The 69,042-nt window shown below is 41.7% G+C and overlaps 2 protein-coding genes across 2 annotated transcripts; both read right to left on the bottom strand.

The window, feature by feature from the left end:
- Positions 1-22,258: 22,258 nt before the first annotated feature.
- On the bottom strand, positions 22,259-32,041 carry LOC308123947 (E3 ubiquitin-protein ligase TRIM39-like). Its single transcript, XM_080486697.1, has 9 exons — positions 30,541-32,041; positions 30,053-30,271; positions 28,199-28,268; positions 25,177-25,751; positions 24,987-25,082; positions 23,375-23,608; positions 23,114-23,261; positions 23,011-23,037; positions 22,259-22,937 (listed from the first exon to the last, which is right to left on the bottom strand). The coding sequence occupies exons 1-9, from the start codon at positions 31,084-31,086 to the stop codon at positions 22,402-22,404; spliced, it is 2,451 nt and encodes an 816-aa protein (XP_080342823.1). The 5' UTR covers positions 31,087-32,041; the 3' UTR covers positions 22,259-22,401.
- A 1,236-nt stretch (positions 32,042-33,277) lies between these two features.
- Positions 33,278-57,793, bottom strand: LOC308123946 (uncharacterized protein). Its single transcript, XM_080486696.1, has 21 exons — positions 57,715-57,793; positions 55,459-55,925; positions 55,098-55,289; positions 54,910-55,005; positions 52,209-52,442; positions 50,508-50,655; positions 49,457-49,483; positions 47,835-48,368; positions 41,673-42,601; positions 41,083-41,178; positions 40,771-41,001; positions 39,631-39,778; positions 39,508-39,534; positions 38,876-39,430; positions 38,528-38,534; positions 36,524-36,929; positions 36,122-36,217; positions 35,809-36,042; positions 35,582-35,729; positions 35,473-35,499; positions 33,278-33,936 (listed from the first exon to the last, which is right to left on the bottom strand). The coding sequence occupies exons 1-21, from the start codon at positions 57,716-57,718 to the stop codon at positions 33,407-33,409; spliced, it is 5,136 nt and encodes a 1,711-aa protein (XP_080342822.1). The 5' UTR covers positions 57,719-57,793; the 3' UTR covers positions 33,278-33,406.
- Positions 57,794-69,042: the final 11,249 nt, after the last annotated feature.

Below are 69,042 nucleotides of genomic sequence, written 5' to 3'. Positions count from 1 at the left end.
ACCTTCTGTTCAAAGCTGTTCACGTGCTTGTGGACCGTGCTCCGACTCACCGTGTGACATTGTGCTCTTAAGCAAACATTATGCAAGGATTGCAATTTAAAATCAACAGAGTGTTACTATAAAAAGCCAATACATACCTGTCTTGCCTGTCAACATAGAATGCAGGTGTTGTTATTGATTTAAAATTGTTTTTGAACGTTTCACATGTCAATCAGTTTTAGATAATCCCTGGAATGAAGCCATTGAAACAGGAGGAAGCCTCACCCCGACGACACGCCTGCTGCTTATGTGCAATGACATTTCATATAGACTGCAAATAAATACCCTGTAACAATATTTTCGGAGCACTTCTCATATAAAATATTGTATTTTAAGTGTTTGAGTAAGTTTACTGTACTGTGTCACTAAGAATGTCTCCATGAAAAGAAGTGTTTCGTTTCAGTCATGAAAAAAGGTGGAATTAATATTTGGTGGGGCTACTTGCTAAATGAGTTGAAGTACTATCAAAAATAGAACTCGAAGGAACTCAGCATGCTTTTATGGTATATTTCCACTCAAGTATATAAAAACCATCATTCAGTTTGGGCCACCAAGACAGGTGGTGACATGAATATCTCAAATGTGATTAAGTATATTCGAGCACATTATGCAGGGTTTACACATAAGCAGGATGTGTTACGAATATCATTTTCCCGTCAATCCTGGAACCTTCCTAACAATATTTATGTGATGTAACGCATCTGAATAAGGTTCTTAAATGGGCATGTCGGTGCGTGACTTTCCTGAAGTTCCTAGAGCATGTTTTTGGCTCCCAAATAAATCGTACAGAAAACTGCCTGGATTCGTATTTTTGCAACTTAGCGTATCGATTAGTAGTGACGCGTGGGGATGTGGAATAAGAGTGTGACAGCATTCCTAATGTATTCTGGTTAAGGTTCCGTGACAGGGTGGCATGACTGCATGAGCTTCCCTCCTCCTCTCTGCGCAACTCTTTGTGATTTGTGTTCGGTGTTTTGAGTCATCTGAGCCAAATGTAATGCAAAACTGACTTGAAATCATCGAAAATGACGAGAAAATGTTCCAAACTTGATGCACACAAAAAGGGGAGAGCAAATAATAACCTGAAATGAAAAAAAAAATACAGACAGCATACTTCAAACAGCAGTAAAATACACAAGTGTGTGTGTGCGTGCTTGCATGCGTGGGTGTGTGATGTTGTTTATTAATTTTCAACAGTGTATTTAGTTTCAAGGTCAGTAAGCAGAATGAGGACTCTGTAATTTGGTCCTTTTGTTGCCAGTCTAACTAAAGGAAGACACATGAGTCAGGTTTTTTAAAAATTAATTCAGACTATTTTGAAGTGCAGTGAGCAAGCAATAATCACAATTCACAGAATTCTGGGTCCTGGTTCCTACTCTAAACCGAGAAAGACGTGTCTACCTATGCTTCGATTTCCCCACTCAATTGGGGAAATCGAATGCTCTGTCTCCTAGAAATACTGAAGTAAGCAGATTTTACAGAGAGCATTGCACAACCATGATCATTGTATCTAAAGTTGTTTATCATTAGAGCAGACCTCAGCAGATTGTTAGTCATGCGCAAGCAAATTTCCTCATAACAAGTTAGTATCTTTCACACAGTTTTTAAGCAGAGCAGTTATTTTAAGAATTAATATCTTAACAACATCCATAAAATACACAACAGTAAAATATCAACCTGAACAAAGTCACAAACAACTCTGTTAATATTGAGATTTCACAGGTTGGACACAAATTCACTGAAGACCATCACAGACTTCAGGAAAGTACAAGTTGATACCTCAGTTATCTGGTTCACCTACCTCTCAGACTTTGCCATCAAAACTTCCCCTAAAAACATTTCATCTCTGTTTACTCAATTCAATTCAATATTATTTCAATATCGCCAAATACGACTGTCATTTTCAGGCACTTTTACAGAGAAATACCCGCAGTTCCACACGAGCAAACAGAGGAGACGATGGAAAGGAAAAGAACCCCGACATAGTTAACAGAAGGTGAATCTAAGTGTGTAAGCTCAGGTCATTTTTTTTTTAAACACGTTTGGATTTGTTGTAAATAAAAAGTGTGTTAGACCACAGTCACTGTGTTTCACTTTCCTATGTTCTACAAAAATCACGGTATTAAACTGAATGCAACCTTCAAGAGCTGTGTGTTATTCTCATTTTAAAGACGCTTTTCATTCACTGGAAAGTAGCAAAATGTCTGAATTGTTGGTAAATGTTGCAGATCCCAGATAAAGACTCCATTTATCAAAAGTAGAGTTGAAGAGTGAAGTGCACCACACATTTCTATTGTGGTTTTATTTTACCGATCAAAAGCTGCAGTATGGTGACTCTTGATGAACCAGTGCAGAAATCGCCCAAGTCCTGATTCAAGTTAATTGTCTGTTAAAATACAACCAACAAAGAATTTAAGGAGACACAGACAATACATTTGTCTTTAAATACATTCAATGAAGTTCCTGGACACACAAATACAGAAGTTTTGTTGAAATACAGTCAAAGTGTATGAAGACACCGTTTCTGGGCTGTGGCCTCCATAGTGTTAAGAGATTCTATTCTTAAAAGCTGTGTGAAAGATACTAACGTGCACTGAGGAATTTGCTGACCGCTTTAACAATTTGCTGAGGTCTGCACTAATGAAAAACACCTCTATTTTATGGTTGCAGGACGTGGCCTGTAACATGTGGTTATCTCAAGTGTTTGTAGGAGACAAAGCCTGAGACACAACATCTTAAGTTGGGGGAACGAAAACCTAGACTACAATCGGTGGAAACCCGTCACAGCTGGTCCCTTTTGATGACCTCGCTCAAGTACCCCTTGACCCCAGGCTGGCTTCGTGACATCCTGCAAACCTCAGCTAAACCTGCGGAGACCCCGTGACTCACCATTTGGAATGCTCTGCCTGCGAGCAGATGAAAACGCATAAATACAAATGTCGCCTAGGCAGACACGTCTTTCTTCCCGTGAACTGTTCGCAGTTCACGTCGCTCGGTTTAGAGTAGGAACCAAGACCCAGAATTCTGTAAATTGAGAATATTGCTTGCTTATCGCACTTCAATATAATTTGATGGTCAATCTTTAAGAAACCTGACTCATGTGTCTTTCTTTAGTTAGACTGGCAACAAAAGGACTTGTGGTGCGAATTGAAAGCACCAAAATAGACATAATAAAGAGTAGACGCCTCATCGACTATGGAGGGACACGTCAACAGCGCCGCCATCTTGGACCGGTGGTGGTGGTGGCAGGGGTGAATGAACATCGGTGATGGAAAGAGGTACTCCTCAATCTCTAAGCGAATTATAAATTGAATTTTAAACTGATTTCCAAACTGTTTGGTTTTTTAAAAACGTCATACATGTAGCTACTTTGTTCAGTTTGTGTTAATGTGCAGTATACACTTTGTTTAGTGCGTGTTAATGTGCAGTACACACTTTGTTTACTGTGTGGTAATGTGCAGTATACACTTTGTTTGTGCGCATTGATGTGCAGTATACACTTTGTTTAATGTGTGTTAATGTGCAGTATACACTTTGTTTAATGTGTGTTAATGTGCAGTATACACTTTGTTTAGTGTGTGTTAATGTGCCGAATACACTTTGTTTAGTTTGTGTTAATGTGCAGTATTCACTTTGTTTGTGTGCATTGATGTGCAGTATACCCTTTGTTTGCGTACATTGATGTGCAGTATACCCTTTGTTTGCGTACATTGATGTGCAGTATACACTTTGTGTGCATTGTTAAGAGATTCTATTCTTAAAAGCTGTGTGAAAGATACTAACGTGCACTGAGGAATTTGCTGACCGCTTGACTAACAATTTGCTGAGGTCTGCACTAATGAAAAACACCTCTATTTTATGGTTGCAGGACGTGGCCTGTAACATGTGGTTATCTCAAGTGTTTGTAGGAGACAAAGCCTGAGACACAACATCTTAAGTTGGGGGAACGAAAACCTAGACTACAATCGGCGGAAACCCGTCACAGCTGGTCCCTTTTGATGACCTCGCTCAAGTACCCCTTGACCCCAGGCTGGCTTCGTGACATCCTGCAAACCTCAGCTAAACCTGCGGAGACCCCGTGACTCACCATTTGGAATGTCCTGCCTGCGAGCAGATGAAAACGCATAAATACAAATGTCGCCTAGGCAGACACGTCTTTCTTCCCGTGAACTGCTCGCAGTTCACGTCGCTCGGTTTATAGTAGGAACCAAGACCCAGAATTCTGTAAATTGAGAATATTGCTTGCTTATCGCACTTCAATATAATTTGATAGTCAATCTTTAAGAAACCTGACTCATGTGTCTTTCTTTAGTTAGACTGCCAACAAAAGGACTTGTGGTGCGAGTTGAAAGCACCAAAGCATTGATTGCAGTATACACTTTGTTTAGTGTGTGTTAATGTGCCGTATACACTTTGTTTAGTTTGTGTTAATGTGCAGTATTCACTTTGTGTGCATTGATTGCAGTATACACTTTGTTTAGTGTGTGTTAATGTGCCGTATACACTTTGTTTAGTTTGTGTTAATGTGCAGTATTCACTTTGTGTGCATTGATGTGCAGTATACACTTTGTTTGCATGCATTGATGTGCAGTATACACTTTGTTTGCATGCATTGATGTGCAGTATACACTTTGTTTAGTGTGTGTTAATGTGCCGTATACACTTTGTTTAGTTTGTGTTAATGTGCAGTATTCACTTTGTGTGCATTGATGTGCAGTATACACTTTGTTTGCATGCATTGATGTGCAGTATACACTTTGTTTGCGAGCATTGATGTGCTGTATACACTTTGTGTGCATTGATGTGCAGTATACACTTTGTTTAGTGTGTGTTAATGTGCAGTATACACTTTGTGTGCATTGCTGTACAGTATACACTTTATTTAGTGTGTGTAAATGTGCCGTATACACTTTTAGTTTGTGTTAATGTGCTTTATACACTTTGTTTTACTGGGCTGTCATTCATGTGAAACCGATTGACAATGTTTTGAAATTCATGTGAAGTGGGTGCAGTCAATAGATTCTGAAATTCTTCAGCGAGACAGATATCATAATGTATCGTGGATGAAATTTCCCGCGATATACTGAGCAGAATCGCTCTATTGTGATAATACTGTTATCGTGGGCAAATAGGTTACTGGCTATACTCAGCCGTAGTAATGGTTATAATAATAATATAAGAATCCAGTAACTATAATACAATAATAGAAACTATAATAATAATAAACAGCATTAGATAATTATAATATGGTAGTATAATAATATAGCAATAATAATAGTACAATGAGAATACCAGTAAATATAAAATAAAATAATAATATGAGAATATAATAATAGCAAGGCACACAGGTCTGGAGTGAAGGCCCAGACAGAAACGTCTAAGACCTCTCCCAGGACAAGAAGACACAAAAGATTGTGTACCCTGCCCAGCAGGGTCATCAGGATACACCTCTGGAGCCAGGGCTGGGGGTGGTGTATATTGTCGATTGCCGGGTAGAGCATGTGTCCAGTCGGTCACTACCCCAACAAGCAACGTGGTAAGGCCACGTGGGCCCACCCTCTGTGAAGTCCAACATGGGGGAGCGATGCACTACTCACAAGGCCACTCAATAAAGTGTATTATCATTTTCTATGGCATAGAATCTGAACCCCTTGTATTGAATGTCTATTATTGTACCCGGGTCCATTTTTTATAGCCTAGGATATGGACCATCCTGTATAAAAAGTACAAGCATTACATTAAACTAATTTACAAGATACATCACATAATTGTATACGTGCTTTCAGCATTCACACAATAGTGATCCAAATCTTTATTATTATTCTGACTCCTTTGCCGCCGTTTGAACTGTTCAAATATAAAAACATGCGGCTTGTTCATGAGATGACTGCTATGATGTATGCTTTTTTAGTCTTTTACCATTTCCGAATAAATCACAAAAAAACATGGAAAAATGTCCCATACAAAGTGGATGGGATGGGCAAGATAAAAGCTTTGATCTCCAAGGCAACAGACACTAATCTCCTTTGATGTGTTATGATAGCACTGTCGACACAAAGCCATGAAGATGCAGAGATCAGCTTTATTCAACCATCAGCTTTCACACTTGCAGTTTCTTGTGGATATTCAAGCCTCTAGTTAGATACTCTTTCTCAATTTGCAGCTATGAGTGATGTGCATCAAAAAAGCCATCATCTTTGCAGGGTTCCGCCTGTCCTGGACCCTATACCACCACCAGGCACCAGCCTCACCCTGTTTGGGATGGACCTTGTGGGGCCTTTGACCAGGTCAGCCATTGGAAACTGCTACATCACTGTCTTCACAGACCGTCAGACTAAGTGGACTGAGGCAGAGGCCATACCCAATAAGGAAGCCTCAACCATTGCCAAGACACTCGTCAAGCTTGTCTGCCGCTACTCTAAAGTCAAAGTACTGATCACTGAGCAGGGCCAAGAGTTCTGCAACAGTGTCAACGAGGAGCTACGCAGACGTCTTGGTATAGAGGAATGCACCACCACAGCATACCATCAGCAGTCCAGCCACCAGAAGAAACGGTACAACCCGACTCTCTACAATGCCATTGTGGACTGCGTCAACAAGAAGCAAGACAACTGGGAAGAGTACATCGACCCCGTCCTGCTACGCTACAGGACCACACATCACAAGAAGACCAAGAAGTCTCCCTTCGAGCTGGTCTTTGGGCGGCAACCAACCCTGCTCATCGAGCAAGAATTTCCCATTGGAGAAGCCAGCAAGCCAGCAGGAAAGGACGAACAGCGCCAAACCAAGAAAGATTCACCGATGAATCTTTGCAACCTGCAGCAACAAGCAAAGCTGAACATCACTGATGCAGAGCAGAAGAAGTCGCACTTTGCTGAGCATCACTGGCCTCCCAGCTGCAAGGTTGGAGACCTTGTCCACCTCAACAAGGATGACAAGCTTGAACCCAGACAGACAGGACCACATGAATGTGAAGAGGTACTGTTAATTTTATTTATTTTATATTTCATTAAACCTACATAAATTGAAGAAAACAACATAGAAATAGTGATAGACTATTGCCATACATTATTATATGGTGTGTGTGTGTGTGTGTAACAAATTGTTCTTTCTTTTCTAATTCATTTGTTCTCTTTTGTTATTCAGGTCTGTCCTGAAGGAACCTTTCAGATGAAGGGCATCAAGCAGCTGGTCAATGCCATGGGGATCAAACCTTCCCATCAAGCACACCGGCACTCCCACACTCCATCAGCTGGTGTCAGTTTACCGCCTCCAAAAACAAGAAGAAACTCTTCTGACTGCCAATTGATTGAAATCACCCTACCACCTCCTCTGACCTTCAACCCAGTTGATGAGGAATGGCAGGCTGACTGTGCCAAACAGCTTGGCTTCACAGTCAGAAAGAAACTTGAAACATTACCAGCTAGTCAGACCATGGACTATGAAGAGGAGCCAAAGAAGACCATTGCCATACGTGGTGACGGCAACTGTTTCTTCCGCAGCATCTCCTACTTGTTGACTGGTGCCCAGACAAGCCATGAAATACTGCGTGACCTCACTGTCCAGTACATGAGGGAGAACAATAGGATCTTCAGCAACCTGGCAGCACAAGCTGACTACGCAGATTCTAGCAACATTGCCCAGCCTGGAGAGTATGCAACAGAGGTGGAGATAGCAGCAATGGCCAGCCTTCTGTCCACACCAATATGGACATTTTCGCCATTTGGATATAGGTTCCGCTGGCAGTGCTACTCCCCACTACCGGATATGCCATCTCGATTTGCACCATCAGGCAAAGCCATGTATTTGAAGAACATGTATGAGCACTTTGAACCTGTAGTTACATCAAAATAGTTTATCTCTCTTAGAACAGTGGGGTATGACATCCAGACATAGACAAGACCAATGATCACTACTATCCTTATACATTAGAAATCAAGGTACCGTGCTTTAATACAGTAACCGAGAATCAGGATAGTATATAATGTATACATACTGTTGGAGCCAAAATCCTTTGTTCACTCACCCTCATGAAGGTGTTTGTTCTTTGAGAACAAAGAAACCATGTGCTCAGCCCCATTTGACCCCCCCCTCCGCTAGCTGCAGCACTGCAGCCCAACGGCAGGGGGATCCAAAGACCCCGTCATCATCCGGGTCATCAGCCCTGGTAACACGCAAGCCAAGGAGACAAAGCGCCTCGTGTTAACTCACTTGGACCGGGCCTGAATTTCCTTCATCTCGCTGGACGAGCTCAGGAAAAGCTGGAATTACCTTTGTTTTTCTTTTTCTTTTTTCTTCTTCACCTGGATCCTGAACGTGCGCTGCACCCGCACGTTCCTCTGCATGCTGACCTGAACATCGCTTCTTCACTCCCCCCTTCGCAAGAAGCACCCGATCACCCCCCGGATCACACTATGGATTTCCCCTCAGTAGTTCACCTCAGGTTTCTCCTCTCTGGGACGCCAGAGAAACGCCCGGAAATCAACGGATTTCACCTGGCCACGGAAGCATGTTTCCCCCTCGTCCAACCAAGTAAGGCTTAGACTAGTCTGGGCAGGAATTAGAATAACGTGATTTTATTATTGCTGTGCGTTTATTGTTTGTGCTTCTAACTCTGGGACGCCGATCCCTTGTTCCTAAGTACTTTTGTGTCTGCGCGTGGATCACCGCACGCGTGTGCGAACCTCCCCATCCTCAGCTCACATTTCTGCTCCAAGAGTCCATATCTGCCTGAACAGTTGATCTGGACTCTGCGTGTAAGCTGAGGCGGTCGCGCCTGTGCAGTCAATCAGACTCCCCCTCCTCTCTCTCTTCTCTCCTCGCTAACCAGCGCACGGTGCAGCCGCAGCTGTTTCCAAGCGCCTCATTTTATTGCGTCCCTGGGACCGTGTGTAGTTCACTGTCGCTCGGATTTCTCTGCCATGAGAGATCCGGCGCGCTCCCGACGGCTATGGCCCGTGCACGGAGCTCAGTGACGTCATGCTATCCCAGGCAGAGCACGCCGAGTGGTGACCGTGTGGGTAATTACACCCATTCCCCACTCTGAGTCACTAAGCCGTTCGGCACCCTCTGGTAGTCGCATGGGCAACCTCTCGTGCCGCCATTTGGTGGCTGCTTCAAGTCATTGCACTCACTCTGCGCGCCATTGCACGCCTAGTGGCCACATTGGCTAATTGCATGGGGCCACTGATGTCTACCTCCCTCTGGTGGACGTTTGTGGTCATTACACTCATTCACCACTCAGTCACACACCTTCGCTCCGCAAACCCACACACACCACCGCTCCCTACAGTCATATTACAGTACACACACACACACACACACACACACTTTATTTGCTGGCTTTTGTTTTGTATTGTTTTATGAGATCTTGCTTGATGTTTATTGATTAGATGTGATTCGTAGATTGATGATTTAGGAATAGACGTTTGTTAATAAACACTTAATAGTTGAATTGAACGATTCTTGGTGGTTTTTGTGTTTTTCTGACAATTGCTGGTTGTAACAGTCAGTGCTTGGATTCACAGCCTTCCTTTCCTGTTTCAGTTAAAGTGTGGTTGTCATTTCAATCAGGAATAATAATTTAACTATTCTAATTGAACTTTTCTTTTAAGACTGATGTTCCGTTTAAGATCCTAACTTCAGCTGGTGCCCCGACTCTGATTAAGTAACGGTAATTTTAATTGATTAATAGTTTGAACGGTTTAAATCAATTTCAATGATTTTAACACATTGAGTAATTTAACACACTTATGGGTTGTTGGCGAATGAATGCAGGTTTACTGCTGGGATAACCCGCATTGCTTTTAAATAATTTTTCTGTGTTTTATTGCATTTTTCATGGTTAATTACTCGCACTATTATTGATTGATTTATTACTCCGTTAACTTAATCACAACTTGAATTGCCTCTAAAGCTATTGTTCGGTGACTTCATTGCAGATAGATAATTCGTATTCTTTATTAATTAATAAATTAATTTAATTAATAATCAAGATTGCTTTTAATCATTTTTAAGTGGTTTTCTTGGATCTCAGCATCCAATTATCCAGTATTATTAATTCATAAATCGCAAGTTTATCCAGTTGATTATCCTAACTGCATTCAATTCATTTTCAATGGTTTAGCGCATTCAAGTAACTCATTGTATTAATTAGTAAACCACGACTTTACTTAAATTCCAACTCCTTCTTGATTACCTCTGATTGTTACTAAATAAATAACCAAATTTGTTGAATTAATCCAGATCACCCTCGGTGGTTCACTCCACTGAAGTAATTTAGCCTCCATTCAATTATTAATTTACAAATCACAGATTTGTTTCATTGATAACTTGAATCATAGATTACTTTCCGTAATTTAATCACCACTCGTAATCAAGTACTGTTGTTCATTGATTGGTCAATGGCCATTTGTGACGACTAGCAGCTTGAGTTATTCCCAGGTTACTTCAGCGAGTCGCCTCCTGTGGGTCCACAGACGCTTCGGTAGTTCACACCACTGACCCGCAGTTGTCAGCAAAGGAGTGAACAGACACTCCTATTGACAGGTCGTGTCACTGGTGGACCGCCTTAGCGATCTGGCACCTGTGGAGGTGCCTCCCGTCAGGTAACCCTTTATAACTCAAAGCTGTTGGCCGACAACTGACTATTTACTTTAATCAACCCTTATAGCCTTGCTTAACTTACATTTGGTACATTGCCTTAGTAATCTATTACTCCAGTAATTCATTACTTTGGTGGTCTACGCTAGTGATCAGTAATTGTCAACCAGTAAATAACAATTTACTTCTGTTTGATTTGTTTATACGTAAATTACCTCTGATGGTGTAGAACCTTCCGGTAGCCTATCACTAGGGTAATTTGCATATTCTGATCAAACGCTGACCCCAACAATACTCATTCATACAAATACACATTAAACATTGTGAGATGGACAGTGTTCAAAATGTACAACAAACTGCAGAGACAAATTGTAATTCAAAACAAACAGTAATGGTACCATATGACCACTGAGATCTACATAAATACGTCATGAGCTCCATCATCTTCCCCTCAACCCCAAACTGAACACGCACGCACACGCACAATGTACCTCACTATGCATGAAAAGCAAAAAGCAGTGGTAGAGGATCAAACTTTAGCTGTCCTATCTTATGGGGGTATTATTGTAGCAAAACTATTTGTCTATGCGTATGGAGAGTTGTCTGTCTGTACTTCAATGTGTCTGTCTGAAGTTAGATGCGTATGGGGAGTTGTCTGTCTGTACCTCAATCTGTCTGTCTGAAGTCAGAGTTGTCAATGTGTAAAAGAATTTGTCAATGTGAACCTGAATCTGAAAAGTTTACACATTTGAATACAAGTGCTGAAAATACAGACAACTCACCATATGTCTGTATGTGAAAATTTTAATTGTTTACATACACCTGGAATATGATCTTTAAAAAAGGCCCAGCATTCGCCTCACTAATTATAAAAAAGTGCAAAATTATTGATTTGTACTCACAGTATGCACCCAATGTTGCATACGCTCAATGAGCCTGGGGCATGGCGCCGCCTGGCGGCCGAATGAAGGAGCCTGAGCTCAAATTCGAATCCTTCAGAGGCAAAAGTGTAGCAAAAGTCACCTATAAAAAAAAACAACCAATTGTGAAACTGAGCAACTCGTAACTGGTAAGTTGTCTGTATAAGGTGGAGACTTGCGGTGGTGGTGGATTTGCGTCACTTAAAATAATAATTAAAAAAAGATTCAAGCTTTAACTCAAGTTTAAGCAAAAATGCTAGAGGAACAACGGAAACCCACAAGGATTGGCAGAAAAGAACGCTAAAAATGCCAAAAAACCGGGGGTATAAAAACTTGAATTTGCACAATAAAAATTGATTTTAGCTACAAATTTGATAAATCAATATCGATTTTCTGCCAAGCCCTACTTGTAACCTGAGCTAAAATTGTACAAAATGGATAGAATAACTGGTATACTGGATGTGGGATCAGTTATAAACAATAATATGTCATCCGCGTACAAACTAAGTTTATATTCAACACCTTTACGAACAACCCCATTGAACAAAGGAGAAGACCTTAACTTGATAGAAAGTGGTTCCATGGCCAATCCGGGAAGGAATAGGAGGTAAGAGAGCGGACAGCCTGGCATGTTCCACGTATTTAGGGAAAATAGTGTGATCGTTTATCATTTGTTTGTACACTGGCTTGTGGAGCTGTATATAAAATGCAAATCCACGACAAATTTATCCCCAAATTTATTTTTTTCTAATACAGAAAAAAGATATTCCCATTCCAACCATTAAAATACTTTCTCAGCATCAAGAGAGAGAGCAATCTCGGGGAGTTCGCCATGATTTTTGGAGTAAATCAAATCAAAGAGTGTTGAAAAAAAAAAAGGTACCTCTCCCTTATAAATCCATTCTGCTCCTCCGATATTAAATCTGGAAGTACTTTTTCCAAACATGTAATTATATGCATTTCTTTAACCCTTTGAATGTCTATTCGATCTATTTTTATTGATTCATCAACAGTGCTTCTATTGTCATTGAATATTATATATTTAGTTTTTTTTCACATTGAGAACCAATTATTTTGATCAATCCAATGTTTTGTTTTTTTTGAGTTCTTCCTTTACTACTTTTGTTTCCTGTATATCTCCCCCCCCCCCCCCCGAGTAAAATATGGTTGTGTCATCAGCAAATAAAATACCCCACATAGCAGATGGGTCTGGGCCAGATCCGGCATCAATCCGGCACTGCTTACAGACTTCTGACATGGCAAGTTGTATGTCAACCGGATGTGAGCCAGGTCCGGCAATGATGGCACCGTTTATATGATGGCATGCCACATGTGGCCCAAATGTGGTTTGGTTTATCTGGCCCAAATCTTTCATGCCAGATATGGACCAATTTTGGCTGACCTTATGTCATCCATATGTCACATAAACATGGGGGGGGGGGGTTTTTCAGGGTGAATTTAAAAATAATTGTTAAGTCTTACTTTTAAAATGTTTTTCTACTTTTATTGATGAAATCTAGGCGGGGTTGTGAACGACTCGGGACGCGTATTCATACGTTGGCTCGTTCAATAAACATTACTGCAACTCACAGCTATTGTCGGTTGCTTTATTATTTCTCTTTTAAAGCACGTAAAGTAGAAAAGAATCTGGCTAAGCTAACATCGGCAGCCGCCAACGTCGCAAAGAGGGCGGGGCTATAACTCAGGTCACAACTGACATGGTGTAGACAGACGGACAAACTGTTTTCTTATTGTATTTTTTTAAACCGTTCATGTGGTCATTGGCTCTTTCAATTAACTGTCCATTCTAGGTTGTTGAGTATTTAGCTGTTAAAGCACTCTGGATACACAAAAGCCAACATTCGGGATCCTGAAGTTACGATGGGTATAACTTAGGTCACATCTTAACATGGAGTGTGTATTGACAGATGGTCTGATCTGCCCTAAAGCTGAAGCAACCTGTGACCGCTGGAAGTGTGTTAAATCAAGCATTGATGAAAAGGCATGCAGATGTTCAACACATCATGTTATTCATTGTAACACAGCAGCTTTTTGAGAAAAGTAAATCCACACACTCTTAACAATTCAATGAAATTTTATATATGTAGTGCCAAATAGTCATTTCAGTGTACTTCACAGAATAAACCCAACAAATTCACATACATGAGCTAGCACATCCCTGAAGTCAGAGACTAACATGCTGGACAGATAAAGTCCTCGCCCGTGTTTGGTTCCCCTACACATAGGCAATGGAACCATTTTCCACAGTTGGAACATTCAACCTAGGGATGGAAACATATGTAGTTAAAGTCAAACATCTCAAGTAATTCTTATTGTCAGACTTAAAGTTACCTGCCCATTCAGTCACGGGACCCTCTGACATGGCCTTGCTGGGACCCACTCCAGCGGCTCAATGTATTTTTTCCAGGTGGTCAACATTGGCAATGGATGTTTCACAGTTTGATGACAGACTGACCACCTTCTCTTGTATTGTAGTAATTTTGTAGAGCCCCAGCATGGCTCTTGCCAATTCCCCCCCCTTCCTTTCTTGTTCCTTGACATTTTTTTTTCAAAATGAGGTCCCCAACCTCAAATTCATCATCAGTGCCCTCCCTTACCTTCCTTTTAGTGACTCTCTGCCACATTATCCCTGGCAGCTTTGTGGATAGTTGGCTGGGTGGCGAGCCCCTGGAATTTTTCTTCACTGCCCTTGCAGTTGCCACCTGAAGCAGAAACAAAGTTAGACTTTTTCTTGCCTCATACTCCAGAGGGACCTGGAATCGGAATCGTGCCTCTCGTCCAAAAGAAAATACGGACTGTAGTTGGTTTGTCAGCTGTATTTTGTTTCGCAGAGCAAACATGGTTGATTGCAGAAATGTGTCCCAGTCAGTGGGCTTGTCGTTCGCCAGTTTGTTGAGAGACCTGAACATGGACAGTAATTAAGCTCACAAAATAGCTTTTTTTGCGTGACACTAGTCCATTTAGTTAACTTACCTCCGTATGGTGCCAGTGAGGTTTTCAACCAAACCATTCGTTTATGGATGGTATGGAGCACAGAAAACCCGCTCTATTGCCAGTTTTATACACATGTTGAGGTTTTCATTCATTTCCAAATTTATTTCGAGCTACACAAGCCAGAAAAAAAAAATACAATAAAAGAAAAAAAATAACACTCTAGCTCGAAAAGGAGTGGGAAGACGACAAGCTTTTTAACTCCCACCCCTGTTCATAAACTTAAATAATAATGAGGCTGCTACAATAACACTTAAAATAAAACAAAAAAAACAGCCAAGACATATAGTCTATCAGATAATGTAAGATATTACTAATACAATCAGTTATTTATTGTTAACTGAATTACATGTTATAGCCTCTTACAATAACCATAATGATAAAAAATAATGATACCAATAACAATAATAACTGCAATAGTATAATAGTAACAACAATAGACTTCATTAGCTAAATCTGACCATGAAAGTATACATCACTTTGTAACACCCATTAGTAATCAAGTACCCATTTCCTCCTTCTGGTATTTTGACCATACCATTTTTTTATATCTTGATTTGAACTGATGAATATTTGGACATTGTTTGTGCTCTACTCCCAATTTGTTCCAGAGTTTAACTCCACATACAGACACACTTTTCCTAGTGGAAGACACTGCTTGAACCTTAAAGTTATCACACCCCCTCAGGTTATAGCCCCCTTCTGTGCGTGCAAAAAGCATTTGTATTCTTGCAGGTAGCACATTTTTATTAGCTTTAAACAGAAGTTGGGCAGTCAACTAAATCATGCAATTTTAACGTCTTAGACTGCAAAAATAATATATTAGTGTGATCACAATATCCTACTTTGTGTATAATTCTTACAGTCCGTTTTTGGAGTATAACAGGGGGGTGTAATGAACTTTTATAGTTATTGCCCCAAACTTCTATACAATAATTTAGATATGGCAAAACTAACGAACTATAATAGAAATAATGCATTGTAATTTAAGAAAAACTTGGCTTTATTAATGATTGAGATGCTTTACCTTGTATGTGACTTATGTGTCGTTTCCAGCTTAATTTACTGTCAATGGTGACTCCTAAGAATTTAATTTCTGATACTGTATCTAAAACTACACCGTCTATAATTACTGGGTCTGGTTTTCCATTATAATTACTGAAAAACATTACTTTTGTTTTGTTTTGTTTAAGTTGAGGGACAATTTGTTAATGTCCATCCATGTTTTTAATTTCCTTAGTTCACAGTTTAGATTAGTTAATAAATTACTATAATTGTTATTAGAATAGAAAATGTTTGTGTCGTCTGCGAAAATAACAAATTTTAATAATTTTGACACATTAAAAATGTCATTAATGTATAAATTGAACAACTTTGGGCCTAAGACAGATCCCTGTGGGACCCCACAACCAATGTCCAAATATCCTGATGTAAATTCCCCCATCTTCACATACTGTTGTCTCCCAGTTAAATAGCTTTGAATCCAACTCAAAGCCACATCTGTCTAATTTTTTTTAATAATATATAATGATTAAGTGTATCAAATGCTTTTTTCAAGTCAATAAATACTCCAGCTGCACGTTTCTTTCCCTCTAAGCTATTGGTAATCTCTATTGCATCGATGATGGCCATTGAAGTTGACCTTGCTGCTCGAAACCCATACTGACCTTCATTAATTAGTTCATGCTTATCTATGAAATTGTCCATTCTAGTGTTATAAAGTTTCTCTAAGATTTTAGAAAGCTGGGGGAGCAGAGAGACCGGTCTGTAGTTAGTGAAGATGTGTTTGTTCCCATTTTTATGTATTGGTATAACTTTTGCAATTTTCATTTTCTTTGGAAATGTTCCCGTTTGAAACGATAAGTTGCATACGCAAGTTAATGGTTTCACGATACCATATATAAGTTGTTTAACTAGTGTCATGTCTATATCAAAACAATCTGTAGACAATTTATTCTTACACCCGTTAACAACATCTATTATTTCTGCTTCAGTTACTCCAGTCAAAAACATCGTTTTTGAATTAATGTCAATCAATGACTCCATTTCGTTGCTACTACACTCCAGAATTTCTGCTGCCAGATCCGGTCCAACATTTACAAAAAATCTATTAAAACTTTCCACAATGTCATTCATATTATGATTGTCATTGTTCCCATCAGTGAAATAGTTTGGATATGAATTATTGTTTGCATTACCTTTGATTATAGTGTTTAGTATTCCCCATACCCCTTTCATGTTGTTCTTGTTTTTATATAATAGAGTTTTAGTATTTCTTAATATATCGGTCAGTTTATTTTTATATGTTTTATATCTTCTTTCAGAGTCATCTGTTTTTAGTCTAATAAACTGTCTAGAGTATTTTTCTTCTTACATGCATTTTGTAAACCCTTGGTTAACCACGGACATTTTATCGTTTTGCTGTCTTTACTAAATTGCCAAATTGGACAGTTTTTATTGTATACTACACTAAAGATTTCCATGAAAGTATCATAAGCACTATCTACATCATTCTTGTTATATACCTCTTTCCAATCTTGTTTTATTAAGTCACTATAAAGTGAATAAATTGAGTCCTCAGTTTTTGCACGTTTATAAAAATATTTGAGGTGATTTTTGATCTAACCCTTTATCATCATACACAGTAAATACGGGCAGATGATCCGTTATGTCACAAACCATTAGGCCGCTGACATTTGTGAACTGCATATTGTTAGTGAAGATGTTGTCAATGAGGGTAGCACTGTGCTTTGTTATTCTGCTAGGTCTTGTGACAGTCGGGTATAAACTCAAACTGTACATCCTATTAATATACTCATCAGTAGTCTTGTGTTTATTTGGATTGATCAAATCAATGTTATAATCCCCACAGATAAATACTTTTTTTCATTGATAAGCATTCAAGTAAGTTGTTTATTGATGCTGTCATATTGTCTAATATTTTGGATTTAAATTCCTTGAGGACGTATACAGCAACTCCTCCTCCCCCTTTATCGGATCTGTTTACATAGTTTAACGTATAATCCTCATTAAACCACGTTTCTGATATTGCAATGATACTAAACGGATGCTCAAACTGTTGTACGTATTCTTTGATTGCGTCAAAATTCGCGTACATGCTTCTACTATTGAAATTAATAATTGAGAATTTCCCTTCCATTTTAACAGTTGTTAAATTCATTCTCATTGTAGTATTTGCAATTAATTGCGTTAGATGTTAAGAACAGGTTATCTGGGTCTAACTGATCTTCCAAATCTAATGCATTATGTTCGGTGTACTCTGAAGCTCATAGTCCAAGATTCTTTGCTGTAATCCTAGGTCACTGCTATCAGAGGTATATGAAGTATGATTGGATGTCATTGCATGAGTATCTCTTCATTAAAAAGTTATTGTCCGGGTCTAGATCCTGTTCCACATCCAGAGTGTTGTAATCGGTGTACTCAAAGTTTTCAGCTCCAGTTCTTGGTAGTCACGTATCCTCTGTGCGATGTGGTTCATGTCCCCAGGTGTACAGTTAGTTCTGTCAGTGCGTGAAGCCATGTTTGAGTTTGTTTGTTACCTCCATGTCCAATCCAGTCCATGCCATGATGATGCAGTATAATCCAGAGATATTCATTGGTATTTGTCTAGTTCAGTGACACTGCGTATGCAGATCACTCTGGCTTCCTCGGGGGTCCGAGGTTCACCTTGGGAACAAAATTATAGGTCAAAACTACTTAGCTCATGTGTTCTATGACCACAACAAATTCAGTTCATGTTTCTTAAAGAATGACTACCTGGTTTTTGAATTCCCTGCCCTGATCAGTGACCAGTCTCTGCGGCGCACCGAATTTGTACATGAAATCCAAAATGCACAACGTCACTTCATCAGCCGACTTCGTTTTTAAGCGGGTAGGCCTTGGCCCAATTGCTGAAGTCGTCCACCGTTACACAAATGTATTGGTGGCCTCCCTCTTTTTGTGAGCCTCTTTAAGTCCATGCCGACCATCTCAAATGGCTCAGTGACCTGAAAAGTGTTTATGGACATTAAAGGAGTTTGTTGCAAGACATTTGGGGTCAACATTTATCTGCTGAACAATATAGGGCTGAAACTCACCTGTATCGCGTTGTATTGGCATTTCTCTTTCAAACTGACCTGTTTGGCCTGGCAGTGTGGACACAGTGATCTGGGAGACAAAACAAAATGTCAAGAACATTTACATACACATGTACAAAAGATTGCATCCAAGTTATTGGTTACACACACAGTAGTGTTTGTAGATGTAAATACTTGGTGGGGCAAGATTTTATTTCAGGTCAAGTGACACCACTGAATTCCAAAGTGAAGAGGGTGCCCCTAATTAGGGGTTAGTCATTAATGACCAGTCACCCCTGTACACACTGACACATCACCCATGTAATGGCAGTTTACTTATTCATTGGCGGATGTCAGCCTCCATGCCAGGCCAATAATAGTAGGCAATTATGGCAAGATGAGTTTTTTCTACTCCACAGTGTGCCCCGAGGGCACTACAGTGAAATTCCTCGAATGTGGCATTTGCCTCTGTGGTGATGACCTTTGCCAGGTGTTCCTGTCGGTCTTGCCTTCTTCGGCAAATTAGAATCATGAAGTGACGCAATTTGGAGAAATTTTTATACGATGACGTAACTTACCTTGCACCACAAAACTCTCTGCTCGTCTTCTGATGATGACACTCTGATGTTTTGTGAGGCCATCAGGTAGATGATTATAGAGTTTCCACTCCACAATCTCTCTGTAGTGCTCGCTGTTCATGTTTCTCCAATACCAACCAATACTTGCTATGTTTTCGAAGGATTTTTGTGGCCCTTATATAGGGGCCAGTTGGCGACACAGGTGAAAGCACTCCAGCTTGATTAGGTTTCACACAGCGTCTCACACACAGGTGTCTTCAATGACACAAATTGCTTCACCATATTTTGGGAGGTTACTAACGTCAGCCTTTCATTGTCATTTGTGTGTATTTCTGTTTTTGTTATTATTCTCTATTTTGAAGTTTCCATACATTGTTAACCATTAACAATTAAATTACAGTCATATTACAATATAGACACACACACACACACACACACATATATATATAGATATATATAGATGTATAGTTCCTTTCCACAGTAGTTGTTTATGCTTGATCATATATGTGAAGTTGTTGGGTTTACTCTGTAAAAGTACCCTGAATTGACTATTTCGTGAGGAATAACGTATTGATAACCAACGTAATATGGACATGAAGGACATTGAGGAAAATATTTAAAAAGACTCAACCACTCAATATTTTAGAAATATTGGTGCCCAGAGCTATCGTCCCGGAGGCTGGCTCTTACATCTTGGCAAAGAGTAGGCATCATTTGAATCCATGATCTCTTTCACAAAGGGAGATTCAAAACGTTTGAATCACTTAAGACTCAGCAACACGTGTACATATAAGAATGATCATTATACATATATACGGGTTAGACATTATGTGCATAAGAAAACCAAATCACTGGAATATTAAAGATGCTTTTTTCCGAACTACTAAGAACCAAAATATATTATGTTGAAATATTATTCAGAAGAGATCGATTTGAATGTGGATAAACTGGCATGGCTTAAAACATCATGGTGTAAATTACTGAAATGTGTGATGAGTGATGATGCGTGGAATGACATCCTGCAATTACCCTCCAGAATCTCAATTTGCAACAGATACATACAATTACAAAATGATATCCTACATGACATCTATCGTCATATATTGTTAGTAAATATACAGCAGGAGTCTCACCAAATTGTCCCAAATGTAAAAGTCATGCAGGCACTGATCTCCATTGACTGTACTACAGTTCAGATATTCTGGAGGGCAATATGTGTAAACATTAGTGTCGCAATAGGCCAGCAGGTGTCAGCAGATCCACTTCTATGTTGGCTTGGAAGCATCCCCAATTCTCTGCAACAACTTGAAGAAGTTATTCAATCCTGGCAAGGAAAGCAATTATGGTGAAGTGGGGAGGAGATGACCCCCCTTCTGTCCTTATATGGAAAATGTTTCTTTTGTAATTGGATCTTTTTTGTATGCCTTTGGAGAGTTAAATAAAAGGCTTTAAAAGAAACAAAAGTTATGGATACACAAATACTATGTTTCTATTAAAATACAGCACAAAGAGTATTACGAGACAGAATTACTCAATTTCTGTTCAAATACGTTCAACAAAGTGTATAGAGGCACAAATACAAACAACACAAATCCTTGATTTTTGTCTTCACACACTCAATAAACATTGTATTTCAACACAGATACTAAATTTGTGTCTTCATACAATCAACATGTGTGGGACAATGGAAGGAAATTAGCCGTGTGCTAAATCCGGTTTATTTAAAGCAATGCGATGGTTACAGCCGACAGGCTGTGTGTGTGTGTGTGTGTGTGTGTGTGTGTGTGTGTGTGTGTGTGTGTGTGTGTGTGTGCTGTTTGACAGGAGGTATCCTCACTGGCTTCCTCCTCCTCCTGTCCTGATGTGGAGCACTTGGATTGGAGGACGACCGCTGATTGGCTCAGTTCCGCCCACCAGCTGCTGCCATTTGACAGCTCCAGCAGACTCTTCGCTGCAGCTGATGTGGGAGGTAATATCACAAAAAGTGACGCCCGCCACCCTGCAGAGAAAACACACGTTTTGGCTGCTTGTATCCACGACCTTATTCTTTCGGTCATGACCTAAAGTTGATGGCCATAAGTGAGGGTGGGAATGTAGACCGATTGGTAAAAAAAAGAGCTTTGCTTTAAAACTCAGCCCGTCTTCACCACAACAGCCCGGTACAGGGACTGAAATACTGCAGCCACCTGTCCGAATATGACGAAGATCTCACGATCCCCCTAACAGATCCCCCTAACAGAAGAGGACATGCCATCCTTTTCCGTGAGTGAAACGTGGACACAGATGTCGGCGTGCTTCACACTCGGCAGTGAACTGTTCCAGTGAACGCTGGAGGCCCTCATGTGATACGACCAGGAGGAAAGCATCATCTGCATAGAGCAGAGACGTCACCCTCTGCCCCCCCCCCCCCCCCCCCCCCCCCGCCACATGTTGCCCTCCTGGCCTCAGTTGTGCCCCAACACCCTGTCCATGAAAACCACAAAGGAAAGAGGTGGCGAGGCGCAACCCTGGTGGAGTCCAGTGCCCACCTTGAACAATTACTTAAATCTTTCACAGAAAAAACACAATTACAAGTACTTGTTATAACATTTATATAATATTTATTTATAGTTTTACATAGAAGTACAAGAACACGGTTCAGAGTCATTTCTTTATTTTAACAATGCCTTAAATGATTTCATAAGAATTACTGATACATTATTAGATAAAAATGTTGTTGCTATAACTAAAGTCTTTTTTTTTTCTGATCAGCAAGTAGACCCAGAATTGTTTTGCAAGACAAATACCACAGCCACGAAGCAAATGCAAAAGACAAACCACCAATGCAAAAACCCACGAAATGAATGCAAATGCCAAAACACAAATGTGAGAGCCACAATAGAAGAAAGTATTAAGTAAGTAGTTGGCTCTGAAGGAATACACCAAAAAATTAAAGTGGGTGAATACATTTGGAAAACTTCCCACTTTTCCTCAGTAGAAGGAAAGAGATTTAAGTTGATCAACATTATGGTGTTAATATGGATGAATGTGTTTTGTTCTCCTTTCACAGTAAAGTGTGAGTGAGCTCAATCTCAGAAAAGGCCCAGAGGACATAATTCTTCGCTCGTCCTGTTAACTGGAACATAAACACATCAATTCTCCACAGGTGTTGAGTCACCCATATCCTGTTTACAGTCACAGCGTTGAAATAATCAAAGGCTGTGAATTTGTTTCGTCTTGCTTCACATGTGGACCAAAGTACGGGTAGAGACCATTTCTGAATGTGCACTCCGTAAAAGAGTAGATGTGAGACTGAGCCGTCACGTTGTAGAAGGAGACGAGACCCTCCTCGTAGTCGACAAACACCCCTACTTTCTCGGGTTTGTCTTCCAGACAAAGACGGAGCGGTGGTACCGTCAGAGCTGCGTACTTCTTGTCTTCATATTGGGCAACTACCCAGTAGCCGTTATCTGGGTTCACTCTCGGTTTCCCCTTGCGGTTTGCGTCACCTCTAACAACACCAAGATCCCACCCCGACTTGTTGGAGACCTCCACTTCCCAATAAGCCCTCCCAAATGAGAAACTCTCCAGTCCGACGATGCTGCCAAACAAGTTAAACCTCCTGGGATTGTCATCGCCTTCCTGATCCTCTCCTCCGTCTTTCACTTGTTTCCGATCTTCGGAAACAAGCAGGCGTCGGTGTGCACTCATTGGATCAAACTGCACGTCCTCTGTTAATGGGAATATCTTCATGAATCAAGTGTATTTGTAGCGAAAGAGGCTGATATGAGATTCACAGCTCACCTGTAAACACGGAGATCCTCTTAAGTTCTGCGAATTAAAAGAGAGTTTTCGTATTCATCGTTCAGGGATTTGATTTAAGTTCACTTTTACGATTAAGCCTTACCGATTGCGGTCAGTTTCTCAAGTTCTTCTTGAATTCTCTCCATCATTTTTGTGGTAGTTTTCCTCATTGTGCCAAAAGAAAGCTCTGTGTCAAGCTCCACCTCAGTCCAATATCTTCTAAAGACAGAGTCTTGAAGACATGGATATCTCTACGGACACAAAATGGTTTTCAGCGTTTCTGCCGTTTCTGTCTAAGTGCATGTTTTCAAAATGTTGCTGTGTGAACACAAAACCTTTTCCACTGGGCCTAAGATGGTCTCACCTGAAGGAAAAGGATGTGATCATCCAGTACAGAAATATCATTCAATTCAGAGATAGTTGTCTCAAATGTCCTGATCTCTTCTTCCAACTTGCTGTTTAGTTTTTCTGCGTCTTTTTCCACGACCTTCCTCCTTCTCGTCAGTGGCTGAAGCAATATTGCCTGGGCTTCCTCAATGATGGCCATCACTGCACTGAACACAGCCTCAATATCCCACCAGTCTTTTTCCAACTGATCCTGAAAAGGATTTGGACAGCAACAGAAATGAAGGAGCAAACAAACAAACTTTAAAGTTATTGTATGTTTCCCCTCCACAGCCCCGATACTCGTTGGAGGACTACAAACTCAGAAGCCTGCCTCACGTCTTCAGACAAAGGGCCACATGTTCTCTCAGGACAAAGAATCCTGAAACAAAGACTAAATCCCAGCATTGGTGGGACCCCAGAAGACCACAAGCCCTCATGTTTGGAACCAGTTGATACATTTCATACCTGGATGTGAGAACCTTTCCTGTCCTATTGCACAGAAACGCTCAAACTCTTCCGTGTATCCACGACCCACCATTTTGCATCCTGGCAACACTGCCACGCTCCCACCACGGCCGCCATCTTGGTTTGGGTCGAAGCCCGATTTGAAACGCTATTTTGGAAGAGGTCAAAGCCGACTCCATTTCCTCAAACACAACGCCCCTCCACGTGCAGGCGCTAGCAAACACTCTTGCGCGCACACACACACACACATGCACACACCTGCTGGCCTATGTTTAGAGATTATGTAGTTTATCAGATTTGAGTTTTGTGTTAGACAGACGTTTGCTAATTGGATGTGTTGGTCCATTAATGAACAATCTATACATAGATAAATTTGTTCATAAATGCCTGGTAGCGAAATTGAATGATTCACGGTGGTTATTGTGTATTTATTGTGACATTTTGCTAGTTGTAAGAGTGTGTGCTCGAATCTCACAACTTCTTTTTTGTTTTGTTCTATTTTGTAAAAAAAAAAAAATATTAACTTAAGTAAATCCTTTCAACTGAGACTGGTAATTAATTTAATTCCGGATTTCCGGTGGAGCCCCGCTATTATTCCTCAAGAAATAAATGTATTCCATTTAATTATTTTAATTAATAATGTTTTAACTTTAACCAGTTAATCAGCAATTAATCCCAGCTAACTATGGGCAACTTTTTATTACTTCTTCCTACTCCTTTTCGTTCAAGCAAATTTAGATTGACTGGAATGTGTTGTTTCTATGTGTTGTTTTCTTTTTCTATTTGTATGTTCAACATCAATAAATCAATAAATAAGGCCTCTCCTCTGCAGTCCATTACAGTGTGAACACAGAGACAACCACACACACTCACACTCACACCGAGGGACAATAGGGTCACCAATTAACCTCACATGCATGGTTTTGAACTGTGGGAGGAAACCAAAGTACCTGGAGTACCTGGAAGAGAACTGGTAGTTAAACCCACAACTTTCTCACTGCGAGGACAGAGCGTTAACCGCTGCCCCACTACCTTAGATATTGTGAATAATTTTATTGATTAAAAAAAATCTAACTAAAAACAAAAGTCTTTCAGTCCAGACTTCAGTGTCAGTGTGAGCTTACCCTGCAGTCCTTTAGAGCTGTATTGATCTCATCCATCTTCGTATGTCTCTGATCAATTTCCTGTTGTAACTCTGCTGTCGCGTTTCCAAGTTCAGCCTGCGAAAGACAAAAAAAAAAAAATCGGATAATTTTTCAAACTTCAACATGTTGCTTTTATAAAGGCAACAAATTACACATTGACCGTAGTCACCCTTTTGTTGTTCCATTCAGCTTCAGTGGACACAACCGTATGTCGATCCTCCTCCAGGCAGCGAACACAGATGCACCTCTGCTGATTCCTGCTGTACAGCTCCAGGGGACGACCATGTTTCAGACAAGCCCTTGAATCTAAAATCTCCACAGGTTCTACCAGCTTGTGGCCCTTGAGTCTTTCAGTTGACCGGTGAACCTCCAGGTGAGCTGAGCAGTACGACTGAAGACACATGAGGCAGGACTTCTTCGCCTTGAGCTTTGGCTCTGCGCACATGTCGCAGGCCACTTCCCCGGGCGCGCCAGTGTACTTATCTCCTGGTGGTGTTTGCTTTAGCTGTTGGACAACTTCTCTGAGGACAATATTCACTTCAGGATAATTGTTCAAAAACCTCTTGCATAAAGGACACGCCCCATCGCTGTATCTCAGGTGGCAACAGAGGCACTCCTGGCAGTAGGAGTGGCCACAAGATGTTGTGACGGGATCTTTGAACACTTCCCTGCAGATGCTGCACTGCAGATGATTCTCCAGCTGGCGGGGCTGATTGAGTGACGCTGAAGTGGAGGCCATCGTATCTGCTTAAAGATCACATCACAAGGTTACTCGGAAGCTTCAGTTCGAATTTCAATTCGATTCCAGTTTATTTTTCCATCACTCTTCATTCGACCTTTTGCTACCCCCCCCTAGTTAGTGTCGCGATGTGTTACTGATATTATATGACTAGATTGCTAAGATTCTAGAAGCTATTGCCTTACTTTGAAACAAATGTAGGGATTCTTATAGTTGTGGCGGGAGAGAGAGAGAGAGAGAGAGAGAGAGAGAGAGAGAGAGAGAGAGAGAGAGAGAGAGAGAGAGAGAGAGAGAGAGAGAGAGAGATTGACTTCTCCCTCATGCTTGTCAGACTTGTTTTATATGGGTGTAAAACCAATAATGGAGCTCTCACATTATACTACATTATACTGTTCTGCGTTTCTACCCAATAATTCAATCCAGCATGTGAGAGTTCAACGTTCAAACTTACTTTATTACTACCTGTGGGTAGATTTGTTTTGCCGAACATGATTGCGTTTGGCATTGTTTTATGAAACACACATTAACTTGACAGGCAACAACTCCACCTTTCACCAATCAAGCAACAGGGATAAGTAAACACCTTCGAATCAAAAAAGATCAAGATAGATAATAACAAAACACAATGAAAAATATTAGAGGGATAAAAACAATCTCTAAAATAAAAACCAGGACGAGAACATATGATTTTAAAGAGTCGCAATCATAAATAGAGCTATAAAATAAGATACATAAATAGAATGAAGTCAAATAGAGTGCAATATCACAGCCTCTTATTGAGCTCAGTGACAGCAACAGGAACATGGCTATTTTTATAACACTTTGTCCTGCACCTTGACAGTAAAAACCTCCGTCCAGAGAGAAGAAGCTAAACTTCAGCTGAGAGAGGATGGGAGTCATTATTACGAGTTGATAAAAACCATCCTCTGTACCTGTTCAGAGGCTGAGGAAGACTGTGACTCACTAATCAGGTTACTGAGCCATCTCACTATTTGGTTTAAAACAGCTGGTTGCTACAGAAAGAACAGTCAAACTCCACCGACATCCCCACATATAGTTCAAAATTAGATGATCTGAAATAGTGACAACATTCCCTTTGGCATTTCTTTTCAATCTGTCCAGTGAATTCTTACCTGTCAGCTGATGAGATGTTTCCTGTCAAGTCCTTCGCTCGTGAGTGCCAGTGTTTCCCTTTAACCCTGCCTCTTTCCCTAAGTTTCACTTCTGCTTTTCAAAGGTGAGTCAAGGCAACGCAAACAATAGGAACATTTATTTCCCCGAGGGCATCAACGAGGTATCGTTCGTTGTATTGCATTGTTCATACACCGACCAGTTCCAACTGTCTCACAAAGGCAAAAAAATACGTAAAATGATATTAAGCTCGTAGAAATTTAACAAGAAATAAAGAGAATAAAAGCGTTCAAAGACAAAGTTAAATTGAAATAGGAGGATAAATAATTAGGAATTAAAATGATGCTAACATAAAATGCATTTGGAATAGTGAAAGTTTAAAATTATTAAAATGAGTAATGTATTGAAATCATGAACATTTTACAGAGAACAATAATGTTTTCATCCCTGAATTAAATGCGGCTAAAGTTTAAGATATACCTTTTTACCCCATTATGTAATAACCACATTTAGTAATAATCTGCTGTCTTTTGTAATAAAACTCTTGGATGGATTTTTGAGAAAAATTTTGTTGCATTTTGTAATAACTTGTTACACATTGCTATAAAAAAAAATGTGTTTGATCCGCTTACATAAAGAGGTGAAAATGTATTAGATTGTTACATAATGTGGTGCTCCATGAAGCGTTTAAACTAAATCTGGAAAAACATTACAGTGACGTAGCCCACTGAAAATGAAAGCAGAAGCCGTTTATTTCTATTTCCCATTTACACAGAAAACCGTTGATTGCAGCTATGTTGTTCAGGGGGTGATGGATTTAAAGTGGCTTTTAATATTCAGGTCTGAGTGAATAATTACAACAAGATTTCTGGCTTGATTTTTAGCTTTCAGTGATATGGAGTCAATGTTTGACCTTTCATTCTTGGGGGCGAAAACAATCACTTCGGTCTGGATTGAGCCGGAGAGAGTTCTGGCACATCCACTCATTGATTTGATGATAGGAGCCCAATGAGTCAGTGCCTTTTCAGTCAACATTGCAGGTTACAGCAGGCAAAACATCCAGCAGATCAACTGTTTACCAGAGGCTGGGCACGTTTGATTTCGTTGTGCCAGAAGGTTTCGATGGGATGAACTTTCAGCTTTCACTATACCTACAAAGCTGGTTCGACTGGTACTATTTACTTGGAGTAATCACTCTAGTAAGCAAACAGGAAGGCGTAGTTCCCTGTTATCCTGTCGACACCTCTGCAGCACCACAGCTGGCTTCCTCAGGACCGAGTCATGGCTCCGCCTGTAGCGCCCCTGAGACAGAACGACCAACCTGACAGGATGTGCTTCAGGTTTTTCTTCTGAGCGTTGCAGAGGTGACAGTACTCCTCATTCCTAAACCACTGGTGGAGGTTGGAAGAGCAGGTTATGTGTCATAGGTAGCACGAATGAGGATGTTGGAACTCTGTCCTATGGAATCTTCCACAGGTGAGGTGACCAGGTGATGTTTCGGTTGGGAGAGCCCTTCCAAGATCTCCAGCTTCCTTGTCAGCCCTGTGACACAGCCTCACACACAGCCACACAGCCACCTACACCACAACCATATCTTTCCGCTCCCTGTGGTTGGCTTTGGGCCAGAAGCGGGGGTCCTCTACCTATCGTAACAACAACAACCACATTCAAATGAAAGAGTTGGCTTTCCTGTCCATCTAAGGCCCTGTTTACGCGACAACGTTTCACGTGACAACACCTAATAAAAAAAAGTGGGGGCGTTTACACTGCAGCAGTGGACACAGAGACAACGATGTAGTTAGTATGCCGGGCCACTGGAGGGCGCTGTTGCTTGATTTTGTTATAAAACTACACAGACGTGTGTGCAGAGAACAAGACACTATAAACATGAAGAAAATGGAGAGTACACGACATTTGCATGGACTGATGATGCATCGGATGCTATCAGGGGTGAGTCTCAACTATTAAACTACTGATCTGGACGATAAAACTATAATATAGACCGCAGGTCGTACCACTATGCGGTCGCCATGTTTGTTTACAACTGGATGACCAGGAGGGGGAGAGATGTGCATGCGCAGTAACAGGCTCTGTTGCCTCAGGCAGTCTCCGCAGGAGAGATTTCCCCCATGAAAGAATCTTTCCACCTTGGGAGCCGGATTAAAAACTTTGCGGATACAGTGCATCCGCAAACTGGTGCCGTGTAAAAGGACCCTCAAAAGTGAAGAAAGTTTTGCGGATACACTCTAATTCGTTGTCGTGTAAACGGGGACCTTGAGTGAAATTTACACTTCTGACTATACATTCATTAATTGTGTATGTTTTCAACACACTTTTCTGCCTCAACAGCATTTTGACCTTTTAGCCATTTAATAAAAAAAGGGAAAAAAAAGATGGACTTTCAAGACTGATTTATTATGTTGGAATTGGTTAGATTCTCAATTCATCCTTAAATTACATTCAAACAACAGTCATACATTTAGTTTTTTGCCTTTTTTTTAGATTCAGAAGTGTTGCTAATTTATTTTCACGTTTATTATTCCTTTGAAACTGTGTCAAACAACAATATAGTTATTATGATCATAGTTTGGAATACATCTTCCAATAAATGTGCAGGTACAATTCAACAACACCGAAGTCATTCTGAGAAACAAAGTGATGAAAAATTGTCACTTTTATATCGAGCCACTGAAAAAAAACAACAAGAAAATGTTGCCGAGTAAACAGGGCCGGAAGTCTTCTTCATTTAAAAAGGCAAACAAACACTCCTGTTCAACAAGACAAAAAAAAAAATAAGACGTTTGTGTTTGTCTTTGTCTTTCTTCAGTGTAAAACAAATTGCTTCTTGGCAAACAGTCTGATCATGGGAACATTAAGGTTTTCGTTGGGTTTTCATCCCGCAAGTGAACGATCATTTAAAGCAGAATTAAACAGAAGATTACACGTACAAACCGAATTTACCTGACTCTTCGTACTATGTTTGCATGTAGTGTGTGAATATAGAATGCTCGCGAGCTCCTCGTGAGTCTTTCGTCAGGTCAAAAGGCTTCCGTGTCGGAATCTCTGCGCAAACAAGAGAGACATGACATGAAATTATTGTTTGTTGGCTTGCAGATTCTATTCTTCAATTTCAATTCATGATCTTCGAGGTGTTTCAATGCTTTAGTGGGCAGACCTGTAAGAAGTTGAGGTTGTCTTCGGTCTGGGCGAGCTCCTCCAGCTCTGTGTTTCTCCTCTGCAGCTCAGCGATTTCCTCCTGAAGCTGTTTGAGTTCTTCATTTTGCGATTCTGGATTCTTCCCACTCAGGTCCGGCGAGCGCTCCATCTTTTCCACCTCACTCAGTCTCTCTTCAATCGCTCGCTGGAGTCTCGTCCTTCTTCGTTTTAGTTTGACCTGTGAGAGAGCGCAGCTTTAATGAGATGGATTTAACTTCATGTGGTTACTGCTTTCATTGACAACGCAATGAAACATCCAACTATCAACGATAAACAATTCTCTGAGTTAGGATTATTTTGTATCACCCCTAAAAGTAGTATCATATTACAGCACTGTGCCTACAGGAGGAGTGTTTTACTGAAAACGGTCACCCCAAAACTGTGAAAGCTCCTTTAAATTGTGACATGAGAGGAACAGGGTCCATGCGGTGGTTGCACTGAATTTACCTTCTTCTTCGCAGCTTCGTTGCTGATGGATATGATGTGGTGTCCTCTGTGCTCTGTGTGCGCACACATAACACAAATACATGTCTGGTCACTCCTGCAAAATCTTTTCAACTGTTTCCCATGTAGCCCGCACACAGAGTCCTCCAGGTTCTTCACCACACTGATCAGAAGGTGGCGCCCGAGCTCTTCATCCTGGTAATGTGGCTGCAGATGATCGCCACAGTATGAAGCCAGGCACACCAGGCAGGATTTGACCGCTGGACGCTTTGAGGCGCAGAAATCACAAGGAACCTCGCCCGCTTTTAAAGATGTGGTCGAGCCGCGAGACTGTGCCGTCGGGTGGGTTTTCAGGCGAGGCCTGATGGGGAAGACCGCCTTGCAGAGCGGGCACTGGCAGGCCTCGTGGATCCTCCAGTACTCTCCGATACACTCCAGGCAGAAGCTGTGTCCACAGGGGAGCGAGACGGGGCTGGTGAACTCATCCAGACAGATGCAGCACTGAGGGAGTGCCGACACCTGCTCCAAACCAAACACCTGCGTTTGCATCCGTGTACATTAGAGCAGCATGTGGCCAGGCATTAGTGGGCGATGGTGGATTCCAGCATTTGTCCAACACAGTACATTGCAGGGAAAGCAGAGTCTACAATGAATATACGTACAGCCAGACACTGGGTGGTACGCAACGCAGTGCTGATCTGTGTTTACATGACAACGTTTTCAAGAGAAAAGAGAATACCTTTGTTGCGTTCTGGGGGTCCATACCACCAACAAAACAGGAGGCATAACCACTGTGCAGAATGCCGGTAACCAACTATGGTTTGGGAAGTTTACTAAGAGTTCCCACAGTCACAAGAAACAAGGTGAAGCAGCTTTTAGTTCCCACTAAAATAAACTTCCTGCTGACACGCTCCCACGTCTTTTAACCCCCCCAAAAGCAGTATATTCCTGTTTTCTTCACAAATGACAAACTGCTGAGGTATGTTTCAAAAACACTTAAATATATGAAAAGTTTTTTTTATGAAACAAAATTCACAATTAAAATGTACATTTTCCTCATATTTTTAGCTTATGTAGACCATTTTAACTTTAGAAAAACAAAAACCTCAACAATACATGTATCAATAGAAGAATACTGACCATTGTTGACACAACACAGTCAAGGATTAAAAGAATATTTTACCACCTATTTGTAAGCTCCAAGAGAGAAAACAACATGTCTCGTCTGTTCAGCCATAAAGAATCACCCCTGCCAGATGCCTCAGTGTCGTCTCATCATTTAACTTGGCTCTCCACCATTGCTTTTCTTACAGGGAAGCCACAGCAAAAGCAGGAATCCACTCTCCGTCAACATGTCGAATCCCAAATCAAAATAAAAAGTTTGTTCTTAGTCCCATCGTGTCGTTTGTGGGGGAATACGGCTCTCATACTGCACAGTTCCATCTCGCTTTCCTCTCTCCACTGCTTGTATGTCCACAAAAACAAAGTGAGACGTCAGGCCCTCTGCGACAATCCACTGTTGAGCAACATGCGTCTGCCTCTGACCTCAGTAAGAGAAAAAAAAAGGAAAACTGTGGGAGTGCTGGTTACGCAGTAAGCCAGGCTCTGTTTAGACACTGATGTAAACAATTGCAATGTGGTGACTGTGTCACTTAAACCACAGTTTATTTTTTGAAATACATCCTCTCCTCTCATTTTTTAACAACATAATTATTAAAATATTTTAATGTTTATTTGGAAAGACAGAGAAATGTTATATTGGTAATTCTAGGGCGAAAACAAGACAAAACTATTTTTAGGGAGAGATCTCCCCTTTAAATCTTAGGAGACTTTGTTTTAATAATTTGCTTTTGAGTCTTTTGGTTGACTTTGTCGGAATAACAGTGATTAATTTCTTTTTTGCAATATGAGTGCAATATCATCCTGTTGTCTTTCAAATATGTATTTTACTACTTAAGCCCAATTTCTAAATATACATTTTTTTTATGCACCACTTTAGTCAAACTAATTCCCTATAGGTTGATAGTAAACCACTTAGTTGTGTTACACGACAGCATCATTTATGTTTTTATGCAATCTAAGAAATGCCTTCATTCCTTCACTAACTGGAAATACTTCCTCTTGTGGGCACCAGCAGCCACATACTTTGGCATAAGTACAACATTTTATCTTGATGTAAAAGTGCTTTTTATAACCGTATTCTCTCACATGTTTTTTTGCCAATATATCTTCAATATTAAAAACTGCTCTACACGCATATAAACATTACAGTGCTCAATTCACTTACCTTTTCCTAACCGCTGGTTTGCACTTCCTGAATCTGGGTTGACACTCTTACCTCCTTTTAATCTTTCCACCTTTAAACGATGGAAACACGCCTACAGTTGCAGGGGCCGAGGGTGGGTCTGTTGGACTCTGTCATTTCCTGGATGCTTGTAAACCTTTACCTGATAAAGCATTGATGTGTCGTCTGCAGCTCTGCCGACACTCCAAATAAGGCAACAAATAGGTGACATTTTCAACATGTTTATTGTGGTGATCTATGTTTCATACATTTATCTGGTTAAATCAATCCAGACTCAAGAGATTTGTGTTATGAGATCAATGCAACAACAAAAGAAAATTCACCATATCTGATTGGATTTGTAATTTTCTTGCCATCAGTTTAATCTATTTACAGTTGATGTTGTCATCCCCTAAACCCTTTTACACAGACATTGTCTAATCATATCATGGCCAGACGTTTGAGCTCATTGAAACGTTTTAAAGCTGTATTTCCCCCATTTCAAAGGACTTTGCTGAAGTAGTTACCGATGACCTTGAACTACCTTCTTGTTTTTTTACCTTGTTGAAGGCAGAGAGAAAATCTTCAATCTTTTATTGGGAGAATGAATAAAGCCTCAGATTTCCTTGCCTTGCTGTACAGAAAAAAGCATGGGAACAGTTTCTCGGTGAATCTCTTCCTCTTGTAAGAGTAGATATGCCGCTTCTGGTTGATTTCGTAGAAAGAGACCCTGCCCGCCTCGTAGTCCACATAAACTCCTATCTTCCTTGGCTTTGGACTCAGGTTGACAACTTCATAGAATTTACGATAAGCCTTATATTCACCACCCCGCTTTCCAATGGTGAAAAATCCATTTTTTTCCATTATGACTTTCTCGGTTCGGGCGACTGATTCTTTGGCCACGCCAACGTCCCAGTTGCATCGTAGCCCCACTTTGACTTCCCAATAGTGTCGGCCAGAGGTGAAGCCATTTTTCCCCAAAACCATCGACAACTGGAATCTCTTGGAGTCAGAAGACGAAGGACTTCTGGCCCTTTTGTAGTGCTTCACACGAGTATTGAAGTCAGTCATCACAAGGTGAACGCCAGCTGTGGATGGGTCAAAGGTGACCGCCTCTATAAGAAATTAAATTCAAGTTGTTGTTACCATTTTATTTCAAACGAGTTATGTTTGGCAAACACGGTTGCAAGTTGCTTCTTGAAAAAGTGGTGGCGTTCCATTAAGGAGTCGGCAACCTTCAACACTCAAAGAGCCATTTGGACCAGTTTCTTAGTGAACGGAACCTTCTGGGAGCCGCAAAACCCTCCTGACATCCTTTCTGACTCAGGAGTTTCGGACCCACCAGGAATACACCAACATCCTCTCCGTGCTAAGTCGTCCATCCGTCCTCCATTATAACATTATATAACTGTTGCATATATGCAGGAGTGTTTTTTTATTTTAGAACCATGAGTGTGAGTGGTGTGGCATTCAATGTCATTCAGTTGTTGTGTCGATCGTCATTATTTAACATTACGTGAATAATTGCCGCTGTCTGTGGCAGTGAGGTGAGGAAATCGCGTTGTTTCTCCACACGGCTGCTGATTGGTTAGTGATGATCGTCACTCTCCACAAGCCGCCATATTCAAATAACCTCATATGCCATAAACTATCTTGTTATTGCTTACATATGCTGCTTTGCAGACAGTGGTTGTTCTGTTAACTGGGTATATTGAAATGTTGGCGCTTCCGACGAGGTGGGCTTCACTTATATACCGCTTTTCAACTTTTCCCAAAGCGCTTTACGTCGCTAATCACATTCACCCATTCAGTTGCTGCAGCCACAACATACCTGCGTCGTTACATGCGTTCACAACCTCGCCTACATTTTACTCTCTGTCGTGGGACCACGCAACAGAGTTGGGTCTGGGTGTGCTTTGCCTTACCCTCCTGCTCCGGCATGTACTGTGCACCGGGACCGAGGCTCAAGGAGTTAGTTGGCAAAATAGCTGAGTCACTGGGGAGGTAGTGAGGTATTTGAGAAAGTTGCTGTGTCATTGGGGAGGTAGTGAGGTATTTGAGAAAGTTGCTGAGTCATTGGGGAGGTAGTGAGGTATTTGAGAAAGTTGCTGTGTCATTGGTGAGGTAGTGAGGTATTTTAAAAGTTGCTGAGTCATCGGTGAGGTAGTGAGGGATTTCAGATGGTAAGGAAATTCCTAGAAAAGAAAACTCCTCAATTGTTGTATTTGCCTCTATCTCTCTCGATTTGATCAAGTTCTATCATTGTACGTCTGGGGAGGTCTAACGTCTGGTTCACTCTTCAAGTTCAGATGAAGTTACATCTGATGGAGGAAGATTTATGAATGAACGGCAATGAGAAGTAGGAGCAGCGAAACGGTTAAGACACAGTACCAACATGCAGACAGCCTCAGACATCTAATAATAGATAAAGTAAAGCTAATGATCATTTGAGAGCGCGAATGCTGAGTATCAGGCTTCTTTCATGTTAGTTGAGGATGACTGTGTTCCTTCACCAGTAAACAGGACATTCGTGGGAAAACAACAGCTTTCGAAAATATTAATTCTGACAATGAAATTGAGAAGATAAAAGAAAGAATTAAAAAAGAGAGTGGTTCTACAACAGCAGTGATAAGATGTGCACTTTATCTCACCTTTATACTCTCTCATTCGGGTCAGCTCTACATGAAAACAGATAAATAAAAAAACAGCATCCCGGTTAAAGAGAAATCACAACTTGTGACCGTTGCATCACGTACTTACCAATGCCTGTCAGAGTTTTTAGCTGTGCTTGAAAAGTTTTCATGAGATGAGACATGGCTCTGGACACCGTCTGCACATACAGGTCTGGGTAAACCGGGAGCTGGACCAAGTCCTTGGTTTGTGACACTCGGCTCAGCGCACGCAAAGCCTGAAACGATTCACACGCACGCGATGGTGAGTCGCGAAAAAGGAGACGTTGCGCGTCTCACAGCAGGTGTTGGTCTCACCAGCAGGAACTGAAAGTGGTCTTGGTTCTGCTCCAGGTTCTCCAGCTCCGAGTGTTTCTTCTGGAGCTCTGTGATCTCCGTTTCAAGCTCTTTAACCATCAAATCGTTTTTGCTCAGCGACTCGGCGAGCTTGTTGTCGATGTACAGCGCCAGGCAAACATGCTTCTCCTGGACTTTATTCATGAGCGTCCTGAAGAGTTTATTGCAAACTTCCTTCTCTTTAGTAGCTTTTTCCTATGAAGAGTAGCTCAGCAGTTAAAAAAGTGATGATTTATTTTTTTTTACGTGTCAAAAATGTATTGAATATACTCACTTTGCTCATTTCTGAAGAATTGGTCCACTCTGTTATCTTTGCCATTCTGTCCTGAATCATCTGTCTTACTTCTGCTTTTCTGGACTCGATAGTCTGCTGAAAAGTGAAATATTCAGTCGTTTCATCAATAGAGCTGTTGTGAAAGCATGAATAAATCCAACTTTAGTGTGAACAAATGTTCACATACACCAGTGCCACTGCTGCACTAGTGAAAATGTTAACACCTTTCAAACCAGACTAATGTCACCGGTTGGAGGAAAACATTGTTGCAATTGTCCATCTACTGAGCATGTGCAGAACTATTTTATTACACCCGTAGCGTTTCAGAAACGTTTCTTTTTCCACCGTCAACACGGAGGGTGGAGTCGACATTGTCCACAACAGGTAACAGCGCCTCCTTACTTTCTGCCGAGCGGCCTCCTCTCCAACGGGCACGGTCTGATGGTGTCTGTGGTCGGTCTCGCTGCACAACAGACAGACGCAAACCTGCTCGTCCCTGCAGAAGAACTCCAGGATCGTCTGGTGCTTCTCACACAGCTTCTCCGCCTCCACCCTTCTCCTCTTTATCCGGACGGAGATTTCGGCCATGATGTCGTTGGTGGAGAAGTCGGGCATCCTGTTAAAACGCTTGTTGCACGTCGGGCACCGGCAGAACTCCTCAGTGTTGTCCCACATCTGGGTCAGGCAGGTTTTGCAGAAGTTGTGGCCACACGGAGTCGTGACCGGGTCGCTGAAGACGTCCAGACAGATTGGACACAGGAAGTGATCCTCGGGCAATGAAGCGAGGAGTGCAGACATGATGAGACCTCTGCAGGAGAAAGTTTACGTTTTTGTTTTGCATATAACACAGAAACGAAGAGTAGATTTATATCATGATTTTTTTTTTTTTAAAAGTCTGAATGCAACATTTAATAACGATTAAATGGTGAATACAGTTTTCAGACAGACAAATGATCTAATAAATTTATAATTTTTCAGATCGTACATTTAGTAAAAGCTTTAAAATGAATTGAATCATTAAATTTGAAGTTTGTTATGTAGTGGAAGTTTTAATTTCAAAGCATTTTTTTTTTACTCAAACTCAACTTATTTTGGTGGCGATTACAGTCAAATAAACAAGAAAGAAAAACCACAATGAAAATAATGTACAAGACAAACTTGTATAAAAGATTAAATAAATAGGTTTCATCAGTAAGAATTACTTTTATATAAAATGATTACCGATGTTTGAGCTTAAGTTTGTTGATTTATCATCGAGTTTAGATCCTGGACTGATGCAGTTTTCCTATTTTAAAACATTTGTTCAGCAATTGTGCTCAAACCACAACAGATGTGACTAATAATCACAATGTTAGATAACCGTTGGGTGTCGACTCTATTTTCAGATTTGTTTCCAGTGCCAAGTCTGAACCGCCCAGTGACTCACATCCATGTGAAACATCTTTCGCATATAAGTCCTGCAGTACATTCTGACAATTTTCAAAAATAAATAAATAAATTACTACCAGAAAATGAAAGTCAGGTGAAGTATGACTCACCTGGCTCTTGTTTTTTGTTTTTAAAGCGGCAGAGGTCAACAGTCTCCCCCGGTGGAGGACAGAGCGTCAAGGAACGGAGAAACAATTCAGGGCTGAAATTGAAATAAACCCAGAGAGGCTGGTACAGCTGGAATCTTGTCAGTGGGCGTGGACAAGCTGTGTCATTTTGCTGAAACGAAACTTAAGTCTTTTATTCACTGAAGCAAAAAAAGAAAAGCAATTTTTTTATTTCTTTATTTATTGTCGTTTGAACAACATACAGCTATTGCAGGACAAACATCAACATGCAAGTTTGGAAAATCAGAAGTCGAAGCTAGATTCTAGTTTTGCTTTCAGGGAAATACACTTGTTTACAATCATTCCAGAGAATTATCCAGGAATACTCAATCCACTTTGTTTCGGGAAAAGTTCGGCACATGGAAATACACGGAAATGTTTTAAAAACTGAAAACTCATTTGTCAAAAAGTTGAGTTTTCTGTTGCTTCGAAGCAGAATGAAAGTTTTTGCATTTTCATTTGAAAGCTGTTGTGTTAACGGGTCCTTTAATAAACATTATTCTGCTGCTGTCTGCATGTCGGTAGTTCATCTCAGCTTCTTCTTGGTGTCATGAGTTCATAAATATTTCCCCCTCAGTGGTGCCATCGTTTAGATTATAGAGCATCTTCCTTCTGCTGCCGCAGCTTCAGTTGAATTGAAAGAGTTAATCTGCCATTAGACGGATCCACACGGTGCTGACAGCTCAGCTCATGTTACAACACAACACTATAATACAAAAGCACATTGTTAAGACAGACTTACCTAGTTACATTCCAAGTAAAGTACTAAGTGATTCTAGAAATAAATCCACTCTACTTTTGAAAGAACTACTTCGTAACTGCAATTCACAAGAGTTTAGTAACTTGCACAACACAGAGTGAATTAGATATGTAATATACTGTTGTTGTTTTTTCTTATATTCAATATGAAGCTTGTTGAAACAAATACTGTTGCACATATTACATATATTTGACTAAAACCATAAAGGCCAATTTCATTTTGAAACAGTCTTTTCTTTATTACAGAGAAATATCTGTTTTCTTGATGTTACCTTTTTACAAAAATCCAGCGAGCCAAATACTTAATATGACCTCACGTAGACAACAGCTCCACAAAACCAAACGGCAGTATTCATGTGCACTGTGCCTTTAAACGTAGTGCCTTGACAGCAATTTTAGCTTGATCCTTGTTTGATCAGGGTTTTCTCATTCGCAGGACAGATCACCATCGTGTCCGAGGCTTTGTCGCAGCAGTAAAGGTAGAAAAAGGGCAGCATCTTCTCTGTGAAGGTGTCTTCCAGCGTGTAAATATGGGTCCGAGTCTGCACGTCATAGAACGACACCTGGCCTTCCTCGTAGTCCACGTACACGCCCACTCTCTTGGGTCTTGTGTCGACGGACAGCAGCAGAGGCGGGGACGTGGACACCCGGTACCCCTGGCCTTTCTTCATGGCCAGAGCGTAGTAGCCTTGAGTCGCGCTCACAGCGATCCGGCCCTTTCTCTTCACAGAGGCCCTGGCCACGCCCACGTACCAGTCGTCCTTATCCCCCACCTGGACCTCCCAGTAGTGCCGGCCCGAAGCGAAGCCGTCGCGGCCCAGCACGATGACCACGGTGTCGAATCGGGCGGGGTTGTCGGGGAGGTCCTGCCAGGCGCCCAGGTGCCTCACCTGATGCCTGTCCTGGGAGAGCTGCAGCCAGGGGTTCGCCGTGTCGGGGTCCAGCGTGACATCCACTGCACCAGACATAAAACACACTCACTCTGCTGGAAAGCTTTTCAAGATGATTCGAGACCAACAAACAGAACCTTACCTGTGTATTTGAGAACTTTTTTGATCTCTGCAACAAAACAGGAGAAACACTTTCAGACCATGAATTCAGGTTTTGGTGGAGATTCTCAACATGTGAGGTAAATCACGTGAGACTGCACCCTACCACTGTCAGAGAGTTTGTCGATCACTTCATTCAATGTTTCCTCCAGTTTGGCCACAGATCTCCTGATCAAACCGACGCATGTGTCCGTGGGAACGCTGGTGTCAGACCAGTCTCGAACAGGAGGGATCGTGCTCAGAGACGGGAAGCTCTGCAGAAACGGACACATTCAGTTGGAGACTGTCATTTCTAATATCGCAGGGACTGTTCACCATTTAGTGAAAGAGAAGCACTTCATTTATCCTAAAATAACTCAAGGTTACAATTAGTCTGTATTGACAGACATGAACATGAGCTTTTCTTTTGAGGAACTGTCTGTAATTCTTTATACTTTATACAGTCTGTAGAACTTAAACATTAACATCCAGATTATAGAGCATCTTCCCCTCACATATAATACCAGCTGAGGTCATTATACTGTAGCACAGCAACACACCTTATAAAGACATAAGAGAGTGAAGGAGATCAAAATTCTATAGTTTTGTCTGTTTACACGACAACGAGTCACTGAAAATGCAAACAGCTCCCGCAGACTCTGTATCTGCGGAAACGCAATTTTTCTGAAACGCTGCCACCGCGCATGCTCACCACGCGTCTTCACGTGCGTGAGCAGATGGACCATAACAACAGTGTTTCCTCCAGAGGGTCACGACTCCCAGTCGATGTTCTCCTGAGACTTCATAGCGTCATAGTTGAGAGTCACCGCGATAACAATCCAACTTCGTCATGGGTTCACGTAAAAGTCTGTGTACTCCTATTGTTAATGTGGTAATGTGTGTGTGTGTGTGTGTGTGTGTGTGTGTGTGTGTGTGTGTGTGTGTGTGTGTGTGTGTGTGTGTGTGTGTGTGTGTGTGTGTGTGTGTGTGTGTGTGTGTGTGTGTGTGTGTGTGTGTGTGTGTGTGTGGGTTCATTACAAAAACAAACAGAACCACTAGTGGCCCGACATGGAAACTGCATCGTTTTCAAAATGTCGCTGTGTAAACGGGAAACTTTTGTGAAAACACTATATGGCTTTTCACTTAGAACCTTTGTGTTTTTGTAATCATGGCCAACTTTTCGAAATACTACTCCTTTCAAAGTAAACAAATAATGGCTACCAGACTTAAAATCACCAGTTTTCCCTCCCTTAAACGTAGTACTCGCCTTCAAAAGATTAATGTGATCAGTTCGGGCCACGTTTTCGAGGTCTGTGTTCCTCTTCTTCAGCTCAGCGATCTCTTGCTCCAGCTGAGCGATGAGGCCTTCAGCACGCTTCTCCGCCTGCCGCTGCTTCTCCCCAATGAGCAGAACGAGCTCCGCCTGGGTCTTCTTGATGGAGCGCACCAGCTCTGAGAAGACCTGCATGCTTTCCTCAATCTCTCTTTTAGCGCTGGCCTTCAAAGAAAGAAAGCACATCCTGGGTAGAAATTGCAGTTGTGAGACGTTTGCCAACATGCGATCCCTTTGCGGCCTTACTTTGTTGAGCTCCAGGGAGTTTTTGAGCTCCTCCACCTTTGACACTCGGTCGTGGATCATCTGCTGGACATCCATGCCTGTTCTTTTTAACTGTGCCTGCACAAAACATATTCAGAGAGAAAATATGATCCCGTCGAAACACAAAACCAAACGTGTTGAGAGCAGAAAAGCTCGGGTACGAGGGGCAACGATAAATAACTTGACAAATTCTTTTCAAGTGACTTTTGAGAAATTTCTTATCCTGATTGAGTAATCCCAAGAGTTCTGAACCACAGCAGAACCTTGTTCAAGTGTTCCAACCTCGAAGAGGCTGTTCCGTCGCAACTTCAAAATAAAAGTTGATTTCTGAGTTGTGAGAGGACCTGGAATGGTGGATTCCTCTTGTCTCTGAAGCTTGAATTAAGTTCAAAGTTGGAATCATAGATTAATGGGCCAGATGTATTGAATCTTCAGGTTGTCCAACCCACGGGAAACATTTGGAAGACACAACTATCTACCAGTTTAAAAGTGATCCTGTATGTTGACAAATAACATTCTATCCCAGAAACATTTTCTCATTGTGTATTTGGTTGGTCAGACGTCTGTCTTACCTTCTTGTCCGTCCACTCTCGTTCCACGGGGACGGTGTAGTGCGCCCTGTGGTCCGTCTCCGTGCACAACACACACACACAAGTCTGATCCTTCTTGCAGAAAAGCTCCAGCAGCCTCTCGTGCTTCGGACACATCCTGTCCGCCATGTTGGCGACGGGCTCCATCAGCTTGTGCTTGGTGAACCTGGCCACGTGCGACTTCAGATGCTCCTCGCAGTAGGACGTCAGACACACCAGGCAGGATTTGACCGCCTTGGGCCGGCCGTCTCCTAAGCAAACATCGCACAGGACCTCCTCCTCCCAGAGGAGAAGAGATGGACTGGGAGAAGCAGGGATTTGAGGGGAGGGTGGGGGCGACGTTCGGGGAAGAGGTGGCGGGCATGCAGCAGTTGCTTGGTCTGATAATGGAGGAGAACTTGTAGCTGCAGCCACGGGGGGGATTAACGGCGGTAACTCCTCCTGTAATGTCTTCTTCTCTGCTTCTTTCTCCTTCACCCTCCCTCTCTCCTCCTCTTGCTTCAGGACCGGCTGCTTCTGATCTTTCTCCAGAAGCCGTTCCTCATCCTCCTTTTTCTTTCTCTCCATTGTCCACTTCTTTCTTCTCTCCTCTCCCCCCTCTTCTTTCGCTTCCACGCTCTTCACCCTGATCTCCTTGAACTGCTCGGCGATTTCCCTCAGAACGGTGTTGACACTAATATCCGGCCTTTTGTAGAAGGACTTCTTGCACATGGGACACTGATACAGAGGGCTGGTTTTCCAGTATCCCAGGATGCAGTTCTGGCAGAAGTTGTGTCCACACGGTATGGACACGGGATTGGTGAAGACGTCTAGGCAGATGGAGCAGTGCACCTGCTCCTCAGAAAGGTTCCCAGTGCTGGCCATTCCTGCACGGCGAAGAGGCAGGGTCATTTTCAGCGCAAGCAACCAGCCTTTGAACGGGACATCAAACCTGCTGTGACATTGAGGTAGCGGGGATTAGATGGCATGACTTTAGTTGGGGGGAAATCAGCATGCCAACGTACTGAGCAAACCATGACGGGATGAATCCCTGTAGGTCTTGAGGAAGTGTTGTTACGCTGTACTCTACTTTTCATCACATAATCTCCTTTATTGTGAGTTTGACTACGATCAATCATGGTCTTAATGATTACTATTGCTGTTAGGGGTTTTTTTTCAGCTCATTGTGAGGACTGACACATGCCTAAAACATCTGTAAATACATACTGAGTTTGTCTGTTTCTTCCAATGTGTTTGACGATCTTTGGTGAGTCTCAGGCCCTGTTGACATGACAACGTTTTCAAGTTAAACCTGAAAAACTTTCCATTGCGTTTTGGGTGTCAGTTTACACAACAATGGTGCTCGGAGTAACTGAAAACGCAATTTGTTTAGGTGGAACTTTGAGAAAAACGGAACCACTCCGTCTCTGTGGAAGCAGAAAAAGCAATATTTTCTGAACCGCTGCTACGACAGACGTGCGCGATGGTCCTAGTAAATAGTTTTGCACATGCTTGAGTAGATGGACGATAACAGCAAAGGCGGCAAACAACAGCACCCACTGGTGGCCCAACATGAAAACTACATCGTTTTCAGCATTTCTGTCGTTTCCATGGAAATGGGCCTCGTTTTGAAAATGTTGCCATGTAAACGCGAAACCTTCTGAAATGAAAACGCAGAAATTATGCATTTTCGCTTTCAAACATTGTTGTTGTGTAAACAGGTTGGTCAATGGTCAATATCAGTGTGTTAACGACTCTGTCTCTGCACTGTGATGGATTGGTGTCCACGGTGTCCACTTTCTTCAGCCATAGTCGACCCTCAACAAGAGAAAGTGCTGTGGAGGTCGGCTGTATTTCCAATTTCAAACAGAATCTAGACAACTATTAGATGATAGCCACAATATAATTTCACATTTTGGTGAAAATTATCAGTTGGTTAAACATCTCTTGATATAACTTGGACAGTGAGACACAAAAAGGCTTGAAGATTAAAATAGCTAAAAGGGAATTCTTGCAGTCAGTGTGGAATTTACAATATTACAGTCGTTTCTTATGCACAAAACCAACGTGTGTGCTGTTCTGATGACGTCTTTTGTTGTCTATGGATCTCAACAAATAAAGATGAACAAGGATTCTTTTTGCCTGTATCATCTTCTGAACAAAACTTTAGCACATTTACTTGAAGAACAAGCTTTTGTCTCTCTGTTTGAGGCCGAGCTGTTCATGACACAGCAGGCAAACATCCATCCAAAAATATTAGTCCAGTCAGTAACGTGTCATGCTGTGGCTTCACGCCAAATCTGAGGGCCAATCTCTAAAAAGCTACTGAAGTCTATTCTTGAACATCTGAATCTGCAGTAGCAGTAAACGTTCTGGGATAAGGACATTATTTTTTTTTTTTAATTATTTAAAAACACGTAGTAAAGTCCAACAACACTCCCCTAAGAGACATGCTTGTGCACCAAGTAGCAGATGTGACATTAAAACATAGGCGAGGAGGAGAAAACGCAGAGATATGGGAAGACTCACCAGAGAGCAGCTGCCTCGGGTCTCCGCTGCACAATGACACATGAGACAGGCTGTAACCGCTGCCACCTCCAGCTCCCCCAACACACTGACACACACACACACACACACACACTGACAGACCTCAGACCCAAAATACACCCTCCTCCCTCCCTCCCTCCTCTTTTACCCCAGATACAAATTTATACTCCCTGGCTGTGACCTGCAGAGCTCCGGAGGAATGAGTCGAGCTCCTCTGAGTATTCAGCCTCAGTCTTCCAAACACAAACATGCTGCAGAGCACCAACAACATCACCGGAAAGCCTTATCTAGGTCATGGCAGTTTAGTTAAGAAGCATCTAAGATTTAGATGTTTAGTTTACACTTGCAGTTTTGCAAAAAATCTGATTTCTATTTTTCTAATTAAGAGGGATACACAGTAAATAATAATAATATAATATAATATAATATAATATAATATAATATAATATAATATAATATAATATAATTAAATTAAATTATATTAAATTAAATTAAATTAAATAATAGTGTAGAGGTTAACACTATAACCGCAGAGTGGGAATATTTGCAGGATCTTTCTCTGAGGATTTTGCATGTTCGCAATGTTTCGCTAAGTACTGTGGTTTATTTCTACAGTCCAACAACACGGCTTAGAGCAGGGGTCTGCAAGCATTATGACCGAGATAGCAATTTTTGTGATTTTCCTCCAAGTCAAATTTAAAAGGTTTAACTTGTTTAACCAGTGGCGGCTGGTGGTAAATTCCCTAGGTGGGGCTCTTCATTATTATTTAATTTCTGCCAATGTTAACATTATTTAAATACAGTGCCTTTGTAAACCGCATGACAACAATCATGCCTTTTTTAGATCGAGAGAGGCTGCAAGTGATGACAATTATTGTACTTTTAAACCGCTAGTGACCAGAGAGCACTAATTAAAATGACTTTTAGTAACACACTGAAAAACAAATACAAGCACATGCGCCATTAGTCCCTTTTACAAAATTGAACCCGACCTGCAGCTTTTCATTCAAATTTCTCTTTTCAGTCCAATAACTTTAGTTTATTATTATATTTCTGGATATATTTCTGCTTCTTTATTGGCAGATGGGGTGGTGCCATGGCGTTCTCTATTGGCCAGCCGCCACGGCTTTTAACCTTTATAATGAGGCTGGCACAGCTTCCAATCTAAAGTCTCATGAATAGTTTTGAAACAAAAACAATGGCTTATATTGCATCTATGAAGTTTCAATCACAACATAGGATGGTGACATTTCATTACATTTTCAGTTGTTTTTGTATCGAATTTTAGTGGTTTCTTCCTTTTTTGAGCATTTTTTTAGACAGTTTTGACATTTTAGAATAGAATAGAATAGAATAGAATAGAAAGTGTATTAATCCCACAGGGAAAGTCCTTTAAGCATTTCTCCACAGAATAAATTGAAAGACAGCTTAATATCAAATAAGACAAGAGAAAGTAATTTTGAATATTGATATGTACAAGGTTTAGTGGCAACTAAAATATGCACAGAAATGATTAAATTAATGAAAGCACAGCAACATCTATTTACAGTTCTACTCTTATGGACACAGGAAGGAAAAATCATTTTTGGCAATTTTACCTGTTTTAGAAGCAGTTTATCTTGTTTTGTTTTGTTTTGTTTTTTGTTTGTTTTGTGATTACAAAACTTTAATAGCCTTTCAGAAATTCGAGACATTCATATAATTTTCCCCCCGTTATAGTTATTGTGCCTTTTTATCCAAGAGATAACATTCCTTTTGAAAATGACTCTGGTGTGTGAATAATAATAATAATTTAAAAAAGGGTTGAATGTTTGTCCGGTATAATCAACTTTATTCTTTGATGCAAACCAAATGAAAAATGCACATCTGGCGCTTCGGCAACATTTAAATATCGTTGTGGACGGTAAAATAGTGATGTAACCAAACATTGCCACCAGAGGGCGCAAAAGCAACACGCAAATATTAAAAAGAGTTTCAAACTAAAACCTGGTAGCTCCAGGTGGATGAGCCATCTGAGTACCACTGTCCAGTATTAGTATTGAAACCACTTCAAGAAGAACATCAAGGGAAAAGATTATCCTTTTAAAATTGGCATTTTTGAAGATAGGATTAACCTTCTTTTTTTTTTTTTCTAAATGGACCCAAAATCAGTTTCTGAAGTATGTTTACTTTTATAGAGATATTGCAGCGATCCATCTTCAACTGATCATTGAAAGTTCTGATAAATTTATTCATTTTACTCACAGGTTCTGCAGATCGTTTTTTTTTTCCAGACGTACATTCAATATTTATTCTCGACACTGGCTTAATCTAGATTAGAGTTGGCAGAGGCCTGGAGCACTCCCCGGCTAACCCTCACCAAAAAGTCTGGTGCACCCTTGACAGACCACGTTATACATTTATTAATATAAACAATATTGATCAGTGCAGCTCCCTCAAGGTCATTTCATTTCCTGACGCTGCTCCACTGGAATCTGCATGATTGAAGGACTGTCGCTGTTTCTCGCACATCATCTTTATTGAGCATCAAAACGCAGGTACAAAAGCAAATGTTTCATATAAAAAGAAAACCTCACTCATTTATCTGGGTGAGCTTCAGAGGAGACAACATGGAATCACAGATACTCCTTAAAGTATTTGAATTAAATCATTACTCGGGCAAGAAAGTATTGCGTTTCTGCATTATATTTGTTTATCCCATCCATTGAGACTTGTATTTACACGCATGGAGTTCTTTCGTTTGAGCTGTCGGCACATTCAGCTGCATTTATAGGGGAGGAAGATGCTTTTAGAGCAGGGGTGTCAAACATAAGGCCCGGGGGCCAACACCGGTCCCGCAAGAGGCTCCAATCTGCAAATTGTGAGACGGAGAATGAAAGCACTTCAAAGCCAAGCTGTCAATATGAATGCAAGAGGCTGCAGAATGCAGCAGCCATAGATGTTTGTGTTTGGATTATTTCGTGTTTTGCGTAATTAAACTTGGCTTTATGTAGGAAATGCAGCACTTTTAGCTGCCAATTGGAAAAATATGGCGTTTTTCGAAACGGATACTCGGCGCCACAACAAAGAGAAACTTAACATCTAAAGGTATTTTACCGGTCCGGCCCACTCAAGATGCAATTGAAAGCGCTCATCGACAGAGGATAAACAGTCCTCAAGCTCAATGCTGATGCGATGAGTTACTTCAGGGTCGTCCTCTGGTAAACAGGAGCTTTAGTGAACCTGTAACAAGGCTGTGGAAAACAGCTTCAGTGATGAAGAAACGCAATCCCCACATTTCTAACGGATAAAAGCCTGGCTGGGACAATGAAATAAAGACTTGCAGGAGTCCTATTTAATCCTTCTTATATTTCCACGCGTAGAATCCTTGTGTTTGGTCCTTTCTCAAGTACATTATGAGACAACAGTTTTCAATATGGACAAACTGACATGATAAGCTGTTGCTATGGCTCCCAATACAAAATAAAAGAGAAAAAGAATGGTTTGGTTTTCATGGTGGGATTGGACGTTTCAGATAAAGTGCTTATAAAACAAATAAAAATGGGCTTGCTAATTTCCAGCCTTTGTGTAATCAGTGTTTCATTGGCGAGGCTGCAGACGCTTCCCGGGCGCCTCAGCTGTGTTTGACGGAGCTCACGGTGAGCGGCGAGGAGTTCTTCCCGTCCTGGTTGAGACACGGGCTGAAGATGGGGTACAGGCTCTCGGAGAACTTGTCGCTGAAGCTGTAGAGGTGCGTGCGCGTCTTCGCGTCGTAGAAGGAGATCAGGCCCGCCTCGTAATCCAGGAAGACGCCCACCTTGCCGGGCTGAGCCGGCAGCAGGAGGTTGAGGCGCGGCGACCCCAGAGCCTTCACCTCGCCGTTCTTCAGCCACAGGCACCAGAAGCCTCCCCCGGGGCTCAGCTTGATCTCGCCCTTGCGGCGGGCCGAAGCCCGGGCCACGCCCAGCGTCCAGGCCGTCTTGCGAGTCACGTCCACCTCCCAGTAGTGGCGCCCGGACCGGAGGCCCTCCAGGCCCAGGACGAAGAGAGCCGGGCTGAAGCGTTTGGGATTCTCAGAGTGAGAGGCCCGGTGCTCGTCGTACTTCACCTGCCGGCCGTCTTCAGACACCAGCAGGTTCTTCTGGGCGGTGGTCGGGTCCAGGATCACCTCGCCTGGAGCAGACACAGTCAGATTAATACATAAACAATCATCTGCTCAAGATGACAGATTCAAGGAGATTCAAGGAGATTCCGTGGCAGTCAGATTACTAATACAGTGTGTTCTGGTTGTTTTACCTAACATCTGTTACGTAATCATTATGGGGATCAATGGATGAAAAGTGCAGTTTTGGTTAGGGTCAACAGTGCATATTACAGTTTATAGGGACGTTTTGTTCTGCATGTATGAATCAATAAAGAAGGGTTTTGTTGATTGGTGTGAAACTATGAAGTCAATTTCTGAACCAAACATCCAAACTACTTCATGACTTCATGTTAAAAAAATCTTACAACCACACAAAATAACTCAGAGTTTTATCTGCATCCATCTCGCCCCCCTAATGAGAGCCTCTTAATACGCCTGCATGGGTAATTCATGCAGAACTAATAGTTTCTGCCAGCAGGTGAGAAATGTGTCGTGTAGCTCGTGTGACAACTATATAACTGGTTTTTAGGCTTTCTACCTCTTTTCAGACACGTTAAGCAAGGCATATGTGTTATATGTGCGTTCCTATATGTATGGATACAAGTATGTATGTCTAGAGAGGTGTTTTATTTTGTGTATATATATAGTCACAAAATCTGGATTAGTTTTTTTCTACAGATTTATTAAAAGAGGAGATATATATATATATATATATATATATATATATCCTCTTTTAAATAAATCTGTAGAAAAAAATTTACAATATGTAAATTGATTGGATGTCTTAGACAAATTAATAATAAAAGGCAAAGACATAAGAATCACCGCTAAAAAGGACTAGTAATACTAGTATACGAAGTGTTAATATTTAGTTATTGACCTGCTGTGAAGCTTCATATAGAAGTAGAGGGATTTTAAAAGTAGCAGTAATTTCTCTCCAGTGAAGCAGGTGAAATGAAACAATTTATTGTCAAAGATTTAAGTTCAAAACTTAAGTGGACGCATGTCAATGTACTGATCTCCGCACTGCTACGGAGAGACAGCACCACCTTGTGGACGTTTGGAGGAGCTGCACAGAAACCAAGCAAGAAACCGGCAAACCTGAAGTGATACTCACTTGAGTAGTTCTGCACCTTCCTCAGCTCTGAAAGAGAAAGATAGAGGGGTGGGGGTGGAGGTGGGGGGGTGGGGGTGGGTTAGTGGGGGGTAAAAGAGGACAGCAGTCACTCAGCTGAAGGGTCAACGTCAAAGCAGATGGCACGTGTGGGTGGTAAACATATCGCTCTAATCCAGAGCTGTGAACGCTGCGAGACATGTGGCCCCGTCGCTCAGCTGCATCGCCACCGCTGACTGAAAGTGGTCGAACTGCAGCATCGACACTTTCCCCATCTGTCCGGCCATCTTGCGCGTGTGAACGTGTGAGCTGCCATGAGTCACTCTGCTATTCAGAAAGTTGATTAACCCTCTCATGACAGGGATGTCTGGAAATTAGTGGAACATTCCTCCATATTGTGACGCCATGTTCTCCCCCATATCCACATTCCAGGTAACGCAGAACCAAAGGCCATGATCCATCAGAGGCTACAGGAGGACTTAATGCTTTGGGAAATTACCCCCGTGCCTTCAGGCAGACGTCATTATGTGCCACAAAGAAAAACTAATTACTGCTGGAAGTCATTCGTTTCCTCCTCAACACAGACAACACCCATTCTAAAAGGGTCATATACTGCGAATTTCACTTTCTAAGAGGTTTCCCCACAGTAATAATTGTCGCCATACTGGAACGATCTCTCTCCCTGGCTTGTTTCAGTGTTTTAAAAGTGTGTTTCTCCAACGAGCCGGAAAAAGCTGGATTTTGGTCAGTAAACTCTGAATACAGCATTTTTAAACCAACGACAGCACGCGAGAGTGTTGAAAATCTGTACAATACGACACCTTTAAATGACTTTATTAGTCCTTTAAAAAGGAACTTTTCTGGAAACGTGTCAATTCTACAGTGTGATTAAAGGACATTTCATTACTTGTGTGTAAGTTAATTGAGCTATGATCCTTTGAAAAGACAAAAAAGACAAAAAGACCGCATTTGTTCTGTTGCCTGATTAAAAAAAAAACACCCTTACAGTCCTAAGACTGCTGCATTAAAGCGAGGCGTGGCCGCCCTCCCTCACCTTTCCCGTACAGCCGCTTCAGTTCGTCCTGGAACTTGTCGATGAGGCCGCTGACGGAGGAGCGGATGGTTCCCAGGTAAAGGTCGGTGTCCACGCTGACCCCCGACCAGTCGGCGGGCTCGGGCGGGGGAGACAGCGTCGTCAGGTTCTGCGGGGAAACACAAGAGGAGAGGCGTCGTCCGAGGCCGCGATTCCCAACATTTTTCTCAACGGGACCACATTTAACGACCTCTCTTAGGAAATTAAAGTTCTGCGGTGCAAAAAGTACAAAGGTGCCATTTTATTGATTCACGCAGCTTTAAAAGACTCAGGGATTATTTATGCTCGGAATTTCACGCCCTTGTTCAATCATCTGTATCCGAGTTTGATCATTCATGATCACGATCACCTCATCGCTCTTTCAGAGTGTTCTAAAGGCGTTCTCGCCACGTTTCATGTTTCCTGTAAGGAAACAGAACTGTCGGTGGAGAACAGATGCGCCGGTGACAGATTGTCCGAGTTCATTCAGGCTTTTGATGCGTCTCCAATCTCCCTGCAGCCGCAGCTGGAGCAGCTGCTGGGGCTCCTCGGGATGTTTGGCTTTGCAATTAAGGAATAATTAGACGAGTAATCTTTACAGCAAAATAAAGACAATTATTTTTAAGTATCTACATAGATATATTCTACTAGATCTACTTTTTTTAAAAAAAGACGGCATTTTGCACAATTTATTTATGTTGATTAAGCAAGATTGTTCTTTGTTTAGATTTACTCATTTGATTACATGAAGTAATATAAAATAGTACTTCATGTATCGTGAAGTGAGTGTTTTTATTGTCACAGGATCCTTAGATCATCTGTATAAACTGGAGGGGATTGTTTTTAGTCATTTTATCTCTCTGTGGCGCTTCGGAGCGCTGATGGATTATGGGTACTGTAATATTTGGTGTTTTGAAATACTGGATGAAACACTATAAAGATAAGATAATTTTTTGTCGCATGAATGAATTTAAAAAGATTCGCCCACGTTACTTATTATTCATATGGAAGTGTATTTTCATTCACAAGGAAAAATCAAAATCAAAACAAATGATTCTTTATAAGTCTATTTTTTTATAAAAAAAAAGTATTATCTCGTTATTTCAGAAAAACAGCCACATTCATATTTGATTTTTTCTCATAAAATATTCGAAAATTCTCATTAATTCCGAAAAACAGTAAAAAAAATTATAATTTCTTTTTCTCATAATTAGGAGAAAATTATCTTGTTAATTCATAAAATCCAAGCCAATACTTTTTCGATAATTTATTTGTCTGTGTAGTTATTAAAAAAAAAGTTGTTAATTCAGAAAAATTGCAGGTTTTTTTTTTCATAAATCTTTTCTCGTAATTATGAGAAAATTCTCTCGTTAATTCCGAAAAACAGTCAATTTTATTTTTTACATGAATGCAATACGCCTCCAGATATTCATATACCCCCCCCAAAAATGTCACTGTCTTGAATTGTGATCAAATATTTATCCCTTCAGTAGATAAATTTATGTCAAGATACTAACTTGAATCTTTAATGTTGAATTCACAGATCCATCCAAGTTCGATTTACTTCACAGATTTAGGTTTCACAGGCGGTTTCCAGATCCGCCGCGTTCCAAATCCATGTAAATAGTATTTGAAGTCAGTAGTACAAGCGACTGAATCGGAAACTTCAAAGCTGCGCTGTACCTGGAGGAAGACCACTTTGTCCTGCGTCTGTGCGAAGGCCTCCAGCTCGTTGCTCCTCCTCCTCAGCTGGCTCAGCTCGCTCTCCAAGCCTCGGGCAATTTCTTGCGCGTGGCGCTCCGCCTCACGCTGCCTGCCGGCGATCAGCTCCACCAGCTCGGCCTGGCTCTGCTCCACCAGCCGCTGCAGCTCGGCGTACACCTGCCAGCTCTCCTCCAGCTCCTTCTGGGCGCCGGCCTGCGGAGGAGAGGACGGGTGGAGGAAGAGGAGGTGAAATCATCAATATCACATCGTTTGCAGATTGGTTTGGCCGGTTTGGAGCTTCTTTAGCGGGGCGCTTTTAGGCCCACGGGCCTCATGTTTAACAACCCCGGGATTCAGCATGAACAGAAACTATGTGATGCCTGTCGGATCTCATCAAAAAAATAAATGATCACCGTGGAAGTACAGGAAGTGCAGGATTAAAGGCTCTCCGTACATTTTTCTATTTTGGGTTTATATTCCTTTTACACTCGATGACAAATAAAGATTCTATTTTAAGACCTTAAGTTTCCAAACACTGAAATGCGATCGTCTCCTTTTAAAAGGTGTCAAACTCATTTTACTTCAGGGAAGACACGACGCGCAATTTGATCTGAAGTGGGCCGGACCGGTAAATAACAGCATTATGATCTATAAATAACTGGAACTCTAAATCTCTGTCTATGTTAGTATCATTAATAAGTTCACATTGAAATGAACTCAGCCGACGTGTCCACATAGCCTGAAAGGTTTTCTGCTCGTGTCTTTCATTAAAATTTAAATTCCCTTTTATTTCATGTCACTTTCATATAAGTTAATACCTTTAACTCTTTCGACCTAAAAGTATGTGTTATTAGATATATATTTACTAACACTCAAGTTAAATCTACAGTTTTAGATCGTTTTACGCAATCAGGCCATTTTAGAAAGCGTATTAATAAAGAGATATGAAACCAGATTAAACTTTGGCCTAATCCTTTTTACTTCACTGTGCCGTGGGAGGCTGGCGGAGCAGCGTCTGCCAGCCTCTCGTGGAACTGGACCAACAGGTTATTTCCAGGAGGAGGAAATCAAAAACAACACGCAGCTCGGTGCTGGAAGAGGTCAAAGTTCAGCCCCACACTGTGTTGTGGTTCTAATTCTTTAGAGGAAGTGATGCTGTTTTGGTTTCTGCCTGCTGTCTTCATCTCCAACTCCAGGAGTTAACTCACTTAGTTGGGTTTTTTTTGTGTTTATACTGAACACACAAGGCCTCCTCTGTAGTAACTCGATCCTCACTGTACTTGTTAGAGTACATGAACATGAAACCGAGAGTAAGCAGAGTATTTCCTCAGACAGGCCGCAGGGAACGTTTCATTTTCAGCTTCTGATAAGACACACACACACACACACACACACACACACACACACACACACACACACACACACACACACACACACACACACACACACACACACACACACACCACCACCACTCGTTGATTTGTTGTGGTTAAACCGCTGGAGCCTGTGATCCCTCGTGGCTTCATTTTAATTTGAAGGAGTGTTTTCCAGCTCGCACGTCGTAGTTAAGAGCAGGGTGTGAGAGACTCTTGTGTAAATGTTTGCACTGGCCGCACCGGTCGGGTGACCTCGGGCGTAGAGCCGTAGTGTGTGAGCGCAGGAGGAAAACAAAGTGCAGTAACACACTCTAGTACTTGTGGTACCCCTGCAAAGTAACTTTACTGGACGAAAAAGTGAAAGCACGGCAAAGTTTAATCTGTTTATTTTGAAGGGATGTATTTTATAGAATGGAATAGACATTGTTAATCGCTGTGTTACTATTTCTCTAAACTTCAGTCGAATGGAAACTTTAGTGCCTCATTAAACCTGAACGAACTAATTTCTGCCTCCACAAACATTAAACACGTCACGTTGAAAATGAAGTCGTTTCCTTCCTGCTTCTTCTTCTCAAAGAAGCACCAACATCCAGATTACAGAGCATCTTCCCCCAGGTTAACTGACTTGAACTGGATTGAGTGACGTTCTTGGTCATTTGAGAGTTAATGTAGTCGTGTTCACGTTCTCCAAGAATTCAAAGGGGAGAATTTAAGATAACACAAAGCTTTCCAAAGTGACTTTACACTGTGAAAAATGGTAGCAAAAAGAGATATAAACACTCAATCTGAGAAGAAAATGACTTAAAACTAGTACATTTTACTTGAAAAGAAATTAGATTTAGAATTATACTGTAAAGTCAAAGAGTAAAAATAACTAAATAACTTAAAACAAACCAAATTATCTCTCATGTCTAAAAATAAGATTTTAAATCTTGTTCCAAATAATTTGCAGCAACAACAGTAACTCTGACTTTTTTCTTTTCACCTGTTTCAGTAACGTTCCCAACACCAAGGCCCCGTTTACACAATGCTTTAAGTGTTTTAAGCAACATTGCATTGATTTTGCTTTTTTTAATAAACGTTTTGCATTTAAACAGCAACGATTTGAACGGTTTTGCAATGGAACCACACACACACGTGCACACAGAGAATGGTAATGATTTCCCTCGTTTCCATGGAGACGGAGTCGAAGCGTTTTCAAAAAGTTGCACTTTTCTTTTCTCAACGGCTCCCCGAGCGCCGTTTCTCGTGTAAAACGGACTCCCACAGTGTGATGAAGGTTTTCTGTCCTCAGGACGACTCACCTTAATGACCTTGATGGACTGTTTGATCTCCTCCAGCTTCTTGGCTCTCTCCTTGATCATGTGCTTCAGCTCCGACCTCTTCTTTCCCAGGTTACTCTGCGGGGCCACAGTCAACGCCAGCCCGTCAACACGTCAACACGTCAATACGTCAATACGTCAATACATCAACACGTCGGCGCTCTGCTCACCGTCTTCTTCTTGAACTCGTGGTCGACGGAGACGATGTCGTGGGACTTGTGCGAGGCCTCGGCGCAGGCGCTGCAGATGCAGACGTGGTCGGAGCGGCAGTACAGCTCCAGGAGACGCTCGTGCTTCTTGCAGATCTTCTCGTCCAGGTGGAACGTGGGCTCGATGAGGCGGTGGGACGTCAGGGTCTTGACCTGGGGGGAGAAAAGCACCAACCCAACGGTCTGACTCCTGCGGCGTCGTCATCGCGCATACTGCATGCACTATTTTACAAATCCGTCATCATTACTGTGCACACCCCTCCTCTGTGAGGCCCTTTTGTTAACGCTCCGTGCTCCTCGCCCCCACGGGACCCAGACTGACCTTCCTGTGATGTCTGAGGTGCGACTCGCAGAAAGACCCGGGGCAGTTGATGCACGACTTCATCGCCTTGAGTTTCCTCCCGATGCAGGCGTCACAGGCAACGTCCCCGGAGCGAGCGAACTCCCCGGTGTCCTTCACCGGAGAGCTGGTGTGGGCCGTGTCGGTGCTCAGGTTGAGCGTGGACCCCTGCGACGCCGTCCCATCACTGCCCCCCGCCACCATCAGGCCCTGGAACTGGGAGGAGATCTCCGCCAGGACCCGGTTGACGCTCATCTCGGGCTTCTTGGAGAAGCTCTTCTTGCACATGGGGCAGACCAGCTTCTTGCTGTGGTTCCAGTAGCCCTGCAGGCAGGCCTTGCAGAAGCTGTGGCCGCACGGCGTGGAGACGGGCTCCACGAAGATCTCCAGGCAGATGGAGCAGGTGAACTGGTCCTCGGAGAGGCCGCGGCCTCCAGCGGAGCCGACGCCTGGGGGACGGAGGAGCCAGAGCTTCACGGTCAATACGGAGGGAAACGCTTCACAGAGGCAAGGTTGTTTTTTTTGTTTTTTTTATGTTTAACATCAACTTGAAGGGAGCTCATTGTGTTTGTTTGGTCTCTTCATGATAAGGATTCTATTTGTATTTAGATTAGAAGACGCTTTGTCTCTCTCTGTCAGAAATCATTTTGTGTCTCTTGTGACGTTTTGTCTCTCTTTGTCTTCCTTGTATGTCTTGATATCGTCCCTCTTCCTCAACACGTTTTCTTTGCTCATGACTCTGGTCAGTTCACAGTTTGTGACTTTATCTTGTTCTTTAGTTCTTGTTGCCTTGCATGGTCCTTCTCCAACACCTTGTGGTCATGTTTGTGTCATGATCCAACTTTTCTCAGTCCTTTCTTGTCTCGTTGTAGTTATTAAAGATTTCAGGGTGTTTTTTATTTTTTTGTACAGTTATTCTGTGTCTCTTTTGTGTAGTTATTTAATTATTTGTAGCTGATTTACATCTGTTCATAGTTATTTTTGAGTATTCACAGTTTAATGTAGCTGTTTTTGCATTTCTCTGTCATCAGCTTGTGTCTCTATGTGGCTATTGAAAGTCTGTCGTTATCTTCAGTGGTCATAATGCATGAGAAATGCCGGATGTCCCATGTTTACAAATTGGAAATGAAATATGCCATACAACAGTTTACTCATGGTCCATTTCTCCAGCCAGATATCTGGACGGACGGTCTATCAACACGTACGACAATCAGTTGTGGCTTGAACATATGAGGCATCTTATCTGCACAGTCGATTCTGAGTCCAGAGCCAAAGAGGAATAAACCTGGTGAAAGGGAGAGAGCCGTCGGCTGGAGGATAGCACGAGAAGATATCAAGATATTTACCTCAATGACCGACTCAAGCGGCACATTTTCCGTTAACATGACTGGAGTTATTGGTGTTTTTATCCTTTGCAATCCTAAACAAAACAGGACGTCCCCTTCCTTATTGGCTCCAGCGCCCGACAACATTAAATACAGTGGTATTGAAGATAGATAAACCAATAAAGTACCAAAAATGAAGATTTCCTCAGAGTTATTTAACATCTCTGTGTGGTCACGGGATCTTCTGAAGCGGTTTTTCTGCTTGTTTTGTGTGGTTTTCTTACTTTTTGTCCGTAATGATCAGTTGTACCCGTTTTCTACTTTGTTCTGGTCGTTTGCTCTCACGTTTAGACCGATTACAAAGATTTCTAAAAGGTTTTTAAACCTACATTTCCAGGAAATTAAGCCACTCATTATAGTTCCCACCCATTCTCCAGGAGCACGCAGAAAGATTATGGTCTGACGCACGACATTTAAATCACAAGAAAAACATTTCTTTCATCCGACGTGCCCAACAGTTCTGTGACACAGAAAACTCTAAAAGCAGTGTTTGTCTTTGAAACTATTCCAGGAATGTGGAAACTCTGGCTCTTCAGCTCTGCTGCACCTGCCTCTGGTTGGATAGTCATTACATTACAAAGTGAAAATATACAACAAACATGCCAGACTGCTGGGATTTTATTTATTTATTAGCTTTTCTGACAAAGGTGTCACTCATTTGAACACACGTCAGTCATACCCAACACCTCAAATCCATTCGATAACATCAGGATGTACACATTTAGATTCACACACATATATTTCCTCTTTTTGTGACTTTTAAAGTACACGTTGCACCAACTCAAAGGGAAAGAAATGCTTCAAGTTAACAGAAAACACAAACTCAACAAAGGCGGGAAAAAGAGAAACTCACTCATGTTTTTCGTCCAGTGTGGAGCAGTCCAGTCCGTCCCTCAGTGTCCTTTGCTTTGAATCCCACAGTGGAAGGAACTGAGCTCTTCCTGAAACTTGTGTGACGTCCCTCCCACTCCAGGTGAGACACACCCAAACCTCCACTCACACACACACACACACACACACACACACACACACACACACACACACACACACACACACACACACACACACACACACACACACACACACACACACACACACACATTTGTCTGTTGCCTCACTGTGTTCACATGCAGACATGTAACACCAAGAAGAGCTGTTGTGTTTTGTAATGATTAAATGGCTCCTCGTCTGCTAGAGTTCATTCATGGATCTGGGAAATCCCCACTTCCCAGTCGGAAGTGTTCAGATTTCGACAAGAAACGACCAATACCACCCCCACTCCACGGGCATATGTGGATAAATAACAAAAAGACTTAACTTGTTTTCTTAAAGAAATATTGCAGCCAACTTTCGCATAAAATACAGATGTTGCTACTTTTAGTTTAAGTGCAATAAAATTGATTTAATGCAGCTTGTCTCTTAAGAAATACCACTTCTGACTTGGAAGAAATAGATCTAAACTTTTAAATGAGAATTTTTGGAAAACTCAGAAAATCTAATATAGCATGTCTCAACTGCATGTGTGCGTCTATTTTAGGGACAGAATGTATGAATTATGCAAAAAAAAAAAGAATTCCCTAATGCCATGGTGTATTTATGAGTGACTAGGGAGTAGGAAGTTTGTCTGAATGCAGTCAAACTGGGAACTTCCCACTGGGAAACGTGACATTCTATAAAACTGTACATAAATGGTTTTATTTACTGACGCATTCTCACAAACCAAACTTAGTGGAACTTTCAGCTGTACGATCGAATGTGTTGGTAAGTAAACTCACACAAAAAAAAAAAAAACAACCAATAACAAAAATGTTAACCTTGTAAAAATCTGACAATAACAGAGAATATCACGATTTCTGCTCTAAATTCTCAGTTAATAGTGAACGCAGCAGCCATCCCCTCTGAAAGACACATGATTCTACATGTGAGCTTTTCTGTATGACAGGTCATATTGATAACTTTAATTTCATTTAGCTTTATACAAGTTTACCGTGTATTTCGAACTGTAAATCTGACAAACAATAATCCAATGAAGTCCTTGAAGTTGGTTTTGTAGTTTTAAAAAGACATTAAACACATTAAACACATTTAGGTTCAGGGTTCACATTCAGCCCAGTCTCATCTTGAGTGGGACAGATTAGTGAAATAGTGCCATAATAAACTTTAATTTTAAACTTCAAAGTTTATCTTTGTTGTGGCGAAGAGTATACGTGATGAAAATATTTTCCCAAATCAAATCAATTACTGCAAAACACAACTACAATCCCAACATAAAGCCAAGTTTGACGAAACATTCTGATGCGAAATACAGTCAAATGTCCCAAAAAAACCACATGAAGCATCCGTATATTCGAATCACTTTGTTTCTTGATATCTGAGGTGCATTCTGTGAAACTGCAGGACAATGGAAAATAATTAGTAATCAGCCCTTTATTTGCATATAATCTTTTGCATGTGTTGCTCAAACAATTGTATAATTGCAGATGAGGTCATGTGGACATTTATGGACTTTTGCTGTTGGATTCTTTGAAAATGTCAATAGAGCGACTGTGACGGACCAGAAGCACAATAATCTGGATGCATAATTAATATGCATTGTATTGTCATTAGCGGAGGTTCAATGAATAATTCTGTTTCTGGAACAAACGTTTCAGGGAAATTCATCTTTCAATCAGGGTTTGACATTTTCGAGTTGTGTGGGCCCAGACGACTTTATGATTTTTAAGTGGCTTTAAACCTTTCTGAGCTATTAGGGATTGTTTTGCCGACTTTCTGGCTTCTTTCCAATCATCCGAGACCATAAACTAGGAGCCCTGCGGCGTCGGGGTCGATGGCGGCGTCCTCTGTTGAAACGGCACGACGGGAGGATTAAATGTGGAAACGTAAATCTGTCATTTCTTATAAGTTACAATGCGTTTTCAGCAGAATCTGATTAAAAAAAAAAAATCACATGCAAATATTTAACCTTTAAAGCCAAACGTGCCCAGTAAAAATGACAAAGCGGCACATTTCTGCACTCTCTGCTGCTCGGTGGGCGAGGACCCGAAGGTAATAACCCCCGAGTCATGAATCACACAGCTGATGTGTTCAATGACAAACGGTGGAGACGATAAATGGAGGAGTACGGCTCAATTTGTCAAATCGCCTGGTGTGTTCGACAACACGGTCTATCAGTCTTCTCATGCACGTTTTCATCAGTGTGTCAAAAGACCAACACCAAGTGGTCAAGGAAAAATTAACACTATTGAGGGCCGAGAGTTAAGTTGACTAAGTTTTATCTCAGTCAGAAAACTATCTCTTGATTAAAAGCAGTTTGTGTCACTAATTTTGTGAGCTATTGTTGTTCTGACTTTTCCCCCACCGTCTTTGTTCTGTCAACACAATGCAATTTTTAAAAAAATTTTTACAAAAGTAAATTAACCACCGTATCATTATCATTTTTTTGTTGTAATTCTTATTGATTTTCTCCTTTTTTTCATAACAGACATCTTGTTGGGAGCGACATCCTATCTGCTCCATCCTTTGTCACGGTTCCGTCTTCTGTATCGATTGACCTTTCGATTGTCTGTCGCTATCCAGGGTCCTGAAAAATGTCCATTTCGACCACTTATCTTCTAGAGATTTCCTCCATCATGTCAATCCATTGTTTACAGGTCTGAGTATTCACTTTTTTATTAGTGATTTAACAGTTGTTGGTTCTGCTATGCATCAATGGCCAATAGCTTGACAAAATTGACCATTTATCATGTATCATGCACACGACCTTTGATTTGATTTACAATTTCACAGTGACACTCTGAGGGCCGGTCAAACACATCCGAAGGGCCACCATGCCTCCAGCACCTGGAGAGAAAACACATACAATCTGCACACATCAAGAACCTAATCGGAGCTTCAGCTGAAGATATTCTATAAGATGAGAGAGCTGACCCCTACAAAACAAACTTAATGAATCAATAAATGCGAACCGTTTTCTTTTAAATGCAGGAATTTTGAGTTCAGTCAAAATGAGCATCGAAGAGCTGCGGTTTCTATTTCCCACCACTAGTGGGCGGGATTGTCATAGGCCTGGCCTCTGCTGCCTCTTCTGCCAACACACTTTACATTCAACATGCATTTTCGCCCTATACTATAGTGGATGCTGTCTCCCTTAGCAACGTTTGAGTTCACCCACAGAACAGGCTGGAATTCTCAGGTTACTCACAGATTTTCTCAAACAGTTCCACAAACAGGGAGCACATGTTTGGTCAGGTAATTTGCCGGCAGTGCCACGATGCTGAGATAGCCCCACAGGAACCAGGGGGATTGATTACCTCTTTGAACTGCGGCATATTGACAATGTTGATGTCAATAAGGCTTTGAATGAGGTCTAAAAATGACCCCTTGTCCAGGTTTCTGAGACGACATCGACCCCTCGTATACTTCCTGCAAATGTCACCGCGTCCATGCGAAGCGTGTTTCCAGTCGTCTTCCTTCGCCTGTGTGTCTCGCTCCTCCGGTTATTTACATATTTTGTATTAGACTTAGTGCATTAATTAGTCTACTGCAGCAGATCTGCGTGGATTTGCAGGCCTTTTAAATATCTTATGAGGTGTGTGAAAACAGATGTGTCTCACCTGCACGCTGGTAAACATGTGATTATCCCTCTGTGTGTGTGTGTGTGTGTGTGTGTGTGTGTGTGTGTGTGTGTGTGTGTGTGTGTGTGTGTGTGTGTGTGTGTGTGTGTGTGTGTGTGTGTGTGTGTGTGTGTGTGCATAAGGGAGAATCATGTCTGTGCTATATTATTCAGAGTGGCCCTACACCAAACCCACTGCCGAGATTATGTCGCATGATGTTATGGAGCTACGATTTCTTGGAGTTGTGTGTGTGTGTGTGTGTGTGTGTGTGTGTGTGTGTGTGTGTGTGTGTGTGTGTGTGTGTGTGTGTGTGTGTGTGTGTGTGTGATGGGGGGGGGGGTCTGCTTTTTCTCCCTGTCGCAGTGTCAGTCAAGGTAAATGTATTCCTCCCCCCTCCTCCCCCCTCTCCTTTTCTATCTTTTCCCCTCATAGCTTTTTTTTTCTGTTTTCTCAGACTCTCATCTGTCTTTAGTTGTTCTCTCTCTCTCTCTCTCTCTCTCTCTCTCTCTCTCTCTCTCTCTCTCTCTCTCTCTCTCTCTCTCTCTCTCTCTCTCTCATTGTCTTATTTTCCACAACCCCATCCAAGTCTTCCTCCAGGCTTATAAATAGACGCTATACCCGTCTCTTATTCTCTTCATCGCTTCCTGTTCTTGTTCTCTCCTTGCCTGCGATCCGGCACTTAGCAGACTCTCTGCTTGAAGCAACACTGCACTGTGCTTTCCCTTCTTTTTAACCCCTCCCCTCCTTCCCTCCCTCCCCCCCTCCCTCCTTTCTCCCCTCCGAACCTCTCACTCTAAACTCACTCCATCTCCCTTCTTTCATGTTATGATTTAAAGAACTCCAGGAAGAGCCCTGCCAGATCTTCAGAAAGCGCGGCTTTAAGTAACCAGCTGCCGTCCCTCCCCGGTGCTGACATTGCTCTCTGTGTAGTACAGTTTCATCACATCTCAGCGTGTTGCTTCCTCCTGCGTCCTCCCTCCTCCGAGCTCACATCTGCCGCGTCGCCCCCTTCCTCCCCGGCGCTCTCTGGTTTCTTGGAGAGGGTATCAGCGCGGAGCGTGCGCCTCCTTCGGGGGATACAGTGAGCGTTATTGATAGGCGGTGCGGATAGTGTCACCCTCTTTATGTTACCGATAACCTCCCACTGCCCCCGAGCAACCGGAGGACACAAACCCCAAGGCTGAAAATGACGCCTCCGAGATCTGGTCATGTGACACGTCTCAGTGGGGTAAACAGGCTGTTGTGCTGCACCATTAGCACTCCTGACACCACCCAGACGTCTCGCAGGGACGCGCTAAGTAAGCGATGGAACTTTCTTTAGAAGATGTTTTCTATTATCTGGTAACTCACCCTGCTGCTGAGTGGTTATGTAAGAATATCGGTGGAGACTGATTGATTGCTCCCAGCGCTGTGGAACCAATGACTCCTTAATTAGTGCATGCAAATGACATCGGCACCGATACCATTTGCAACCGATCCTGAGTGCCTCGCTGAGCCTCCAGTCGAGTGTCGTTCCTGCTGAGTCAGGACCTCAGCTTCACTTCTCTACCCGGTCGCCTTCCGCAGCTTTTGATCCTGCGACCGTTCAACTGGAGTATATATGGTTTCTGGGAGAGAAGAGTTCATCTGGCTCGTGTTTAGATGACTTGAGGACAAACATGGAGGTTCAACGTGATGATTGGCCAGTCTGCATAACAATGCTAGCGTTTTAGGAGCCTGAAGGTGGAGGAGTTTGAAAACGGGGCCTCGGCTTTAACGTCTCGATGGCCAACGATGATGTCGCCCCACCTCCCAAACAGCAATGGCAGACGACATGCACCACAACATGCTGCAGAAGCTACTGATGCTGTTTGGTTTCATAATTACATTTCTCCAATATGAGGATTTTTTGCATTCTCCATGTCTTCTTCTCTGTTTTTGGTGTATTTCTTTTGTTAGTTCTTAGTCGGGTGGTTGGTTCTTAGTTCTTACATAGAGGCTCGTGGAACTTTGACCTTTAACCTGGTCCGAACCCTCAGGCCCCGTTTCCACGACAGTGTTTTTAAATGACAGCGAAACACTTTTGCTGTGTTTTGGGTTGCCGTGGGAACGACAGCTGTGATTGGAGAAAACAAAACGTTTCAAAAATGGCCTCCAAGGTGAAGCTTTTCGAAAAAACGCTCTGACTCTGTGTCCATGGAAACGGAGGAAAATGTAATCTTTTCAAAAACACTGCGACATTAGCGTGCGCACCAAGGACGTAGTAAATAGTTCACATGTGCAAGTAAATGGACAATAACAACACTATTTGCATCCAGAGTGTCATGACTCCCCGTCCATATTCTACTGGGACTTGGTAGTTTTATGGACGCAACATTTTTCTATAACAAAGAAGCAAAAGCAATACATATTCACTTAAAACAATATCACCTACATGGGGGCTCAAACTCAGGACAAGCCAGTCGAACAGCTCGTATCTCGACTAAAGGGTGTGTGAGTTCAGCAGCTTCAGAGTCTTTTGTCCTGGACAACGTGGATTTCGTGAACTTGAGAACGACCCGTTTCACTGCAATCCTCACTAATCAGACTTTAAACAGGCCGGCTGCGTCATCTATCAAGGAGCCGTGATACAAAGCTTTACAAACGGTCCTGACGGGGACCAAGCTAGATTTTAAACCATGACCATAACGTCTTTGTGTGTGAGGTTGGCAAAATGACCGTTTTCAGTGCCTTTAAGTGTGTATATAAACACTCTGACTGACACTTTACCTCTTAATAACGTGTCTACATTGTTGCTGTCATATTTACAACAGCCTTGCAAGGTCTTTTCAGCACTCTTACTACAAACATTCATCTTTACTCCCTGTTTTTTTTTTTTTATCTGTTTCAAAGAACCACTACAGAGCTAATTAAGGCAGCATGCAGCTTTCAAGACAATGTGAGGTAAGAAAAAATCCAACTGAGGAGCATAAATTTCCCACTCATACAATTCAGCAGCAACATTAAATCAGATGCAGAACGCCTGCTTGTGTTGGTTTTGGCCCCAATGATCCTTTTTGATGTATTTCACACAGTATGTATGTGGCCAAAAAAGTACAAAGAGGCTCTCAGACGATACAGCCATTAACATTTCTTCCACCTTGCTGCAGCCTCTACAAATGGTCAAATGCATCACTTATCACCCAGGAGGGGAGAGAACAAAAAAAAAAAAAAAAAAAATCTGCTATGCACCAAAACTATAATGCCAAATGGTCCCAGGAAGGAATAAAAATGTGCTTCTACACTGGAATGATTTTATTTTTAGTGGCGTGTTCATTCAGAAGCAGCCGTGTGGCTGCATGCTGCTCCAACACTGCAGTGTTTCATTCACATGCAGCGAGGAGCTCTGCTCTGCTCCTCCGTCAGATCCACAGCCTGTTGCTCTGTATTTACTAGGTCTCTCTCTCTCTCTCTCTCTCTCTTTAATGTCTGTATCACACCCGTATCAGGTAAAACCTTTTCATGCCTCACATGGCTTTTGTCGACTCAGTCTTTTTTCTTTTTTTCTTTTTTTTAATTCTTGATGCAATTGAGACACGTGCGGTCGCTCACTTGAGGCCGATGTAGGATTTTCTTTATAACCGTATTCTGCCTGAGCAGCTTAGACCGACACAGTTGACAGCCACATTATCTTCCCTCCGTTGAGATTTGATGTGATTTCATGTGATGCCTTCCCATCTCATCTTGTATCTCATCGTTCTGCGCAATATGACATATTCTCCACATATGTCCTAATAAAGACTCTGGAATCCAGACACAAAACGAAAGTGGTTACGTAAAGCATTTTGAGGCCAAAGATCACAGTGTTCAACAAACAGGAGATATCCGAGCCTTAAATGACATCTTCTAAAAATAGGACGATTGAACAATGATTCCTTTTAGCTGCAGGATTTTGGTGGTTTTTTTTGCACAAACTGAGTGTTGAAATTCAAGATCAAAGCATTTTAGTCTGAAGGGGGGATCAGTCTGAAGCGTCTCACATCCTGTCACCGAAACAATGCGTTTTCTTTTCATTACTCTTCATTCCCGCGGCTGATCCACGCATACACAAAGCACAACACTCACACAATTTGATGTGTTTATTTGGAAATGGGGCTTCGGTGCTTGTGAAACATGGATTTTTTTTTTCTTACCCCCAGACCTATTCTTTATTCATGCACCCCTGTAATCACGGCCGCATAGAAGGATGACCTTTGACCTCCTAGGATTATCGCTGATGACTGGACACGAGATGTATTAGTCTTCCTTAGCAAATAATAATAATAATAATAATAATAATAATAATAATAATAATAATAATAATAATAATAATAAATACTGCATTCATCTCATTGAATCTTGAGATTGACTGCTCACAGTGAATATACTGTATAACATCTGGTCCAATTAAGAATTCTATAAATGCGTACATTGGCACATGGCAAATACACCAACAGCTCTACAGGAGGATGTGCATATCGCTGAGAAATATTTAATGTTTTTGAGTTTCAATTCAAGTGAAAATCCGTGTGAAATGTAGGCCCTGTTTACACAACATGGTTTCAAATGAAAAGACATGTTCAGCGTTTACACGGCAACACGTTGGAGACTCGGATCGTTTTCAAAAAGTTGTCCCTTGTTTCCACTGAGACGGGGCAACAAGGGAGTCGTCTTCAAAAAGTTGTTTTCAATGGCTCCAAGCACCGTTGTCGTGTAAACGAACACCCAAAACACAACAAAGGTTTTTCAGTTTTCTCTCAAAATTGCTGCGTAAACAAGGCCGAGATCCAGCAGCTTCAAAAATAGATAATAACCACCCTGCCCTGGTTATTAAGTTATTATATTGAGCCTGCGCATACTGTACATCACTGAGAAAATACTTTAATATTCATATTTCAGATCTTTCAAATATAGCAACAAGGCTTTTTACATGAGACTATGAAAACATTTTAACATTTTTATTGTCGTAAAATTTTACTTCTTACATTTTCCGTTGAATATTGCTATGGTCATTCAGGTTGATGTTTTAAACTGTAACAAAAAGCAGCTGGGATTCAAACCAGGGCTCCCCACCTCGAACAAAAGTACTTTATTTCTCCCCCCAAATATACACATATGTATACTTTCAAAAGTAAAACTTGGATTGCAGTTGTAAGCTTTAAGAACTCTAAATGGAAAAGTAGTAAATTATAGATCTATTGCAACGAATGTTTGTTTTTATTTTATTTTATTTACATTTAGTTAAACAAGACAAATTGAATAAAAAAGGTTTTGATCAATAAAATACGATTTGTTGTCTCGAAACTGAAAGAAGCTGGTCTAATTTTGCTCCCCGAATGTTACGTAACATTTGCTCCTCTTATACATTCACATTTATTTATTAAAATATTTTGTTTTGACAGTGTATTTCTTGGATTTTTTTTTTATTTTAAGAATTCACTTCCAAACAAACAAACATGTTTTGTTTGTCTTGAAATATGTAATTTAAAAAATTTGTGTCAAGGGGATATGCAAAGGCATGGCGTCCTATTTATTCTGTATAATTAAGTGCTCCAAATTCCTGAATTCCAGCGCCGTAATGAGCAACGCATGTTCTGTAGCGTCATCCGCCAGCCCGTTTGAAGTGGAGCAGCACCCAGAGGGAGAGCAGACTGAAAGTAGCTCCTTACAGGGGGGGCTTATAGCAAAAATCCCCCGAAGGGGGGGGGGGGTCACTATGATCTCCTTGCAGCGAGGTTACTTTTGTCGATCCTGAATAATTTACTGCGTCCGGATAATAAAGCCGCACGTGTTCACTTCTGGAAGTGGCGCTGATTTGCGATGCTAATTGACGGGAGACGAAACAAGCCAAGAGACGAGAGGCGGGTCGAGTTTAAAGCGATATGCAGCAAATTTTATTTAGTGCAGAAAACACAATACAGGGAGTGTTCTTGTGCATTCTCACCTCAGCCACCGTTTCTGAAAGTCCAACAACACGTCATAGATCGAAATGTCAAAATACACAAAGAGGGAAATTCATCGTCTACAACGTACAGATATGGAGTTCACATGCCTTCACAACGGAAACACAACGAAAACAAGTCGGAGAGGTTCACAACAACAAAGGTCGGATTCGGAAACAGAAGAATAAATACGTATCAATCATCGTGGTAGAAGAAGTCATGAGGCATTAAGAATATTGGTGGGTTGTGGGATGGGGCCCTGTAGAGCTTCCTGATTGGCAGATGCCTCCCTGAAAGGATAGTGGTCACTGATTGGCCGTGCTGCAAAGCCAACGCCTCAATGCCACGTTGTGGACGTACAATCATCTTAGAGACAAATTAAAACCCGACTTCTGATTGCAGACAAAACAGCCGGCCACCGAGACGTGCCGGATTCGATTCTTCTTCTTGGGTTTGTTTCGTTTTTGCTTCACGGCACTACAGACAACATAAAGAAGGGATGCACAAGAAGAGATTATCTAAATATACGCGTTTTTCTGTTCTCTAAAGTATGGCTTTGATGTCACTCCTAGGCTGTAAAGCTGCGCCCCAGTATCGCTGTGAGCACACCGCACCAATTACTTCTCTCTATCAAGTACATTATATTCTTGTCAAGCATAATAAGAAGTGGATGTAGATAAGCATGTGCAAGCGGAGGAGAATATTAAGTTAGCAAGCATGGATTTGGGGAGACGCAGTACAGACGCTGTAGAACGGTGTGTACAAAAGCCTTGGACACGGTTTGCCAAGCTCTCGCCGGCCGTGACGTCAAGAGGTTGTTTAGGAGGATGTGGGGGACTTCACTTAAGCCATCTCGGACGAGCTATACACAGCTTCATTCATGATCAGGACAGTTAGAAGAGCTTTTTTTTCCTCTTCTTTTTCTTTTTTCATTATCAAACCCGTTCTTCCCTCATCCACAGCGAGGCATGCCGCGCTCGCCGAACCCCGCGTTCGGTTGCCTTCAGGGGGCGAAAGTGAAATGAGGTCAGGCTAACAAAGCAAAGCGAATACACAGCATTGACAAAAGGGAGAAATAAAGAAAGACATAGGGAACCAGCATGAAGACATGCTATAATGTGCACCGCGAGGGGAAGGGAGCCGAATGGCTCAAATAATCTGAAACCCTTCGCCTGGGTAATTCTCATGACCTCATTTTGGAGAAAAGACCACAACGTGCCAACGTCTTATGAGAGGCACATCCACTCCCATGACTTCTCAAGAGAAACAAACAATATGTGTGTGTTAAGTGATAGTTGGGATTATGTGAAGAGTGAGATCCCTGCCTGGGATTAGGATTTACCGTTATGAAACTCAAAATATATCAGTAAGAATTTTAACTTTGATCGTTGTATCGACGTCGCACCTCACATTGAACACGTATCGACCCCTCTTCCCCCTTGAAAACACAGTATTCAGCCATTCGGGTTACATTAATCCACAGCAAGTAGAAGTGGAAGCTTTCGCAGCCCAAGGTGAAATGAATTATGGCCGCCCCTCCGCCGCTCCGGGGAGGATCCAACCTGTGACCTTTCAGCTTTTGATCTTTCAGCCTCAAATCCACACGGCTTATCGCAAGACGCATTTCAC

The sequence above is a fragment of the Lipophrys pholis genome, assembly GCF_963383615.2.
Source record: "Lipophrys pholis genome assembly, chromosome: 18".
Lineage (NCBI taxonomy): Eukaryota > Metazoa > Chordata > Actinopteri > Blenniiformes > Blenniidae > Lipophrys > Lipophrys pholis.
The sequence above is the reverse complement of the archived record's forward strand: the minus strand, read 5'-3'. Positions and strand labels throughout refer to the sequence as shown.

What these genes read in the sequence shown, in the direction of transcription:
- LOC308123947 (XM_080486697.1), bottom strand. Translation starts at nt 31,086, where the DNA reads ATGCAAACGCAGGTGTTTGGTTTGGAGCAGGTGTCGGCACTCCCTCAG. An exon ending in ACAACCTCAACTTCTTACAG is followed by an intron (nt 28,269 to 30,052) that starts GTCTGCCCACTA and finishes AACCTCCACCAG; the next exon opens with TGGTTTAGGAATGAGGAGTA. An exon ending in GAGGATCTCCGTGTTTACAG is followed by an intron (nt 22,938 to 23,010) that starts GTGAGCTGTGAA and finishes TCCCATTAACAG; the next exon opens with AGGACGTGCAGTTTGATCCA.
- LOC308123946 (XM_080486696.1), bottom strand. An exon ending in ACGAGTTCAAGAAGAAGACG is followed by an intron (nt 55,006 to 55,097) that starts GTGAGCAGAGCG and finishes GTGGCCCCGCAG; the next exon opens with AGTAACCTGGGAAAGAAGAG. An exon ending in GAAGGTGCAGAACTACTCAA is followed by an intron (nt 48,369 to 49,456) that starts GTGAGTATCACT and finishes TGTCTGCTCCAG; the next exon opens with GCGAGGTGATCCTGGACCCG.